General features: G+C 41.6%; 1 protein-coding gene across 1 annotated transcript; it reads left to right on the plus strand.

Moving 5' to 3' along the window:
- The first annotated feature begins 25,707 nt into the window (after positions 1–25,707).
- On the plus strand, positions 25,708–41,022 carry FAM174A (family with sequence similarity 174 member A). Its single transcript, XM_072140077.1, has 3 exons — positions 25,708–26,120; positions 37,447–37,578; positions 40,684–41,022. Exons 1-3 carry the CDS (start codon positions 25,810–25,812, stop codon positions 40,685–40,687), a joined length of 447 nt encoding a protein of 148 aa, XP_071996178.1. The 5' UTR covers positions 25,708–25,809; the 3' UTR covers positions 40,688–41,022.
- Positions 41,023–72,089: the final 31,067 nt, after the last annotated feature.

Consider the following 72,089-nt stretch of genomic DNA (forward strand, 5'->3'; position numbering starts at 1 on the left):
TTTTTGTAATGGCGTTTGTTGAAAAATTGTATATTATGGCAAGTTTTTCTTGTTTTTTTTTTTACGTCGTTCACCGAGCGGGTTCAATATTAATTTAGATTTACTGTTCAGATTAATATGGACGCGGTGATACAAAATATGTACTTTTTTTGTGTTTTATATACTTTTTTTTTGCATTATATGTGTAACTGGGGAGATAATGGGACTTTTATTTTATTTATTTAATTATTATCATAAAATGATTTAATTTTTTAAAAAACTTTTTTACATTTTCCACCCTTTGGCTTGAACAAGCGTTCATCCGATCACTTGTTCAAGCCTTTACACTGCAATACTGTTGTATTGCAGTGTACAGAGTAAGCTGCGCATGCTCAGTTACATGCAGCCGGGTCCTGCTGGCCGAACCCAGCAGGAAGAGGAGCCTGCAGCCTCGAGGAACTCGCCGGACCCCGATCCACAAGGGACACACTTACAAGCATGACCGTGGCGTGTAAGGAGTTAAACACCCGGGATCTGAGTTTTTCAGATCTTGGGTGTTAGTGCCGGGTCTGGGTTGCGATATCACAGGCACCAGACTGACCTGATGTCCCTAAATCTTCTTCTGACGCGCCACCAAGGTTAAAACAAATGCAAAGTCCTTTCCTTTTATGAAAATTTTAAAAGGGAAATCTCATTATTATAGTGGGTTGGTTTGTTGGTTGGTTGGCTCTGGAGTTTGACAGTAGAGATTCAGATGGAAGCAGTCTGAAATACAGAACTTTTGTCAAAAATTACTAACTGCTAATATGTCCAAAATACAACACTAGTTTATTCTCTCTTTCAGTGTCAATTCCCAATGCTGTAACAGCACAAAATACAGATCAAAGAAATGAAACTCAGTAGGAACTGCTGCAAAATATAAAAATAATTACCACAAGTTGTGAGGTGGCACAGATCACACAAATAAGCCTAATAACTCCAGTCTATGGGATAAATATTGTAAGCAGCATTCCACTTTTATGATTTATATAACTTGTTGGATAATAAATCCCTAACACAGAGATTCACAGAGATAAGGCGTCTGGAGATTTACAAGTGGGAGGCTCAACAGGGCTGTTAAAATTGGGAATCATAGATCTCAAAACTCTTACACATCAAATTGAAAGATATGAACTATTATATGTCCTTTTAATCTTGAAAGAACTGTCAATTTGACAGATACTTTATGTAAACAGAGATGTTACTGCATGTCAGGGATTTGTATAATGTTTTCACCAAAGAAACATGGTAATTGTAAAACCTACATGTAAAGTAATAAAAATTAAAAAAAACATAGACTTCTATAAACTCCAACTTATACATGTGTGAATCAGTTAAACCACAGCTACCATCAGGATCAAGGATTGTAAACCAAGCACACTGACATACTGGTGTCAGGCTTTATGCAAATGAGCATGAGGGGCTCCGTTTACATAATTTTAAAAGCCTTTCTTCTAGTAAAAACAAGGACATAAGAAGCTAAAAGAACAGATTCTGCCAGAGGGGGCTCCACACCAGCATGTAAATGTTCTTGGTTTACAATCCTTCATCCTGGTTGTAGAATTCCTTTAACATGAAGAAGCATACAGCATACATCCCAGATCTAGAGCAGGGAAAAATAGACATGCTTCATGAGAGGCAAACAAAGCTGTAGGGACTCCATGTACCCCATAAACCCTCTGTGAATACAACTCTGTCCAACTTTCTTACAGCCAGTTCACTCTAATTAAGAATAACCAGGTCTAGAATAGGAATTCATAAGGAAAAAAAAAGAGGAATTACAACTCCATGGTGCAAGACAGCAAAGACAGAGAGATTTACCACTGTGCCTCATGGCGCTCACCCACATTTACCCGCTTCAGTAGCAGAATGTTTTGCATTTCAGGATCTGACACATGGCTGCCATGAATAAGAATGTATGAACACGCTCAAAACACGTAGGCTGGAACCTGTAGTCTGCTGCATAGATACAGAGCTTTTTCTATCCGGAGTCAATAAAAGAATGAAGGATTTCCCATTACATCCGCTGGATCGTTGTTGTTTTTTGTGGACTATACAATACTAAGCACCTTGGTCACGTGAAGATCCGGGCGGCTTACTCAGGAGTCCTTCAAAGAGATCCTTCATCTGGTGAGCATTGTGCACTTTTCAGTTTTCTCTCCCTTGTATACTTTCCCATAAGTATATAATCTATGAGGAAAAAACTGTGGAGACTGTAACTGAAATATTCACCAGGTCAGACCGTATAAAACCCCACATTCTCTTCGACGTGTTCTTTAATGGCTCTAACTTTTCCATTTTCTTTTGCAAGTAATGAGTTTTTGCTGCATTTTTGGGGGAGAAATACAGGATTATTTGCTACTTAACTGGTCTGCATTTTACTTTTAAAAGCTGAAATTTTTTTTACAAAAGTATGCTTTTTAAAATTTACATTTTAGTTATTTTTATCCAAATGTAATATAGTATTACCCTAAAACAGACATTTTATTAGTGTATAGTATGTTATGTCACATAGAATAGTCATTTTTATGTTTTAGATTAGGTATTTTGGGACATGAGCAAAGCTAACATGTTTGTAATTATTTATTTATTAATTGTTATTTGTGCTCTAGGGAAAATGATTTAAAAAAAAATTAAAATTAAAAAAAATTATATATATAATATATAATTATATATATATATATATATAAAATTATATATAATTATTATATAATATATAATTATATATATATATATCTTTTAAAAAAATATGTTTCATTTACTTATTTAGGCCTCGTGGGGTCTGATCACTCCAATATAATGCAATACAACTACAGTATATTACCAGTATGGTCTGTCTCTATTGGATCCTCCCTTCAGGATTGTTCTATGACAGCCATGAGAGCTTCAGAGAGGGATTCATCTTTAGATAAAACTGATAATCCCACCAAATAAGGTTACAGTCATGGGCAATGATCTGGTACAACATGGCACAGCTTACAGGTGATAGTGGTGGGTGTCTGCTGCATTACACAGCAGGCACTGACCCTGCATGAAGAGGGGTCAGTCTGTGAGATCTCTTCATTCAGGATTATCTGTGCTATTCCATACTATTATGGCACATGGATTAAGGGTGCAGGCAATCAGATATGCACAAAAGCGATATATATGTGAGGCTAAATATCTATGCTATCAAAGCATTTGTATACAAAATGACACATACCAAAAACTGATACTGTGCATTAGTAGTCTTACAAAAGTCAATAAGACTGTACAACAATTAGTAGAGACCTAGCCACATGGATGAGACCAGCTTGTGCTTACGCCGGCTTACGTTTTGGGGGTCCTTCCAATTTCGCATGCATGGTTTAGGGGTTAAAGACCTCCAACACATAACTCCTTCATGGTTAACAAGAACAAGACCCTAAAATATTTTCTACCTACAGTAACTACCTCCACTATCATTAGTTACGATTGTTACGATTTGTGTTGCATAGACAAATCCAGCTGAATTCTCAATTTCTTTTCATCTCAAACATGCAACATTTTTAACAAATCTATTTGAAATAAATTTAGCTTAATATATTTCACAATAAATGTGTCATGTATTTTTCTTCATTTATATTCAGAGACTTTAAAAAGTCTATTTTTGCGGCTTGAAAACAGACTGTATACATGCACTTCTAGACATGTGTTAATGTGATAAAACTGTGTAAATAGCATCTGGGTTCCCACAAAGAACTGCAGTCTAAGAAGACAAAATGGCAATTCTAAATTTAAGTCTGGATGCAAATAGAAAAAAGTTATGATATTATGACCAAAGTAACTAAAGCAAAATGAATTAAAAAAAAGTATTCAGGTGGTATGAAACTGTTAACATTACTAAAAGGGATAATACAGGCCATAGTTACAGACAACCCATAGTTACAGACAGACCCCTCTGACCTCTGGTGAAGCTCTCTGAATGCTTTACTATAGTCCCAGATTGCAATAATCACCTGTAAGTCATCTGTAATTTAGCTTTATTGATAATCCTTGGTCCAATTACAGTAAAAAATGTTTAAACTCCAATTGTCACTGGGGCCAAAAATTTTTTTGTCTGGATCTACAATTATAAAATGTACAGTTTCGACTTACATACAAATTCAACTTAAGAACAAACCTCCAAACCCTATCTTGTATGTAACCTGGGGACTGCCGGTACTAGATTTATTAAAAATGGATATATTACCAATGGAAACATTAACCCTGTGATGTACAATAACTTACTACTCTTTAATTAACTATGTTATGCAACATGAGCAAATTAATATAGTGAAAAATTAAATTCTGTCATTTGCATTCTGTAAATGCAAATGACAATAGGAGTCTGTTTTGTGAAATTTGTTCTTGTTTGGGATCCTGTCTTAAACCACATCTAGTACTTGGAAGTATCTGTACATCCAGTTATATGTCTCTCCTAAACATTTCAGGGCAAAAGCACTTACCAAATGGTTTTAATGGTATTGCGACTCCTGTACCCATTCTTCTGGACAGGTAATTGAGCAGGCATAAATACAGTACATTGGCTGAAGAGTGGCCCCTTTTTAATCTATTGAAATAAAATTTGCAATTTTAAGTGTTCTAATTTTCAGGCAGTAATCTTCTACATTTGAACACAAATCCAGTTAACCGTGTTTAATTTAGATAAATACAGTACACCCTGTCCCCACTATTACCTCAGGAGCCTAGTAGTGACTTCCACTAGAAGTACATGGGGTGCAGATGGTGACCATAGTAAGTAGCCCAGCCCTGTAATGATTGAAAAACTATTAGTCCATGGCAAAAGCATAAGTGTTACATGAATAATCAAATAATTGCACTTAAATCTCTTCTAATGTACAGGTAAATCAAGTTTTGAACAAATTAAATAAATTCAAGATAATTAACCTAAAGGGGTTTTCCCATGAAAGAAAGTTCTCAAAGTGTAATCCCTGTCGCAGGCTTACCTTCATCCGCCGTGTCCAGCCATGCTCCAGCTCCCTCGGAGGGCGGGCGGCACCTCTCTCTACTTCTTAAAGGAGTAGGGCGTTTCCCAGCTAGGCTGTCCCAGCCTATCAGCATGCCCTCCAGCCACATAGCCCAGCATGCCCTGTTCTCCACGCCTGAGTAAAGGTTCCTAGCTTGCTAGTCCTGCTGCCCGTTCCTGTTCTGTGCTCCCTGGAATCCGACCCCAGCTTGTTTCCTGATCCAGTTCTGTCTGCCACAACCTTAAGCCTGCTCTGCCTGACCCCTTTGGTACCACGTACCGGTGGCCCTGTGCCCACTGGGCCAGCTGCTATCTATACTGGGACCACCACAAAAGGTAGTAGCCTTGTGATGTCTCCACAGCGAAGTCCATATCCTTGTATAGTGGTAAAAGGGTGAATACCGGAGAGGTCAAACCAGTTAGATAGCACAGTGGGTACAGTTACCAGAATATGCAATGCAGCGGGAATCAGGAGGGACAGAGGTAGGTAAAGATTTATAATGGAACTGACCCCAGGCAAAACCCTTTTAGCTGTTATTTTTGTTTGCTGGATTTACCTATTTTGTATAATAATCAGAAGTGCATTCGGAGTTGAAGAGAATTGTTTTATCAGGTTCCATATAATGTTGCCTTATGTGCACACATCTGATTACACATTAGAATGAAGAGTTTTGGGATAGGACTATATCAGTGTAAAAGTAAATAAAAAATAGTAAGCTGATTTACACTGGAGGATCAGGTTATAGGAAGAGGAACAAATCAGGCAATTACATGGAAGTGCTTACTGAGGCGTTTACATTGATTCTTAGGTTAAATCATGCCTCACATAAACATTCGCTTTCAATTTACTACTACTCTGGGATCTAGATTTATCAGTGGATGCTAGAGGTTAGCAATCCTTATCTCTTATGTGCACATTAGGGAGGAAGTCATTCTAAAGCAGCGGATTTCCTTCCAGCTTTAATAAGTTACATTAAGGTTTAATTTACCTCTGAAGGGGGACAAAGTGTCACTGGCTTATTTATTGGAGAGACGACACTACCCAGAATCATGAGCACATAATGCCCTCAGCAATGAGCTTGAACTTTCTCTACTTAACCCAACATTTATTATATCACTATATTCTTAAATACTACAGTGAGTGATGATGCAGTAATGTTATCTTTTCCATATTTTCCATATAATCATTCTTCTTGTCTAGTTTATCTACAAAGGAAACATATAATAAATCCCTGTTAAGTGTAAGTACCAACAAAATAGACCCTTTTAAAGTACTAGTTTTGGTCATTAGGGAGCGTCACTTTAAATAACCATGTCATTCCCTCACTGATCATCTTTGTCACAATCACTTCATGGGCAGCTGAAAATTGGTATCAAACAATTCTAGAGAAATGGACTTTATACTACAGAGCAATTTTATTTGAGGCCTCCAATAAAAATGTAAAGATGTGTGGTAGTTTCTAGAGATTCTGTTACTAGATCTGTTGTTACATTGTTACCTTGTGACAAAATACTGAAATCAATTATCAGAATGAATTATACAAAAATAATGTACATGTTCTTATTCATATGTAGGTTAAATCTCAGTTAGTTTTCCCTATTCCATTATTGGGTACACACTGGCATCTGCATCAATGGCTGCTGGCTTTGGCAATGACTCCTAAATATGCCTCTTCTATACCTTTGTAGTCTATATGGGTCTTTATTGTAAATGTTACTTATTGTAACATATTGAAATTGTCAATTTGAGATTATTTTCCAGTATTATTCCATACAGTTAAGCAGCACCTTTACCTGTTCCCGTTTAATATTCAGCGCCATATTGGATTGAAAATTTGAGTTGCCTCTAATTCCCCATCACCTAAATTGAGGTTGTCATAAATATGCATAGTAGATAGACTCTTTGAAGCGATGTCTGAAGGTGTGTCCAGAATCCGCTATATAAACCTGTTCAGTTCCATCACTGGTTATGTTTTCATCTCAGCTCCGTACCGAGCTTTCTGGTGTATTCTATTGCTTACGCTGGTTTTCTGATCTTGTTTTAAGAACTATCCCTCTCAGATTTCGATTTTGCACTGTACCCGCGATCTCTTTGTGTGTCCTGTTGATTCGTGTCTGCACCCAGCGCTTAGGGTGGGACCAGTAACAGCTTGGGGGGCTCACCTTAGGGCTCATTGTCCTGTCTGACATCCTGTGCCATCTTGCCATCTTGCCAATTTTGAGGAAAACAACCCAACCACCAGGACATGTCAATCTCTCATGTAAAACAAAAAGTGCATGGTCTGGGTTCCTTATCAAAATTGAGGGAAGTTCCCCATCCACGTGAGCATGGACATTACAGTCTGAAGCCTATTGGGGAAATTACAAATTCTGCATGTCCTGGCAGTGCTAAACATATGAAAAACATTAATAATTGCCAGGAGATATATAATATTTAATCACTAGAAAGTACAAACCAAAAGTCATTCACATCACCTTACCTCCATAAGGGCAAGTAAAATATTCTTTTCATGACCAACATAGTAGATGTTAGAAGAGGACATATGACAGATGCATTAATTATTCTGCACATTGGGGCACATTTACTAAGAACAGTGTAGTCTGTGCTTTATGCAGTTTGCCTGTGTATAGTGCAGGTTTCGCCAGATTCAGGATTTGTGGCTCCCGTTCTTCATGTATCTATCCCCCCCGCACTGCTCCCACAGAGTACCCCACTTTTTTTTGTGATGCACCTTTAACATGGGTGCACATTTCTGTCTGACTGCATGATACATGTGGTGCAAGGTCCGACTAAGCACCAGAACTCCCCCTTCAATGCAAAAATCTGTGTCGCATCAGGTATAGTGCAGCTGCACCACAACGCATCGTGTGCGCCAGAAATGTGTCTCAGACACTTCTTAAATACCTGTGCAAGCAGTTTGCACTGAAAAGAACGAGCAAAGTGCGACAGAAAATGGGTGCACGTCCCTTAGTTAATGTGCCCCATTATTTATTGTGCAGAGCACTCTCAGCAGCTGGATCACCAGAACCTTGGGCCGCTATGTCAGCCGCAATGGCTATGGCTAGTTACACTTACGACTTACTTATTGATACCCCTCAATGTTTCTGTAACTGATCTCACCAGGTAAAAAAAGTTATGGAAAAATTTTATGAAAAAGTGTACTCATCAGCTGCAAAATGAATAGTCAGTACCTATAGAACGCTAATGGTTTTGTATTGTAAAATTGCTACAAATAAACCTTCGGGTGTCTTCGACCCAGATGTTAAATAAATAAAGATGTGGCAGTAGTTAATTATCGCTAGAGCCAGCATAGCAGATAGTCCCTTCTTATAAATGGATTTTTTCTGCAATGTATGGCATTTGAAGATAATTTAGATCTCCGTTCTTTATTTCCAATGAGCCAGCATTGCACATTAATGAAGATAAGCCGTACATGATCAAGCATAACAACAAGAGGCTATCATACACCGAGCCGAAGAGCTGGAACATACACCTAATTGGCTTCAGTCATTTCAACAAAGTGAGCTGTAAAACAGAGGGCAGGCAATGAAATCTAACTACTTGTTAAATGACTTGGGGCAGATAGGTTGTAAAAATGATTTATTCCGATGATCTTATCATTGTATTTTAAACCAATTGAAGTTATCTGACATCATTCACTGAAATTTCTCTTTTATACTATTTATTGCTGTGGAGTTAACCATATATCCATTCCAGAGCCCTTGTCATGCCATCTGAGTGACTCAAGCATTTTGTCTTCAACTAATTGTTCCAGAAATATTTTAGATGAGACCTTCAGGTGGGAAAACTGCAGAAAGATTTTATAGCTGCCTGATATGTAATCATTTAGAAGTCTGGTGTAAGGATCAAGCTGCATGAGTAACATACATACAGTATACTTGATCTTACTCATTCTAAGGGTACATTCAGACGAATGTGTGCTCGCGGTGCCATAGCACTGGGGAGGCACACTGGGGAGGAGGAGGGGTGGGCCCCTCTCCAAGGAGATACATGGTGCACAGCGCCATATTACGGAGAAAGATAGGACATGTCCTATCTATTCCCTGGTACGGATCCGTACGGTGCCGCATGTGTGCTGCACTACACCGCTCCATACCGGCCCTTTGCCGGCCTATAGGGGACGTATATACGGAAGCTGTATATACATCCCCCAACGGTCGTCTGAATGTAGCCTAAACATTTATATACAGGCGACCCCCAGTTATTTCTGCCCATATGGCGCTCGACCCTGCCATCTTCAATGAGTCACAAATTTCGACTGGTTTGTGGCCCATTTTAAGCGCACATTTGTCAGACCACAGACCACTTACAGAATATTGACTGACATACATACTTGTTTGTTACTGTGCCCCTAATCAGTTTGGTGTGTTATTTAAATATTTTCATATATATATACAAGTTCCATGTTTTAGTGAATTTAGCCATTGTTCCTCTACCAATCCAGAGAATGTAATGGGTTTTCTATTTTCCACGATTTTTTCCCTAGAAACAACTTGTACAGATTTTAATAGTTACATGACAAAGCATCAAAAAATCTTGGTTACTTGTCAATATAATTCCAAAGCTTAAATTCTGGTAAATAAATTGTGCTGAATGACTTATTTCCTTGCTGGTTAAGAAAATTTACTGTGCTTGTTCTTTCCATACAGTAGTTGTAACTGTTACCTGGCCCCAGTGAAATATTAAGATTCCAATTATTTGCATGTGTCCCCTAACATTTATGGTAATATAAAAAATAGATGACTGTAAACACCCTGGAGGTAAGTTTTCCTGGCATCCCAGTTACATTATTGATTTTCTCTTAAAAGCAGAGAAATCAGAACCCTCATGGAGGTGGCCACTTATGTCTTATTATGCAGCAGTCTGGTCAGTGTTGTTGTGAATATGGACATATTGTAGGGTTGTAGACATTTGGAAAGTGATTTGTTTGCCTTTTTGAAACCTACATGTAATTGTGATGCTCTACAAAAATGATAGATATGTAGAGATTCTGACATTGTAATTTGAGATTATTTTTCCAGTATTATTCCATAGAATTAAGCAGCACCTTTACCTGTCCCCATTTAATATTCAGCGACATAGTGGATTCAAAAATTGAGTTGCCTCTGATTCCCTTTCACCTAACTTGGGGTTATCACAAATATGCACAGCAGATGGACTCATGAGGTTGAGTTTTCATTTGCTCTGTAGCTGCAGAATTGTTGTGCATAGTCCAATGAACAGTGGGTGTAATTAAACGGCATAATTAAAGGGGTTGTCCAGCAAATTATTGATGTTATTTGTGTAAAGTTATACAATTTTCTAATATACTTTGTCTCAATTTCTCACAATTTTCTAGATCTCTGCTTGCTGTCATCCTATAGGAAGGTTCTATGTTTACTTCCAGAGGATAGAAATCTGTTCATGTGATTTCACAGAGGTGCACGTCATAATAACGGCTTGGGCACTTGCATGTCCATCACTTGATTATGGACAGAGTTCTTTGGACTGGGAATTAACATAAAAGCTTTCTATAGGAGGACAGCAAACAGAGATGTAGAAAACTGTGAGGCATTGATACAGAAAGTATATTGAAAAATTGTATAACGTTTCCTTACGCAAACAATATCAATTATTTGCTGAAAATGGACAACCCCTTTAAGGTGAGCCTGCATCCGCTCATTTCAGAAGTCAGTCATGCCCCAAATTCTCGAGATCTTAATCCAACTAAGAATCTGTGGACAGGTCAGAGCTGTGTAGGTGGTACAAGGGATAGTTAAACAGTATGAGTTAGATAACACCAATCAAAATGTGTGGGTTTTGTCACCACCGGTTTAAAAAAAAAATAAAAGTGAATGAGGTTTTACTATTTTATTTGTACCCTAAATATTAGATTATTTCTTTGACTGCTGCGAGTGGTTAATGTTGTGACTAATCAGGAAAACACTGACAATATATGAAATTGCTGCAAATACAACATCTGGTTTGCAGTATATGATTTTCCTTTTAAAGTCGGTCCAGCGTGTAAGGAAGTAACTTGAATACTGTACATATGGTTTATTTGCTATAACAAAATCAATCTTCAAACAGTCTTTCAGAATAGGGCATGTTAGTTTTATACGTGACTTAATTCTGTCTTCAGATGTTGTGAATATAATATGACACTAGAGATGCATTTCTATGGTTTCAGTAACACATATTTGTTCCACTGGTTTGGTTGGCTTCACCTGACAAAATAGAGGGCTTAACATCAAAGCGTAGTCACGATAAATCACCCATCTGATCATTGACATATGCACTTGAATACTGCCTGATGGATGAGAAATGCAATAGATGTGAGAACAGCAACAGAATCAATTAAATAAAGAAATGTGTTTGTAAATACTTGGAAGAATATAATCTTACAAGTAATAATCATTGCCTAGAAACATTTAAAAAAACTAAATCTTAGTCTCAAATTTCTACAAAGAGCTCAATTGAAAAACATAATTATTGGGTCATTAAATAATGCAATTAAGCATGTCTAAGGGCTTCTCCTACCCAATTCTAAGTTCCCGAGGTGTTAGTGTTGGAACAGTAAAGTGCTCAGAGAGAGCTGGAAGATTTATATGATGAACCAGCCATGTTAAGAGGCTCTTAAATCACTGCAAATAAAAATGCCATATGGTGTAAATAATACTAATGTGATATTTTGCTGCCAGGATGGTGCGAAGGCTCAAGAAGTGCCACAGTAGGGAAAAGATATATTTACAAGGAAAATGACATCAGACACACATCACCACAAATCAAATTATTTACAAAATGTCAAGATTTAAAGGAAATCATTCCAAGTATTACCTGTTATTTTTCTTTTATATTGTCTCATAAAAACAGGGGGGAAAAAACAAATCACTAAATATTGCTAAATCTTTTAACATCTACCATGGTAAAGCAAAACTTTTCACCCAAGAGAAAGACGCCTAATCTGTGGGGTTAGTATAAAGGAAGTAAAAGTGAGGTAAGGGAATATTATATGCCTGTCTAGTTGGCTTTTTAGGTCACATTAGTATCTTTGGAAGTTGAGTATAATTCTGATAGTCCTGCTCTTGTGTGCATAATATTCTTCTTCTCGGTGGAACAGAAAATTCTGAACGCAAGAAGTGTGCATAGCTATGCAAAGACAGAGCGCCCAGTGCCATTGCAGTGACTCCCCGGAGTGGCAGAGCCTGACTAGAATTACAATACAATTGTTTCCTGCAAAAAGAAAATAGTAAATAACTTCTCTTAGCTATAACAACATGGAATGGTTGACAAAAAATATTTATATCTATCTATGTAACTCTCTATCTATCTATATAACCCTATCTCTCTCTCTGTCTCTGTCTGCCTCTCTTTCAATCTGTCTCTGCCTCTCTCTGTCTCTGTATGTCTTCCTCTCTGTCTGTGTGTCTCTCTCTCTCTGTTTCTCTGTTTATCTCTATCCATATTACCTAACACATAGCTGTGTTATTCTTATTGCTTAAAGGGGTATTCTCGTCTGGGCATTCACATCCAGATTAATTAATCTGCCATATATAAACATTTCTTCAATTAGATGTCATTAATTTTTTTTTTCCTGTTTAAAGATAATTTCTTATAAATGTAGTCATATGGTCCCTTAGAAACAAGATTGTACTTGGATACGGCCACCTCTGCTGGAGGGATTGCACAAAGAAACAAAAAGTTTTTGTATATGAAATGTCCAGGAGTTACTGGAGATCCCACAGACGTCCTGTGGTAATAAACGCTGAAGCCAGGTGGTCCGGCAGAGCTCAATAGTGCATCTCTGGCCATTGCTGCCAAAATGCGAGGTGGTCGTATCCGAGGAAGCTATCTCGTTTCTAAGGGACAACATGGCTACATTTATGAGAAATTATCTTCACATGGGAACATTTTTTTTAATACAATTGAAGAAATGTTAACAGCAATGAATTCAATCAAATTTTAATGTCCAGATGGGCATTAAAAAGCTCTCTTATTCTTATTGCCTATAGTAACCAATCAAAGCTCAGAGCTCATATTAATGACCACTGGCAAAATAAAAGCTGAGCTGGGAGTGGTTGCTAACTGCCACAACATCCAGCAGACATGGCTGTATATGGTGGTTGATAAGTGTAGTTTGGAAAGTGCAAGGTGAAAATCTAGAGTCAAAACCTAGTCCAGTGGTGGCGAACCTATGGCACTGCTGCCAGAGGGGGCGCTCGGAGCCCTCTCTGTGGGCACCCAGGCCATCAACCCAGCATGAAGTTCACCAGACAGAACTCAAAGAATCTTCCTACAGAATCTTCCTACAATGATAGGCAAATTTGCCCTCCTCCTTTCAACTGGGTTGGTGTCTTTAGGAGGCTGAACGATTGAAAGTTGTCAAAGAACAAGGAGAAATAAATTACTGCTTAAATTGCTGTGCTGGCACTTTGCAATAAATAAGTGGCTTTTGGTTGAAGTTTGGGCACTCAGGCTCTAAAAGGTTCGCCATCACTGACCTAGTCTATGACGTTCACTGAGTCACGGGGAGCGGCTGTGCAAAATTTGGTGATGGTGCAGATACCATTAGCGGACATACACACACACACTCAAATTTATATATGAGCTATATATGTATGTATTCACACAGGGGGTTATTTATCATTGGTTTTGTGAGGTTTTTTGGCATTAAAAAAAAGTCTCATCAAGGACAATCTCTGCCAATTCATTAATCTGCATAAAAATAGAACTATAATAAGAGAAATAAGAAATTGCAGTATGAACCATCTGTTTATATTCCAATAAGGCTATTCCCTCGATTTAGTCTCAACATAAAAACACAATAACATAAAAACACAATGGTGACAGTAGCACTCTATTTTAAAAACAATATAGCAAGAATGTTGCGGTTTAGTTGCATGTATTAAGTTTCAATCATGTAGTGCTGGGCCCATGCACTCACAAAACCAAATATCTCTTGAATTCACAGATTGTACAAATAACCTTCAAGAACAAAATGTAAAAAACATTTATAAAAATCTGTTACCCCAAATCCACAGTTAAGCCTAATCCACTCTCCACTATAGTTGTTTAAATGTAATTTGTTGTATGAACATGTGAGGTTTAAATCTCCACATATAGGATATACATTGCAGTCTCCATGGCCAGACAAAATGTACACGGAGGTCTCCACACACGATAATGGATGATTAGGTATTTGGGTATTGTCCGTAACAATATATAAATACTGACATTCACAATATATATATAGCATCTCAGTGTGTATTATGGATTTATGTTTGAGTGAATCTTGAGGCTTAAAAATGTTGATCTGTCAAGTGCTCTGGCTGTATTTATGCTATTGCGTTTTTATGTTATTGTGTTTTGTTATAAAGTAACAAAATTTACAACTAAATGAAGGGAATAGCTTTATTGGGATATAAACAGATGGTGCATACTGCAATTTCTTATTTCTCTTATTACAATTTACAACTATCCCAGTGTACCCAAGTTAGCAGCATTGCAAATCTGTGAACATCCCTTCACCTGTAGATGATGCCCCATTAGGTATTACTACATTATAAACATAGAACTGCTGCTAGTGCAATGCTGTGTAAAGCCAGATTCATGATTTGGTACCTTTGAAAAAAGTTGCATAGTCACTCCAGTCCCCTGCTGGTATATATGCTAAGATTTTTAATACATTTTGTGAAGATTTTGGGACTTTTTGAAAAAAAAATCCCCCAGAGCAATGAAAGCATAAGAACATTTATTAAAGGGTCAAAGCCACTTTAATTGATCTGATGGGCAATGGCACTCCAAAGACTGACATAGAACTGTCAGGATATATATATAATATATATATATATATATATATATATATATATATATATATATATATATATATATATATCTATATATATTATATATATGTTATTCTTAAATACATTTCTTGTTAAATAACAGAAGCGCCCAACTTTTACCATTCAGTAGATATATCACAAAAGTAAACTGGTTTGCAAGATGCAGGATTTATGACCAACAGATAATAGAAATTCTTACGATTTCCAAACCGGTTCATTAATTCCGTTTCTACCAAGAGATACAAAAGTTGGTGATCTGTTACTCTAGATAGAGCAAATTTACAGCTTTAGCTTTCACTCAGGCTTTGTCTAGTTTTTCATTCTTTCAATAAATGGAAGAATATAAACATGTCTCTGGGAATCATGAGTAAGAGTCTGGCTGCTCTGATGTTATGTAGGCTTCAATTGTCCATTTTCTACTTGTGGTTAGCTCTGCTGTTTCTGCTTTATTACATACGACATACAGTTTTGTCAAAGGAAATCAACGTTTTACAACCTGTGACATATTCGCTTACCCCATGACAATTCAATAAACGCACACAGAAACATATTGCATTTTTATATAAAAAGTAAATGAACAATGGGCCAAATACATCTTGTGGCATCATGCTTGTATCATTAATACATTGTATGTGTCACTTTAAGATTTGTATCAGTATAAAGGTAATTCATAGAACTAAAATTACAGGCTAATAAAACCTGCAAAGCCAGATAGGTTCAGTAGATATGACATATAAGGCAGCAAACATATTCTCCAATGCCTCTACTGAGCATTCCCATAATGCATTATTGCGATCATCATTCACATACAAAAGCAACATACAGCAGTTCAGCTCCATTCACATCTTTAAACAGAAGCCCTTTCATTTACCAGCAGTTCTCAATGCCTTGAATATTTCTATTATAATATGAAAAATCATGTGTTCTGCAGTGCTATTTTTTCTGGTACAATATAGGAAACAGGAACGCAGAGAGACTCTTCCAGTCATGCCCTGAGAGAACTGGTGGTAAAAAATGCACATTCCCGTTTATCATCAGTTAAAAAATTCCATTATTCTCTTCCAAAACAAAAGCACATAATGGAAATCCATGGCACAGAAGGGAACAGAGCCTTAAAAGAGTTGTCCACTTTTGTAATGTGTGGGGGGTCACTTACCAATGAACATATTAAAGTTCTGAATTGCTTTCTTGAAATATAAAGTAAAGCCCATGGTTCAGAAATTCCTTTTATCTTATCAGTATGTCATTCATGTCCTTAACCCCTTAAGGACACAGGGTTTTTTCGCTCATTTCTCGCTCTCCACCTTCAAAAATCCATAACTTTTTCAATTTTACACACCTGTGTGAGGGCTTATTTTGTGCATAACAAATTTTACTTTCCCGTAATGTTATTTATTTTAACATGCCGTGTACTGCGAAGCTGAAAAAAAATTCCAAATGTGGGCTCAGTTTTTACGACTTTCACTCTTCGCTCCAAATAACACGCCTACCTTATTCTTTGGTTTGGTGCGATCGCGGTGATACCAAATTTATACAGGTTTTATTGTGTTTTAATACATTTTCAAAAATTAAACAAATGTGTACAAAAAAGAAAAAAAAAATTTGTCATCTTCTGAAGCTAATAACTTTTTCATACGGAGCTGTGTGAGGTGTCATTTTTTTGTGAAATGAGCCGTCGTTTGCATTGCTACCATTTTGAGGTCTGTACGACATTTTGATCATTTTTTTTCCCATTTTTTATGTGATGTAAAAAGGTGTAAAAGTCGCATTTCGGACATTTGGGCGCCATTTCGGAGGTCACCGACGGCCGTAACCATTTTAATATTTTGATAGATCGGGCATTTTGGGATGCGGCGATACCTAATGTGTCTGTGATTTTTACTGTTTATTATGTTTTATATCAGTTCTAGTGAAAGGGGGGTGATTTGAATTTTTAATATTTTATTAATTTTTTTTCTTTTTTAGACTTTTTTTTTCTTTTTTTTTCATTAATTCTTAGACCATGTAGGGCACATTAACCCTAGATGGTCAGATCGTTCCTGCCATATACTGCAATACTTCTGTATTGCAATATATGGCATTTTTGCAGCTCATTCATTACAATGAGCCACTGGCTCATTGTAACGAATATGCAGCAGCCAGATAGCCTCGGGTCAAACGAAGACCCGAGGCTACCATGGCAACCGATCGCCACCCCCGATGACGTTCGGGGGCCCGGCGATCGTAATAAAGATGGCGGTGCCCGTGCGCCGGCGACTTTGCCGGCAGCAATGAAAGGGTTAATAGCCGCGATTGGTGCAAGCACCATCCGCAGTTATTAGCAGTGGGGGTTTGCTGCAATATGCAACAACCCCCACCTTTTTATGAAGAGTACTCAGCCCGTGAGCCCTCTTCATACATTACCTGTACCTCTGTGCCGTAGAGCTACGGCGCAGAGCGTTAAGGGGTTAAAATGGCTGCAGATAGAGGGTCATGTGATCTCTAAATGTCCATGACCAATCTACCTTCCAGGACCTTATGCATTAGATATAGCTATTCCACGTAAGATAGGCCTGATATACAAGCAGTCCCCGGGTTACGTACAAGATAGGTTCTGTAGGTTTGTTCTTTAGATGAATTTGAATGTAAGTCGGAACTGTATATTTCATATTTGTAACCTCAGCCAAAATGTTTTTGTTCTCTGTGACAACTGAATTTTAAAAATGTTGGGTCGTCATAAGAACCAGGATTAACACTAAAGCTTCATTGCAGACACCTGTGATAACTGTTACAGCTGTTTATTGTAGCCTAGAGCTAAAGTACAGTAAGTTACCAATTACCAGAGGTCTGTTGGTAACTAGGGGTCGTCTGTAAGTCGAATGTTCTTAAGTCAGGGACCGTCTGTACTGAGATATATTAAGAGGCCGATGCCTTTGGTAGCTGTATTTTAGAAATGAGAAAACTTCTACCAAACATCAGTCCTTTACCTAATAGAACACTGGCATATGCTACGTCCACCCCTATGCAGTATGTTGCCAATTATACAAGTCTGTTTTTATTTAAGGAATGTATTTTTTTCTACAGAAGACACTTTGAAAAATTGCATGCAATGGTGATGGATTGACACTGTACATATTTAGAACACATTTCGCTAAAGGATTAAACAATATTACCGTTTATTAAAAAAATGTTTAATGGGAAAAATGACAAAAAGCTCATTCATATTAGTAAAATGATTTGATTAAAATCTCACATGTGATTAAGAAATAACAAAGTAAAAATCGTTATGATATGTAAGCAGTTGCAAAGATACGGTCATTTCTCAGTAGACGTCACTCTGGACAATGAAAATAACATCCCTTGGAAATGAGTTTTGCATAGTGATTCTTCAGGTGTAAAATATTCTATTTTGTTGAAATTATGGGAAGGCTAAATTCACAAGACATCTTAAATGAGCTTCACACATGTTTAGAAGTAGTACAAAATAGTGTATAAATATGCAATGAGCCACATGCTTATTTATATATTCAGAGTTGATAACATTATAAATGAAATATGTGTCTGGCAGCGGAAGTTGTAATAATTTTATAAAACATGGTAGTAAAGCACTGAGAGACAAAGCCAGAGAATATCCTGCAAGAGGTAGACCAGACAACAATAAACCAGCAATATATACCGCATATACTCGAGTATAAGTCGACCCGAGTATAAGCCGAGGCCTCTAATTTTCAAGAATTTTCCACCCAGTATATGGCCAGCCCCTGCCCCCTAGTATAAAACCAGTATTCCCCTTGTATATAGCCAATGCCTTCCCTCTAGTATATAGCCAGCAGCCCCGTCCCCATTATATAGCCAGCAGCCACCTTGTATATAGCCAGTGCCTGCCCCCCAGTATAAAGCCATTGCCTGCCCCCCAGTATAAAGCCATTGCCTGCCCCCTTGTATATAGCCAATGCCTGCCCCCAGTATATAGCTAGTGCCTTCCCCCCAGGATATAGCCAGTAGCCCCCTGCCCCCATTATATAGCCAGCAGCCCCCTTGCATATAGTGCCTGTCCCGCCCAAATATAGCCATTGCCTGCCCCTCAGTATATAGCCATTGCCGCCCCCCTTGTATACATCCAGTGCCTTCCCCCTGTATAAAGCCTGTGGCTGCCCCCAGTATTTAGCCAGTGCCTGCCCCCCAGTATATAGCCAGTGCCTGCACCCCATATATAGCCAAGACCTGCCCCCAAGTATATAGCCAGTGCCTCCCCCCAGCATTTAGCCAGTGCCTGCCCCCCATGCCGTTTTTGGACCCCTGAAGGGTCACTTAATTATCTTGTTATAGACACTCCCAAAATGCACAGGTTCTGAGAGGCGCAGGAAGTGATTCAAAGTTGTCCACACAACCTCCGGATATGGCACAACAATAAATCACCACCCTGAATGCTTATAAGACCCTTTTCACTAAACAGAAACAGAACCTTATCAACCCAATTAAGCTGCCACCACTTCTTCTTCAATATAAGCTCGGTCCGTAACGGAATTATATAGGGTGAGCAACCAATCGGTAGCATGTATATAATGGAGACCCGGACGTGGGGGTTTGTGGATCGAGACAAAACAGCAACACAGGTTAAATTTTATATTTAATTGCCTTAAGGGTACACTAGACAAACAGTATACACAATAGATATATACTCAGTTAAACAGAATACAAAATGCAAAGGTAGGACTGCAAGTATCAGCAGTTCAGTAAGTTAGTTACCTTGTGTGTGGGCCTAATGGGAATTGATAGTCCACACAGTTTCCCGCAGGTGAAAGACAAAAGCATCATAGGAGTTCTGATTATATTAGGTGCAGACACACCCCTGCTCACCCCCAGGATGGTTCATAGGACCCTCCTACCCTGTATTAAGTCCAGAACCTTGGATAAGTCATAGCTTCTCAAGGGGAAGTCAGAGGGTCGGGGTTCTGGTAGTGGGTGGTCCAGTCTTTCTTTGGAACAAGGACTACAGAGGAGATCCACACATTGTATGACCCCAGGGAGACTTGATAAGCTGAACGCCGAATTGGGGGTTGATCCCCGTTGTCCACATGATGGACTGCCAATTGGGTCCTTCCTGATTGGTTGCTAAATTATTCCAAGAAGGGGTGTAGGGTGGCCCACAATTGAGATCTCTGTTCCACTAAGAGTTCATCCCCAGGAGTACCTCCACATAAGCATGGGACCCACCTGCCTGGACTTGGGCAAACATATCTAGGACGGTCTATGCCTTTTCTTCCTCTGGCAGGTTAGATACTGGGAGGGCACATGCCTCCCGCTCATGATGTGCCTTCATCATGTTTATGTGATAGGCTTTCCGCCTTCCACAAGCTGGGTCCAGGGTGATCGGGTACTTGACAGCGTTAAGCTGCTGAAGCACAAGGTATGGGCCTTCCCAGGCAGCCTGAAGCTTGTTTTGTGGTATAGGAACCAGTACCTACACCTTTTGACCCACCTGGTATCTCCTCTCAACACCATTCTGGTTGGCCTGGGCCTGCACTATATTGTCATGTACCAGCTGCGTTAAGGCCGTCATTTTGTCATGGAAGCGCATGGCATACTCAACGACCGACACTTCAGGAGTGGCTAATTCTCCTTTCCAGGCCTTTTTCACCAGGGCCAGGGCTTTGGAGGTAATAGGAACATTAATTTCTCGGAAAAGTTTATGGGACACATCAATTGCTGTGAGGGGGCACATAACTTGCTGAGGGTCTATGGGGCACATCCATTGCTGGGGGTGGGGTTGAGGGCAGCATCACTTGGTGAGAGGGGTTGGTGGGGGGATATCCATTGCTGAGGGGCTGGGGGGACATCTATTCCACAGGGGGTGGAGGTTGGGGTGGAATATTAATTTCCGGGGGGAGTGTGGACGACATCCATTGCTTTGGGGGAGCCGGGGTAGAATATCATTTTCTATGGGGTCTGTATATGACATCAATTGCTGGGGAGCTAATGGGAACATTCATTTCTGGGGGGATTTGTGGGAGACATCAATTGCTTGGAGGGGGGAAAACATCAATTGCTGGAGGTCTATGGGGCACATCCATTGCTGGGGATTGGGACAAACATTTCTGAGGGCCTGGGATGCATCCATTGTTGGTGGTTCGGGGTGAATATGCATTTTTGAAGGGGTTGCAGAGGACATCAATTGCTGGGGGGCTTTTGGGGAAATCAATTACTGGGAGGGGATGGGAGGACATCAATTAGTGTGAGGGGCAGGAGGGACATCCATTGTCAAGGGGGCTGCAGAGAACATACATTTCTGTGGGGCTTTGGGGAACATCAATTTCTTTGGGGATTGTTAATTGCTTGGGGTTTTGTTGGGACATTATATACAGGAGGGTTGTGGGGGACATTACTTAATGGGGTCTGTGGGGACATCACTTATTGGTGAGACTTATTTCATGTGGGAGAATTATTCAGTGGGTGTGGGTATTATTAGGTGGCTCCTTCCACTCCACATAATTATAAAGGGTTACTTTGCAGGGGCATTGGCAGAGGCGACAGGTATTAAATGCATTATTACATGTTAGGCCATGTATAGGGAACATTATTAGGAGTGTGGCACAATGAGGGGCTTGCAATGTAAAGTATGGGGCCAATGTATTGTGGAGGGGCAGTAATTGTGGGGGCCATAATGGGGACAATGTGGTATGTGTAAACTAGAATGAGTAGTATATATATGAGTAGTATATATATTCTTAGAAGATGATTTGGGGTTGTGGGGCAAAACCAGGACAGTATACTGTACATTGCCACAATTTTAGGCATTATAAATTATGGATTCCGTGTAATCTTCTTACAGTATTTGGAGGGAGAATGTTAGGGGCTGCAGCAGGATAACAGTGTTAGGGGACTAAGATATAGGAACAATGAAGAATATAAGATGTCTGTGTGGTAAACTGTACAGGGAGGACATGTGGCTGAAGAGGAGACGTGGTGATACTGGGGCTAATGGAGAAGATAGAGAACAACTACAGTCTGAGAACACATCTCATGCAGGTGATGGATGGCATAGGTAGGGATTTCTACAGAATTTTCAGTTGGTTTTGGCAGGAAACTCATTTGAGGGATCATGTACAAGAATAGTCACTAATGTAAATTTAATACAAATGCATTGGGGCCCGTGCCCCGGATATTTTACCCACCTAGCAATGCCCCTGATGACAGCTATGCTATATCCATTTCCTAAATGGCTTGATGTCAAGATTAGCACTGTAGCTTGCTTTATTCTTGCAACCAATAATACGTTTAGATTTTCTCACTATAGTATTGATGATTGAGTATGCAGAACAGCACAAATTGTTACACTCTGTTTCATCACTTAATAAGAAGTGGCACCTTGGGATTTATTAATCCGCTTATTTATTAATAAGCACAAACAGAAAAGCTGCAGCCTTGTTCACAAGACCTAGCATACAACAAGTAAATAATCATTATTGTAAATTAATATGGTATAAGAAGCCAATTTATAAAGTTCAATATTAGCATAAAGCGGGCTGACAGCAAGGCACATAGAAGAAAACATTACACAAACTGTACACTGTCATATGTTTATTGATGACACCTTGTCAATATAAACAATAAACCCATACTGATTGTACTATCATGCAGTATAGGATAAATCATTGGTATCAAGGGATATCTAGAATTTGCATAAAGACATTCATTGACCAGAAGATATTGTTTCAACGCTCTAGACAGTTATTACACAAACCTAAGACAGAACATTTTTTTAGGCATAAAAGGCATAATCAAATCTATTGGCACCCAATAATTTTCAACAATAAATCTGGACTTCCAAAATAAGAGAGCAAACATGGGGGTTGTAAACTACCAAGTGAACTTGCACGAGAAAGCAATTTCACAGTAGGACTGAATTCATATACTGCGACTTTCCATTTCGGGGGAAATTTACTCAACACAATAAGAACACTTCCAAAAGAATTATCAAGGGCCAAAAGCCACTTTGATAAATCAGATGGGCAGCGGGGCTCCAAAGACAGATACAGAACTGTCACAAGGAGACAAGGAGCCGGCTTAATGGTAAATTACCCTCTGTGTCTTGAACTTTTAACTCAAGCTCCATGGGGGAGACTTCTAGTTGCCACACCCCTCCCCTCGTTGCCAGCCGGATACATCAAGTTGCGTAGGCCTCTTGAAGCATGCGTCGGTTGGCGAGGCCGCTGAGCAAAACTACACCGCCCACTATCATCGGAGGGTACAGATTGGTTGCCATGACAGCTTTAATGCTCCCAAAGGCTAATACATGATCAGAATTGACAATATACTGCGATGCAATGGTACTGCAGTATATTGTATACGTGATCAGACCCCCTAGGGTTGAAGTACCCTAGTGGGTCTGAAATAATAATATAACATTTTTTTAAAAAGTTCTAAAAAATATGAAAAAACACTAAAACTTCAAATTATCTACTTTTCCTGGTCTATCACAGAACATAGTTCATGCAGTACCAGAGGGCCTGATGATTTGTCTAGTACCAAGAAGGATCACATTATCCAGGGTCTGCATGGAAAAAAATGTAAGAAGGTGGGATCATGCCCCACACGTATTACACAGGCTTCGTCAGGGGTATAGAATATTGCGCACAAAACCGTATAAAAAAACCTTACAAGGTCCTGCCCGAGACTGGCTCCAGCAGTGTGCATACCTCCCAACTGTTCCGGATCCAGCGGGACAGTCCCAGATATCGGGCTCTGTCCCACTGTCTAGCCCAACGAGGGTATGGCCTGGGACATCAATTCTATGAGTGGAATGAATTTCTATGGTTATACAGAAAGCGATCAGCTCTGGGTCTCTGCCGTGTCTGTACACAGCAAAGCGTGGAAGGTACAGTGACATCATTACAGCGTGCCTGTCGGGTGCTGTTGTAGTACAGACACGGAAAGGGAAGAGGCAGGACAGCAGCAGGGTAAGGAGGAAAGGTGAGTGCAGTTTATTTATTTTTATTCAAAAAAAGAGGGACCATAAGAGATGGGGCAGAGAAGGGGCTTAATAAGGAAGGGGAGCAAAAAGGGGGGGGGGCACAATTAGAAGGACAGCAGAGAGGTGGGCATAATAAGGAAGGGAAGCACAAAGGGGGAGCACAATAAGAAAGGGAGCAGAATGGGGGCCACAATAAGAAGGGGATCACAATGAGGAGGGGGAGAAGAGAGAGAGAAGGGAGCACAATAAGAAGGGGAGCAGAAAGGAGGGGCACAATAACAGAGGGAGCACAATACGAAGGGAAGAAGATGGGGCATAGTAGGGAAGGGGAGAAGAAAGGGGGAGCACAATAAGAAGGTGAGAAGAAAAGGGCACAATAAGAGGGGGAGAACAATAAGAAGAGGAGCAAATTGTGCTACGCCACTCTTTTTATCCCTCTTTCTTCAGCCTAGAGATTGGGAGGCGTGCGGCGTCCAATGGCGGGAAAAGCCAGAACCAGAAATACGTCACTACAATGGAATGTATAATGTATTCCAAACACTGAAAACAGGAAGTGATTTGTTAATACTATGTAAACACAAAGCAGTCACATATAAAGCGCTGTCTGTGAACCCGACTTCATACATTGAGCAGAGTCGCGTGCCACCGATCTAAGGCCGCACTCACATGTGGCGTTGTGCTGCATTGCAATCTCGGTGTGTTTTTGACGCAGCATAAAAACCAGCTTGCAAATGCATTTTATAATCCTAATCAGCTGAAAGATAATGGGGGACATTTACTATGGCGTTTCCGCCAGTTTTGTGGCGCTCTCACCACATGTTCTGCTCTCAGACGTATTTATTAGCTGGCGGCGCCAGAAAAAAAGACTTTTTCCGTCTGCTCCGACTCTTCTCCGAAAAGGGGCGTGGCTTTTGGCGGAGTGGAAACTCAGACACAATTAATATGTGTCGCAGCCCTTTTTGGGCGCTGTAAACTGGCGGAAAGTAGACCAAAAGAAAACTGGTCTAGCAGGGACTGTTGGACACATTTCTGGTGCTCGGGACAGATTTAGATCCCAGGGACAGAAAATGGTCTCGGCGCCAGAAATGTCTCTGCACAGCTCTACAATATTAAATGTGTGTCTTCTTTCCAAGAGCAGGTCGGTAACAAAGCCAATGCAGACACCGACACTTTAAGTAAATGTCCCCCATTGTCTTTTCCTTCTTTAAAAACCACATTAAAAGTTGGGACTTTAATGAAACTTCTTCCCAGCAAAATGCCAATGTATAAACATCACAAAACACAACACAATTTAGAAGTTCATGTGCTTTTCAAAAACGCAACACAAAGGCCAAAACGTAACACAGTGACAGAAGCTGTTAAAGTGTATCCACGAGCACAAGGGAAAGGAGCCGAGTGCCGACCGATTACTGCATATACAGTGACAGAAGGGCCACAAACACCTGCATTTAAATGGAACAGAAACTGGAGCGTCTTTACAAATGGTTCAAAAACGCAACACAATGCCAAGTGTGAACGCAGCCTAAATCTGCATGTGCATGCGTTTTCATGCACATCAAAATCTGGGAGTCCGCACCACCAGTTCTATGTAGCCTTTGGGTGTTACACACAGTTAAGTAAAAGAACATGTATCTTTAATACAGTTTTTAGGTGCAGTTGTAGTTTTTACAATAAAAACGTTAAAAAATAAAGCATTTTTCCAAAGTGATTATAAACTGTTAATCCTGTGAACAATATGGGATGATATTATGGAGCTTCTATCGGAGAACATTATATAGTCAGGCTGTATGACAGGTAACATCACCCTGCACCGGGCTCCGTTACAACTTTGACAAATTAAAACAGAAAAAAACCCTCAAAGCTGAGGTTACGCTGCGGTCACGCGATGTCATCACGTTCGGCTGCCTGTCTCCTAGCAACCACGCTGCGTGCGCTCTCGGACCAGGAAGTGGCGCGTCCTCCCCAGTGCAGTGCGCGGGCGGCTCTCCTCTCCTCCGGGCAGCGGATGTGTGCGGGGAGCAGGACGTGGCCGCCGGGCGCGGTGCCGGGAGTCCTGTGTGTGCTCCTGTCTCTGTACTGTGTCACCCATGTACTCGGCTATCCGGGCCCCACAGCAGCCGCCGCCATGGCATCTCCTCAGACCGGACCGCAGCCTCCCGCTGCCGCCAATGGCAGTAGTTCACATAGTACCAAGGGCGATGCGTCCTCCACCGTGGCCGCTCCCGCCGCTCCTAAGCCGCAGACCCAGAGGGCCCTGGCCGTGCTGGTGCTGGTGAGCGCCGCCGTCATCATCTACTTCGTCATCAGGACAATCAGGTGAGATCTGTGCACACTGCAGTGATGTCATCACAGTGTGTGACGTCACGCCTAGTTTAACTGGTTTCAGACAGGACGTTTTTTAACTGTTGCAATATTCTGCAGCTGCATGTGAATTTCCTCTTAATTATGACCACAGGATTCGGTACCTGGCTGCCACAGAACTGGAGTTAACTGTTAAAATGACAGTCTGGAGTGGGATTTGCATATGAAAATTGCACTTCCAAATATCATTTTAACTGTTAATATCTCTGGTTCTCTTTCTGGTGACACCAGAACTGTGATACTAGGTGCCCCCAATCAAAAGTTATGGCTCTCAGTATCCAGTTTGTATTTGCTATAGAGCTGAGCGGATCCGATGGTCTGGTTTGGGTTTGTTGCTCAGATTCGACCATCTGACCTGGATGTATTGCTGAATTGGCGGTCGAACACCCCAATCTGGCAAATTGACGCCCCTGGTAACTAGCCATGGCTATAATTGGCCAGAGGGATGATCCCTATCTGTTTAGTAAATGCATGTCTGCCATGACACCATGCAAAAGTGCAATCTCTGCTGAAGAACTGAAGCTTGGCCTGTGGAGGGATCCATTAACCCTTACATGACTGAGTCATTGGTGCAGAATGTCCAGGTCAATTTTTATAGTTTGTTCTGCTCATCTTTAAATGACGACAATATCTTTGGAACCACTTTACATATCCTAACAATTTTTACTTTGTTTTTTTTTTCCTGATGTGTGAGAATTTAACTTGATAGGATAGTTTTGTTTTTGTGTGTGTGTATATATATATTATATTATATTATATTTTTATTATGCTTTTTTTTGTCACTTTTCCCATTTTTTTTGTTTTTTTTAAAATAAGCGATCAAATTGTATAAGCACCTACCTAAATATGTAAAGTGGTTAACCCATCACCATTTTCAATGTTCACACGCAGAGGGTTCATATACTTTTGCAAGCGTCTTCCACAGGTTCTTTATCTGCATTAAGCAGGATTGTGCATGTAAGCTTCACAGAACCAGAGAAAAGTTGGATTTTTAGATACAGCTGGCTACTTCCGACTAACTTTTACAGTGTCCATACACAATCTTGACGTTAAATTAAAAGGGAGATTCTCCTTTTTAATATGACACTAGATTTGTGTGTCTATGGTTCAGGAGTTATAGCTATTTGAAGTGTCTCCCCTTCCTCCATCCAGCCTGTCAGCTGTAGGCAGAATGTAGATGGAGCTGCTGGAAAGACTTGGCTTACAGTTTGCAAAAAGTACATGCACCCTCTGCATCTGTTACTGAACCCGTGAAAGGGGGATGGATTGACACTACATATTTTAAAACATTTTTTGTAAAAATGTATTTAGGTTTACTACTTGTGAAAATATAATTTTTATCATATTTGTTGTCATTTATTTGGCCAATTTTATGAAGAAAAAAAAATTGTTATAAAACTATCTTATCAAGTTAGTCTCACATGTCATGGAAAAAAAGTAAAAGGTGTTATGATATGTAAAGCTTTTCCAGCGATAATTGACCTTGGACATCAATGACTTTTGGTCATAAAGGGGTTAATATGACACCTAGGTTGTGTTTCTAGGTGCCAGGGTTCAGCAGATATGACTGATTAAATTTTGACACTATCCTGCCATGTATATACATGCTATCTCCATGAGGAATGTGAAAATAGGACATCTATAGCCATGTGGCAGTTTTTAAGGGGTTAATGGTGGCAGATAGTGATGTCTTCCCACTTGTCAACACTTCTTGCGATTAGACGATCCAGGGGTTCTCCTCCATAGGAATCGGGGGTCCTTCTGTTGTACTTTAAGAATTAGATGATAAAATGATATACCGTATTTTCCGGACTATAAGGCGCACTTAAAAGCCTTGGATTTCCGTGGAAATCCAAAGTGCGCCTTATAGTCCGGTGCGCCCTATGTATGGCGCTGGGCAGCGGACCATACTTACATAGGTCCCCGTTACCGGAGACAGCAGATCTCCAGCGGGAACTGCAGACCACGCGGCACGAACAACTTCTGCCGCGTGGTCTGCAGTTCCCGCTGGAGATCTGCTGTCTCCGGTAGCGGGAACCTATGTAAGTATGGTCCGCTGCCATCCTCCACCTCCCCCTCACCTTCCCCACTCACCTTCCCCGCGTCGCCGCGTCTCGTCGGGTCTCTTCTCCGCGTTGCGTCCCGTCGGGTCTCCGCTCCGCCCCCGGACCTCCGCCACGCCCCCGGACCCTGCGCCTTATAGTCCGATGCGCCTTATATATGGAATTATTACATATATAAGGCGCATCGGACTAATGCGCCTTATAGTCCGGTGCGCCTTATAGGCCGAAAAATACGGTAATTATAAAGATAAAAAGACTGGTATAAATAGAAATACTTTCCTTACTTACAAAAAAATTCTTTGTGCTTTATACCTTTTATGTGTAAGAAGAAAGGCTTACTCTCTAGACCAGTGGTGGCGAACCTATGGCATGAGTGGCACTCGGAGCCCTCTTTTTGGGCACCCAAGCCATCAATTCTTGCGCCCTAGGAACATGTGTTATTTTGAAATTTTGTGGCATGGCAATTTTTTGCCATTCTCATTTGTTTTTATTTTTGTCCATTCAGATTTTGATCACTTTTATAGTGCACTAGGGTTGCATCGATACCAGATATTTTGTGTGTGATATGATACCCAGAGAACTTTTCCAATACTAAATACTTTTTTTTTCTTTTTCTTGAAAGTATCATATTATCTGAATGTTTAGGCTGCAGTCACATGGGGCATTTACATTGTGTTTAAAAATTCAATGCAGACATGTGGGGGCTAGGGTCGGCCTAATCTAATGTATTTCAAGAGAAATGCATATCCAATTAGTAACGGTCAACCAGTAACTTTATGGATTGTAAAGGTTGTTCTGGTAAAATGTATAATTTAGGACTCATTTAGACAGCACACGGACATCAAAAACGCCTATCTTTTTTTTGTGTGAATGTCATGCTTACCCATTGTTTTCTATGGGTCTGTTTCTGTCCGTTTCGTTCCCAAATGTACAGACAGTGAGAAATTGCAGCGTGCATTATTTTGTTTTTTGTCTTATACATTTTATTTAATTTAATAATTAATCTTTAATTTATATATATTTGATGTATTATATGCTTTAAAAAAATAATAATGTAGTGATGTATAGAGATGTTTCAGAAGTTCCATCTCTGTACACAAGCACATTGAGCCTGTGACACAGTGTAACTCTAAGTACAGCTCTTAGATAACCAGTTAGCCTATAGTCTAGTGCAGTGGTGGCGAACCTATGGCACGGGTGACTGGTCTAGTGGATAGAGGCTCTGTATCTACACTTACCGGCCACTTTATTAGGTACACCATACTAGTAACGGGTTGGATCCCTTTTGCCTTCAGAACTGCCTCAATTCTTCTGCACTCTCTTGGTTTTCTTCCTATCTCTCTGACCGCACTTTCAGTGTCTCCTTTTCTGGATCTTTCTCTTCTCATCTTCCCCTCAGTGTCGGGGTTCCTCAGGGCTCAGTCCTGGGTCCTCTTCTCTTCTCCCTCTATACAGCCCCCATTGGACAAACCATCAGCAGATTTGGTTTCCAGTATCATCTTTATGCTGATGACACCCAGCTGTATACTTCTGCACGTAACATCACCCCTGCCTTAATCCAGAACACTAGTGACTGTCTCTCTGCTGTCTCTAACATCATGTCCTCTCTCTTCTTGAAACTTAATCTTTCTAAGACTGAACTTCTTGTCTTTCCACCATCTACTAACCAAACCACCCCTGATCTCTCCATCTCAGTCTGTGGGATCACTATAGCACCGAGGCAGCAGGCCCGCTGTCTTGGGGTTGTGCTGGACTCTGACCTCTCTTTTTCACCATATATTCAATCTCTTGCTCGCTCTTGCCGGATGCATCTCAGAAACATCTCCAGAATCCGTCCGTTTCTGACATTTGAAACTTCTAAAATGCTAATTGTTGCACTTATTCACTCTCGACTAGACTACTGTAACTCCCTACTAATCGGTCTTCCACTCTCTAAACTCTCTCCTCTTCAATCTATTCTTAATGCAGCAGCCAGGCTCGTCTTTCAGGCCAAACGCTACACAGATGCCTCCAGTTTGTGCCAATCACTGCACTGGCTACCTGTCTCCTTCCGTATTCACTTTAAAATAATAACCCTCATCCACAAATCTCTGAATAATGCTGCACCTCCCTATCTCTCTTCTCTCATCTCAGTCTATCGCCCTTCCCGTGCTCTTCGATCTGCCAGTGACATTAGATTAATCTCTACCTTAATTCGAACCTCCCATGCACGTCTCCAGGACTTCTCCCGAGTTGCACCAATTCTCTGGAATGCCCTTCCCCAGACTCTGAGACTAATACCCACCCTCCAAAGCTTCAAACGTGCTCTTAAAACCCATCTCTTTAGGCAAGCCTATCACACTCGCTAACTGCATGAAATGTCAACTCTCCCTTTACTAATCCATCCTATGTACTATCCTATCTGTTATCGGGCAAACAGCAGATATATACCAAGCTCCAGGCTTCTCTGCAGTCTTTTTCACCTAGGACCCTGTAAATAAGATGGCGGCTGATGGCTGGTTCAAGCAGCAACATCGTTGTTTAGTAAATTATTTATTAAATTATTTTATATTGTTCCCTTATAAAGAATGGCTGGACCATTATACAACCTCTTGTGTCACCCCCTCATCCTCATAGTCTGTAAGCTCTTGTGAGCAGGGCCCTCACTCCTATTGTTCCATATGACTGTTTGTTCTTTGTAGTGTAATATAGTTGTATATGTCCCCTATGATTTGTAAAGCGCTACGTAATTTGATGGCGCTATATAAATAAAGATTATTATTATTATTATTATTCTTCGTGGCATAGATACAACAAGGTGCTGGAAGCATTCCTCAGAGATTTTGGTCCATATTGACATGATGGCATCACACAGTTGCCGCAGATTTGTCGGCTGCACATCCATGATGCGAATCTCCCGTTCCACCACATCCCAAAGATGCTCTATTGGATTGAGATCTGGTGACTGTGGAGGCCATTTGAGTACAGTGAACTCATTGTCATGTTCAAGAAACCAGTCTGAGATTATTCCAGCTTTATTACATGGCGCATTATCCTGCTGAAAGTAGCCATCAGATGTTGGGTACGTTGTGGTCATAAAGGGATGGACATGGTCAGCAACAATACTCAGGTAGACTGTGGCGTTGCAACGATGCTCAATTGGTACCAAGGGGCCCAAAGAGTGCCCAGAAAATATTCCCAACACCATGACACCACCACCACCAGCCTGAACCGTTGATACAAGGCAACGTTTTTCCAATCTTCTACTGTCCAATTTCGATGAGCTTGTGCAAATTGTAGCCTCAGTTTCCTGTTCTTAGCTGAAAGGAGTGGCACCCGGTGTGGTCTTCTGCTGCTGTAGCCCATCTGCCTCAAAGTTCGACGTACTGTGCGTTCAGAGATGCTCTTCTGCCTACCTTGGTTGTAACGGGTGGCGATTTGAGTCACTGTTGCCTTTCTAACAGCTCGAACCAGTCTGCCCATTCTCCTCTGACCTCAACAAGGCATTTCCGCCCACAGAACTGCCGCTCACTGGATGTTTTTTCTTTTTCGGACCATTCTCTGTAAACCCTAGAGATGGTTGTGCGTGAAAATCCCAGTAGATCAGCAGTTTCTGAAATACTCAGACCAGCCCTTCTGGCACCAACAACCATGCCACGTTCAAAAGCATCAAATCACCTTTCTTCCCCATACTGATGCTCGGTTTGAACTGCAGGTGATTGTCTTGACCATGTCTACATGCCTAAAGGCACTGAGTTGCCGCCATGTGATTGGCTGATTAGAAATTAAGTGTTAACGAGCAGTTGGACAGGTGTACCTAATAAAGTGGCCGGTGAGTGTATATGGCAGGTGGAGTGTGGAGGTTGGGAGTACAAATCCTTGGTTGGGAAAATAATGATTTAATGCGTTCACACGTTGCAGTTAAAACTGCATCGCAATCAGCTTTGAGGTAGTTTTATGTGCAGTTTTGTCAATTGAACAGGTGAAAGACATGAACTGAAAGAGTGAATTTGATTTTGAAGGGGAAACCTGCACCACAAATGTCATTTACTCGTTCAGTTCATGTCTTTCACCTGTTAAATTGACAAAACTGCACCTAAAACCACCTCAAAGCTGATTGCGATGCAGTTTTAACTGCAACGTGTGAACGCACCCTTAGGGTGCTGTCACACGTCGCGTTTACCGCATGCGTTTAAAAACGCATTGCAATAGCTGGAGAGTGATTTGCCTAATTAAACAGCTGCTAACACCTGTGTTTACAAAACGCAACCGTTAACGCATTGTTAACGCATGCGTTAACATCGCGGTTAACGCATGCGGTTGTTAACGCATTGTTAACGCATGCGTTAACATCGCGGTTAACGCATGCGTTTTGTAAACACAAGTGTTAAGAGGTGTTTAATTAGGCAAATCACTCTCCAGCTATTCCAATGCGTTTTTTAACGCATGCGGTAAACGCGACGTGTGACCGCACCCTTAGAGTAGGGCTGCACAACCTTTTTGGGGCCGCACAATTAACAAAAAAAAAACACAGTACAGCGCAAATGCCCCCAGAAACCACTAGTGCATTATACTGTATTTGTACAATAAGTAGAGCAGACTACAATACAGCACGCAAAAAAGACTATATTAATAATGATGGAAATTGTCTGAACCCTTGCATGCTGAGCCCTGCCTACAGCCAGGCAGGTATTCACACTTATTATCTGCTGCAGATTTTTAGAGCTTTGTGTCAGAGGAAGCCCTGGGAGATGTAGAAACACCATATATGGACAGGTCATGATATTTCCCTGATGGTGTGGTCCCTGCTCTACCACTAACTCGGACATCTATTAAAAGGATTCCCATCAATGTCTCAGACAGATACTAGGGATTTGTAGAACAGGATAAGACATTCAGTACCGCTAATGACAGAAACCCAGTATTGAATCGTTCTGACTTTAAAACTATCGAACAAGTACCAAGGCTTGGATTCCTTGTGCAACACTCCTCAATTTATATGATCACACTTTTCACATGACTGTTATACATGCAGCTGACCTGTAGGTCCTCTAGGTCCCATAACAACTCATCAGCAATGACCAACCGCTAGTGACAGGTTCCCATAGAGACCTATTAATTAAATGCCACCCTTCTTGCCAAAATGTGTTTGCCTTACAGGCCCATAAAATCAACTTGGTTATCTTACCTGGCATACAGCCAGATCCACACTTTATTTCATTTGACCAGAATGATGTAATTTGTGAAAAATGTGGTGACAGGTTCCTTTTAAATGCTGCAGTCGCCATTGTCTGTGGGATTTGAAATTGTTAACTTGGATTATCAAATTAGGCAGCAAGGGCAGATATGAACAATGACAAAATAGATTCACTTGGCTTTCCCCTTACCTTGAAGGGACTCTGTCACCAGATTTTACCCCACTACACTGCCAGCCCCCTCAGGTAGGGTATGGAATGTCCTTTCTAGAATTGCCTCTTTTATTTGAATCCCTTTACCTTTGTAAAATCTCCTTTTAAAGTTGTGTGAAAAAAGCAGTCCAATGCAGAGAGCTATGGCCCAGTTCACATCACTGTTAGGACTTCAGTTATTGTGAGCCAAAACCAGGATTGGTGGAACACACAGAACAGGTGCAAGTCTTACCATTATACGTTACCTCTATAATTCCCAAAAAGGCTTCCACCTGTGTGCGCGACCACTTCTGGTTTTGACTAAGGGTGTGCTCACGCGTGGCGTTCTGGCGCACATGTTTGGATGCATTCGGTTTCATGTTACTATGCGTTTGGATGCTTTGAATTAGCGAAACGCACGCTAACATGAAAACGCTTGCCTCTGAACGCACCCTCGCAGAGATGTGAACTGTGCCCAGAACAGCCATTTGAGGACACTTGCCATTCCCCATTGCTCCAAGTCACAGTCCTGCTGCTACTACTGACCCACACAGATCTCCAGGGCCAATATCCATCACTGTCAGCAGCTTTGTATAGTCAAACCTGGTGATACAAAAAGTGGTTGCACAGAAAAGAGGGGGGAAAAAAACCCACGTCTGTTTTCATGTGCAAATGATGTTTTAACACGGATTAAATACCTTTTTCTTATTCAACGCTGGAGCAACCACTTTTTATTTTTCCTTGGATATCTCGGAGCAGCCCGACCTTCATTCACCTCTGCGCTGTGGAAAACTGACTGAGAAACTTGTATCACATGGTGTGCTGGCTCAAGCCGTTTCTATTTCCTTGATTCTCATGTTAAAACCTGGTGATAGGTGCCCTTTAGAGCCACATAATGACCTTTTACCCCTCTTTACCCATTTTTTATTTTTACTGTTTATTTTTTTATTAATTTTTTGTTGTGGAGAAAACTCTCCAAAGTTTATTTATCATTATGTGGGCCTGATCTTAAAGGGCATCTACCACCAGGATGAAGGACTGTATCCAAATGAGTCTGAGGGGCTCCAGGCTCTGTAGGTGTTAATGGAGCCTGGAGCCCCATCAGGCTCATTTGCATACAGTTTGATCCTGGTGGTATATGCCCTTTAACTCCTTCTCCATGTAGTGTCTTGTTCACACCGATGACAGGAGCCTCCAGTATGTGCGCCGTGGAGAAATTCATGTGGCAGAATGTGACGCAGACAGCTGTGATCTATATCCACCATTATGGGAGAGACAGGTTTTTACAATAAATGTTTTATAGAAACATAAAGTTATACGGCCGCTGTTTCCCTGCCTTGAGTTATCACGCTGCAAGGTCGTGGATTGTATTCTGTCTCCTGGAGAAATACTTCCTAGAATTAAAGGAAAAATAATAATAGGGATGAGTAGCTTGTGTCAGGCCTTCAAGCACCTGTGTTAGTAATTCACGTGTAGATTACAGGATTTCTGCTCGGGAGGAGTATGTGGGGGGGGGGAGATTTGTCTTCCTGCAGCAAATGAGCGCCGCAAACCCTCAAGTAAAGTTCCTGTGTGAAATGTCAATGAATGCAGTAATACATTGAGACTCTAGTGTGACGTGAGGAAGCTAAAGTGTCATAATTATGCATAATCTGTACTCGACAATAGACAATCTGCCTCTTTATTAGCGGAGAATTGCTTTCCAGCATATGCATTATGCTACCAGGAATGCAATGAATAATTTGGATTGACCTCAAGTTTTTTGAATCTCGGAGCTAGCCTAACAGATTATTATTATTATTATTATTATTATTATTTCTTTTATTTTCATTTCCATGTTATAAAATATTTACATTGGATAAGAATTAACTGGAGGGGGAATACGTCCTGATTTCATAATGTTCATAAATAGGGAATAATAGGGATTGTGTATCAAAGTGGTCAACCATTAGTCTTATTGGCGCCAGGTGCCAATCATTACTTTGGGAACATAACAGAAATATATCATCTAAATTGTTCTAGATACATTCTCTTGTTTCTCTGGCCACAGGATGCATTGTTATATTCTGGAGGGCTGGAGCCAGAGGAGCTCTGGAAATGCCCCCAAGGCACTTGGCCATTTGCTAATTTGCTTAATTGTTAAGGTTTGGGAAGAATTTAGAATTTTTGGAAGAATAAAGAATATTAGAACGCATCCCAAATCACATTGCCCAGATCAGGGAAAACATAACTGTTAACTGAGCAGCTTTCAATGTTTTGCGGTTGTTTATAAATGAGAGCCCCCACGTGATTGGTGGTTCAGTCAATAAGGCCATTCTGGTGACTGTAACCAATTGCTGTAAGTATGCATGTCCATGAGTCCCCGGCTCAAGGCGTTGCCTAGGTCAAAACTAAAATATATTTTATTGCCCCATCCGGTCCAGCTTTAGCTCCTTGATTGTTGTCAGCCATAAGATGCCATCCAGGTAGATAACTTGCTGTTTGTGTAGGGGGTAACCCTTGTAGCCAGTGATTAGTTGAATCAGTAACATGACCCAAACTGCACATCATATCGCAGAAGCTGCCAATCCCTTTGTTGTAATCGGTCCCTATAAGCAACACAGACTATGAATTTGCCCCATCATTATTATTTGCACACTGGGGCAAAGCAAATATAAGATGCACAATAGTACTGACCATATTAGCTACATACTATTAGCCATAAAATAATTCATATAAACTGATTGTTTTCCCCTGACAATCAGATTATAATCAATGACCATCACTTAGTGATTTGTATATTTTGGAATGGTTTTTGTTTCTAGTTATTTGACATTAAATGGAATCTGTCATTCAACTACTATCCCCTTCATGTAGAGTATGAGAAGTCATTTCTAGGATTCCCTCTTTTTTTGTTAAATCTCGCCTGTTAACCTATAAATAATCTCTCCCAAAGTCATGTGAGTCAATGTGAATGAGCGTAGATGAGTTTAGAGGCTGCAGAGGGCAGTGTCACTTCAGTTGTCCCGATCTTCAGTTCTATAGTCCCCAGAAACAAGATTTTGCTGTCACATTAAATAGAAGACTTTCATTTTTAAAATAAAAAGCAGGAGTGTGGAATTGGTAAGCCAAACTTCCAACTCTGACTCCTCAACTCCGACGTACTCCACCAAAATGGTCACTGACTTCAAATACAAAGCTCTGTTTTCCAGGTTACTCTACCTGGCCATATCTCCGCTTCAGAACTTCCAGAACCACAAGTATGATCCAGTTTGAAAGGGTTGGATTCCAGGATCCTGTTTCTAAATTGATGCGCCCTCTCTGGTCTCTGAGTCTGATTCCTCTCTGGCAAAAGAGACTTTAGATGACATCAATTTGTAGGTAAACGAGTTAGCGGCAGAGCAGGGACCACGCCAATATACATCACCATCTGTCCATATATGGTCTCCCTGGGCTTCCCCAGACTCAAGGTCATGCATGTGCCGTCCATTTTTTTTTTCGGATCCATTGACTTTTATGGATGTACGTAGTCCGCATGCGAGACAAAATTATGCATGCTTTTTTTTTTTCTCACTGCACATCCATGAATAAAAAGTTTTATTGGAAATGTGTATGTGATTGGGCTGAGCTCTGCCAACTGACTTTTGCATTTCATTTCTGAACACAATGTAAATGTGCCATTTGACCGCTCCCTAGACATTCAAATAATACTTTTTTTCTTGAATGTATCATATTAGTATTGAGTATCGTAATACTTTTCTGGGTATCCTATAAAACTCAAAATCCTGGTATCTGTGCAACCCTATACCAAAGTCTTAAGTTATTAAACGGTATCTGCGCCATTCTTCTTACATTTTATTCTATTTGTTACAGAACCAGAAGAAAAAATAAGAAAACCAGGAAATATGGAGTATTGGATACAAATATAGGAAATATGGAACTTACTCCCTTGGAGCAAGAGGAAGAAGATGATGACACCTTATTTGATGCCAATCAGCCTAGAAGGTGAGTATTAGTAGGTGGACACAGACACTGGGCAATACCATCCGCTTAATTCCTTGTCTAATAGGCTGAATGTCATATATGATGCTATTATCCTAGATCTGGTGAAGCATGGACTGTTAGATTGTTCATTTATTTTGATCTGGCGGACCTTGTAATACATGTCTAATAATAATAATAATAATAATTTATTATTATTTATTATTATTATTAATTATTATTTATTATTATTATTATGCGCCATCAAATTTCACAGCTCTCAACATTTACATGTACATAAAGATCAAAGATTCTTGCACAGGCAATGTTACGCCTTGAAAAAAGTCTCATGCCTATTTATACACATGAGACTTTATCCTCTCGGTCAACTAGTCGCCAGAAAATATCCTGCACCTCGCCGCTCTGTAAAGAACGCTGATCGTGTGGACACGTGACTTCTAACTAGGGCATGCTAGAGTAAGAATGGTTGCTGATGGTTCAGCCTCATGACCTTCTATTGCAACGAGCTGCAGAAGGGAAGAACTCTTTCCAGTCCATGGCCCACACCACTTAAAGGAACAGGCTGGGGAACTGATTCCTGTACCCGCAGTTGGTGTATTTAATGTCGCTATAGGCTCCTGCATCTCTGTTATATGTGATACGTTTACAAGAACAACAGGGAACAAATTTAACTGGTGCCCAGTTATAAATTAACCACCATAAAACTAAATAGTTAAAACTAAACAGAACAAAAAAAAAAATGTAAAAAAATGAGAATTAACAAAACTATCTGGGCTGTGGCTCATAGTATCGGCCCTTGAAGAATTACACTTCAGCCCACGTTTGTGCACCCCTAATGCATGACAAAGATAGATAAATATGGGAATTTATAACAGCCAGAGCTCAGCTGTGCTGCTAGTTTTGTGTAAAAACCTGCACATTAATTTTCTCAGGCTTTAAGAAATTGTTGATGGACAGGGCAGGATCGCTCTCTGTTGGCCTACCCTGCCAGGGGTGGCTTTTCTTCACGCCCCTTCTATGCCCATATGGCTTGGAGGTGGCGTAGTCACAAGAATGATCGCAATTTTATGCACAGAGCAAGAATTAGCGATTATTTCCATTTTTCTGGTGTAGAAGCCCTGATAAATCTCCACCAATGTACTTCGGATAGAGCATCTATTTTTGTAGCCAAACACAAACTAAGAAGTTTGACAGTGGGTGGAGCTAGACGTTTGGCATATATCAAAAGTTTTGCCTAAAATAGTCTTCTGTGTCTCTCAAAGTTTGAGTGAAGACTAGTAATCGCATCTGAGCATTTACAGGTCTTCTGCCTGCTCTTCAGTAGTGTTATCTCTCCAGGAAGGAGGCGGCTTTCTAGATCTGATGGCGCCTGCTTTCCCTAGTGCCATCGGGCATGTTGTATATTATTTGGACTAACAGATGGTTTATGCAGATAATGTAAATCTTGTAATACAGTTCTTCAGTGCAGGGTAAAATATTGCTTCATGTTTGATTTGTGTTGTAGAGTCATTTACAATAAAGCGCTTTTAAATGGCCTTTAAATGCATGTAAAATAGGAGAATCCGCTCCAAGCTTCATCTCTCAGGAACGGAGCGCACAGGTGGAGGGAATTCATCTGCCTGATAAATGGTGACAAGCGCCTGATACAAACCTGCAGCCTGGTGGCACTTGTGTATTACAGCGTGTAGAAGCAGAGCGTCAGGACTATAGATACGTGCTGAACACAACTCAAATCCCAAAGTCATTTCCTTTTTATATTATACTCCATTTATGACCTAACCACATCGCAAGGCTTCTCCCATCTCGCTTTTAACTCTGTGGCCACGGGAGAAATTTAAGAAAGGATGTTTATTCTTTTATCTTTTTAGGTAACTGATGGATGTCACTGCAGTAAATCTGGAAAATACTTAGGACTTGTTTTTGGTTGTTTGATAGATGTTCAATAACTAGTACACGTCCCCATGTCTTACTATGGGCTCTCACACACGCTGTGGTTTCCACGGATCCATACGTGAGGTTACTACGCATGCCGCAAATTACAGAGAAGTTTCTATTCCTGCCTATGTTTGCCCCTGTCTTTTGCACACAATGATGACACGTGGGTAGTGTTAAGGGGAGAAGTTCTTTGCGGGTTTGGCTCAGTCATTGCTGGTAATAATCGTAGGCGTAAACTCTTTAAACTGCACTAAGTAGGCAATGGATTTTAGATGCCCGTGTGCTGGTATCATCGAGAGGGATGACCCTCCCCAAAATGGAGGTGCACAGTGCTGCTAGCCACCTGTGATCAAATCCAGACCCAAACCCGATTTTTAAAATTTTAACTGCTCCACTCATCACTACTCTTGGGTCAGTTGTTTGCAGCCCAATAATGCACACATTTTTGTTCAGGGAGCCTGAGCTGGAGCAAGTCTGCATCCTCGTCTTACTACAGTGCATGTCACTGAGTTTGGAGCTTAAATCGCTAATTGTATTCTACTGAGAACATTGCACCTACTTGTGAATACAGTATATTTATGTGGCTTACTTATACAGAGAGGATATGATGCAGAAGTGAACGTAACAGTGTTTTCCAAAAGCTTCTTAAAAAAAATAGGCAGCATTCCATAATATAATTTATTACTGGCCTGATAAGTGCTGCCCCCTGAATGACTTTAGCAGTTGTGACCACCCATGGTCAGTGACTGGTTATATGAGTAAAGTGGGTACTTGGGTATATGGTCACTGCAGTGGAAGCACTGGGTTATTCATCGGATGAGTACTACCGGTATGTTATGGCACTTGCTAACACCAGTGAAAATGTAAAGCAGCAGCAGTAAGGGAGCATCACTAGCACTGCTTGTAATTGGTGCACTTCAATGGTTCAATTGTCCCTTTGGTTATTCCCCTACAAATGCATAATTTAATGCCGATGTTGTGTGAGACCGATGCTCATGACAAAGGAAGTTTTGATTTCTCAAATGTGATGTAGTGGAGTGACAGCATTGATGTCTGAACCTCTTCTGTAAAGGCAACAAGATGAGAATAAAGGGATGAAAGTGATGCCGCGTCAAAGAGATTCTTGACTAACTTTTTATTTGTTTCCTTTTTGTTCTTTTTTTTTTCAATCAGATAAGACGATGCCTTTTATTGTACGCTGTTGGTGACAACAGGAGGACGATCTTCTTAAAGAAAGAGAATACATTTGCATACTGTTTTTGCTATTGCTTATTTTGTACATACCTTATAGCAATATGAAAATGTACGTCACATGTTCTCCATTAAAAACTCTAATATTGTGATTATTATTTGCCTCATTAGTATGGTACTTTTTTTTTTTTTTCCTTGTTAAAGTCAGTTTTTGTAATATGTTATGTTATTTATATTTTCATGTGAAAGATATTATATTAATTTGCAAACAGATAGATAATGTTTTATTGTAAATAGTGTCAATAAAAAGCTAAAACTGTCCTTGTATTTTTATGTCCCTAATTCTATTTTATCTGTCAAAATATTGCATTAATGATTTAAATTGCTGCTCGGATTGAAGCATACTCGCCTTTTAAAAAAAAGTTAGCCGCAATTCCTGGTCATTATGTTACATCAGCTTTCATCTCTGCAGCATTATTTGCTATTCACTTGAAGCTGCTGGGTGGGGACCTAGCTGCTGTGACTCGCTGCTCCCCCTCTTCTATGTCATCTAACATCTCAGCAAGTGTCTGTCTTTCTAGCAAAGCAGAATTAAGCAGAGATCTCACAGGGAAACAGATAAGCGGGAAAGATAAGGGATGAGACCCAACGTAAGTGACAAAAGAAGCCATTTTCTGTAATAGAATATATTTATAAAAGTTCTTGTATTCACTTTTGATGTATGTAATGTTTGTTGAAAAGTTAGTCACCTTTTTAAAGGGGGTTTTCCCACATTCTCATATTTCTATCCCCTAGTGATAACACAATAAAGATCATTTTAACCACTTACTTTACAAGTTTATTGCAGTTTTAGCTCCTATCACTCTTCTGGCTGCTCAGGGCATGTTCCCAGGGTGTGGGCAGGGTCTCTAATCAGACACATTATAATCCATCTAGTTCTGTGGGGTGACAGTGTGGTTTCATTATCAGGGTACAAAGTGTATATACACTTTCATCTGGCTTATCTGGCTAACACACTGACACATAGAGAGATGAGACAGATCAGACGTGCATCATATTATTACAGACTTTTACACTGTAAGCTCTGCCACATCTTACAACTATGTGCCTGCATTCCCCTTCCCCCGGATCACTTATCTCACTGTAGCTTGCAGTTTGTTCCCTCTCTCTCTGCTCACAATGTACTGACAGGATGTGAATCAGTGAGAGTCTCTGAGCTCCGTGCAGGGAGTGTGACTACAGCCACACAACAGAGACAGACAGAAACTCCGCTCCACGATATCATTGAAGATGGCTGCCCAACCCGAAGTTACTGGTTTGTGTCTAGGGGCAACCGAAATTGTGTTCACGGGACTGATAGAGACAGGTTGGACTTATATCTGTGAAATGCTGCATTTTTGTTCATAACAGTGAATTGGAGAATGTGTTATTTTGTTATCCTGAGTACATACAAGAAACTTGTCTTTGTTGTCCTCCACCCCAGCAAGCAGTGTAATCTTTTGGGAGAATGTTGTATTAAATAGACTGTGATTTTCAACATCTATTTATTATTTCTGTTTATTTTGCCATTTCTGAGATGGTCACAATTTAATCCATATGCTAATGAGGCAGTTGGTGTACCCATGGATGTCCTCGGCACCAGGAACATTGCTATTCCTGCCTGGACCATACCCCTCTCAGATAAGCAGGATATTTGTCTTTTTAGAAGCATGGAGCAACATTGCAGAAAAGTAAAGTGGTTTTGTGTGCAGAGGATATACCCCGGTTCACCTACTGTTTCATTGAAAAGGGAATATCAGAAAAAAATATATAATGTTAGGAATCGCAGTGCATTTTTCCATGACGGCCCCAACTGGAGGGTGGCCCTTGACCTCTGTAGGGACAGGAAGCAGAGAGGTTAAATGCCCCTCCCCAGCACCCACACTCCAGTGGCTTCCTGTCCCTACACAGGGCAGGGAGTAGAGAGAAGTTTCTCTCCTCGCTTCCCATTAGTTGGGACAGTAAGGGGGGACACCATGGCGCGGGACCTATCCCTTACCCAGCACAGTTCCGGGCCTCGATCGGGTTGCGGCCCTTTCCTCTGCCCGCTGGGAACTGCGTTCCTTTCCGGCTCTGCCCGCAGCTCCTGGAGCCTAGGACACCCGGAACACGTGATCCTTGCGCTCCCACGCACTTCCGGTCGACCCCGGCGTCAACTTCCGGTGGAGTGACGTCAAAGCCGCGCGACCCGGTAAGTTTAAATTGCTCTAGCGTGGTAATCGCGTTGATCTGAGGTCTAATCTTCATGCCGGAGCACACCTCTAACCTGCGGCTTGCGAGTTTAAGGTTCCCTTTGGCGATTATTCAGGTCAGGTCTTTGGCTTCAAACATCCTGATATGTACACCTGTGTATTATGTTGGCACATACTATGTTTTATTGCACTACGTTCTGACATGGGCCACGTTTACCTTATAGACCCTGGTGGATCTCTCCTGGCTTACCGGTACCAGGTAAAATCCTACCCTTTAACCATCGCAGTGCTGATCTACAGGCCTTCAATTGCTATTATTACATTCTAGGCTGGCTGGTTACTGTAGTTCCTCTAGGAGCATGGAACCCTGCAATTTGGAGGCCTCAGGTCTGGACCTCATATCCCCACCTCATGTGAGTAGGGATTAAAGGGATAGGGTGGTGGGTCACCCGCACGTCCCGTTTATAGCACTTCCTTATCTGGGCTCTCCTTTCCTTGATAGGATCCCAAGGAAAAGGAAAAAGGCCGTGCTAAGGAGCAATCCTCCTCTGAGAGGAAGAAAACGGCTCATAAAAAGTGCAACATGTGCTTTGAAAAATTACCTAGTGCATATAAAAAAACCTGTGTGCAAAAAATGCCAGAGAATAGTGGATTCATCTTCTGACCCCGCTTCAGACTCTGAAGGTGCTACGGTCAAAGATTCTTTGGAGCTTGATACGTCCCCTTCCACCTCTGCAAACAGGATGGAATCAAGATATCTGCTGGCCTCTGAACACCTGGAGCCCCTCTTAAAGGCGGTAAGAGAGACCCTGAAAATAGAGGAGGTAGAAGAGACACAGTCCATTCAGGATGAACTCTTTGGTTTGCTCAAGGTCAAGAAGAGGCGCGTGTTCCCAGTCAACAATACACTCGGGGATCTGATTCTGGAAGAATGGAGGGATACGGAAAATAAAATTTCTCTTTCAAAAGAATTCAGAAATCGCCTTTCTTTTGATGAAGAAGAAGCCAGGCTATGGAACTCTGCTCCTAAGATGGACATCCAGGTCACTAAATGACCAAGAAGACAGACTTGCCTTTTGAGGATGCTCCCAGTTGAAAGATCCGCTGGATAGAAAGGCAGATAGCTTATTAAAAAAGAGCTGGGAATGTTCCATGCTGAACCTTAAGTCCAACATTGCTACAACGTCCGTAGCTCGCACTCTGTTCCACTGGGTAATGGAGTTGGAAAAGCACGTAAGGGATGGAACCCCAAGGGAGCTGTTACTCAATACCTTCCCGACCTTGAAAGCAGCCACCGCTTTCATTGCAGATGCCTTGGGGGAAGGAGTGAGGATTAGTGCTAAAGAAGGGGCTCTTTCCAACTCCGTAAGAAGATCCCTCTGGTTGCGCCAGTGGAGCGGAGACTTCAGGTCGAAGTCTAAATTGTGCGTCATCCCGTTCGAGGGGGAGTATGTGTTTGGGCCCGAATTGGACACCATCCTGGAGAAGGCGGTGGATAAGAAAAAGGGCTTCCCAGAATCCAGGACCAGTCTGAGGAAACCTTCCTTTCGTGACCCCAAAGACAGGAGACCATCCTTTAGGGGTAAGGGTAAACAAGGAAGGTGGAGTTACCCTAAAGGTGGAAGAGGCAGGGGGTTTCTGCTCAACCCCAGTAACTCCGCCCCGAGTTTCAGGAAGCAATGACGCCAAGGTGGGAGGAAGACTGTTGAATTTTCATTAGCAATGGAGCCGGATAACATCAAACCCCTGGATTCTGTCCATCCTCCAGGACGGCTACAAGATAAAATTGACCGCTCTTCCTCCCACAAATTACGTCCTTACCAGACAACCCTCTCGGGAGCTGTTGCTCCAACTCTGGACAGAAGTGCAGAAGTTGTTAGAGCTGGATGTGATTATCCCTGTACCCCCAGGAACATCAAAGAAGAGGACATTACTCTCCATTGTTCCTCATAAAGAAACCGAATGGGAAGTCCAGGATGATCTGCAACCTGAAAGGGCTAAACAGGTTCGTCCTCTACAAAAAATTCAAGATGGAGACAGTCTCTTCCGCTTCAGCTCTAATCCATTGTCAGGCGTTCATGTGCACAATAGACCTGAAGGATGCATACTACCACGTCCCAATATACCCCAACTCGCAGAAGTTTCTCAGGTTCGCAGTCCTGTCACCAGAAGGCGAGGAAGCTCACTTTCAATGCAAAGCCCTTCTCTTCGGGATATCTTCTGCACCAAGAACCTTTTTCAAAGATTATGGTCGAGGTAGTAGCGTTTCTGAGAAAAGAAGGAATATCCATCATTCTGTACCTGGACGACCTTCTGGTAGTAAGTGCCTCAAGTCAGGAGCTGATTCTTCACAGGGATATCACCATGAAGACTCTTCAACGGGTAGGCTGGATCATCAATACAGAAAAATCCAACCTAGACCCAAACATGAACGTGGTATTCCTGGGAGTTCTAATAGGCTCCACACAACAGATGTCTTTTCTTCCACCAGCAAAGAGAGAGAATTTAGTTCTCCAGGTAAACACGTTCAAGAAGAAGAAGTGCTGCTCCATAAGAGAAGCAATGAGGATCCTTGGGCTCATGACTGCATGCATCCAGTGCGTGCAATGGAGCCAAAGTCATATAAGGACACTACAGAACTGGGTGCTGTCCTCCTGGGACAAAGATCCTCGTCACCTAAACCAAAAGGTGGAAATTCCCCTCTCAGTCTTACGATCCATAGACTGGTGGACAGATCCAGCAAATCTGGAAAAAGGAGTACCCTGGCATCCTTGGCCAGTGACAGCTATACAGATGGACGCAAGTCAGTCGGGTTGGGGAGCGATTGTCGCAGGTCATCCTGTCCAAGGCCTGTGGCCGGATTCAGTGAAAGCCCATTCCTCAAATTATCGGGAGTTAAGAGCTGTACTGGAAACCCTGAGGTCCAGCTCACAAATGCTGAGGGGAAAGCATGTCAGGATATTCTCGGACAACGTCACTACGGTGGCATACCTACGTCACCAAGGGGGAACCAAAAATCTGGGTCTCCTGGCACTCTCAAACAAAATCTTCGCCTGGGCAGAAGACAACCTTCAATCCCTCTACTCCATCCACCTCAAGGGGGAAGAAAATCAGGCAGCAGACTTCCTCAGTTGGAGGAAGATCGATCAAAACGAGTGGTGTCTACACGAGGACGTCTTCCTTCAGTTAACAAGGAGATGGGGACATCCGTCAATAGACCTGTTCGCCTCCAGCAAGAACGCGAAGCTCCCGCGTTTCTTTTCCCTGGAACCTACAGTTCCCTTCAACCAAAGGGACGCATTCAGCCAGTCCTGGGGGGGGGGGGCTGTTACTGTATGCCTTTCCTCCGATACCTCTCGTGTCCCGGGTCATACAAAAGATCAGGGAAGACCAGGCGGAAGTTATACTCGTAGTGCCTTGGTGGCCAAAAAGGAACTGGTTTCCTTGGCTAAAAAAGATGGCAATGGCGGATCCATTCCTGCTACCACCTCGTCCAGATCTCCTGTTCCAGGGTCCAGTCCTTCATCCCAATCCGCAGGCTCTCCAGCTCGCTGCATGGATCCTGAAAGGAAGATACTGACAGCCCAGGGGCTATCCGACAAAGTAATCTCCACGATGAAGGCTAGTCGTAAGGTGGTCACCCACAGAATTTACTCCAGAATATGGATGAAATTTGTGTCTTTTTGTGGCTCAGTTCCTCCCAACCAGTTGTCTCCCAACATCTCGCAGATACTGGATTTCCTGCAAGCAGGTTTTGATAAAGGGCTGAAGACGAGTACACTCAAGGTCCAGATATCAACCCTTAGTGCCTTCTTTGATACTTCCTTGGCGGAGCACAAGTGGATCCAGAGGTTCGTAAAAGCTACCTCCAGATTGAGGCCTCACTTAAAACAAAACATCCCAAACTGGGATTTGTCTCTGTTGTTGAATCACCTGACAGGTCCTCCATTTGAGCCCTTAGAGAATACGGACCTTAGAAGCCTAACCCTTAAGCTGACCTTCCTTATAGCCATAACCTCAGCTAGACTGTTAGGGGAGATCCAGGCTCTCTCCCTTAAAGAACCTTACCTTAGAGTTCTGGAAGATAGAGTAATTCTAACTCTAGATAAGACCTTCGCTCCCAAAGTGTCTTCCAGTTTTCATCGCAATCAAGAAATTGTGTTACCTTCTTTTTGTCAGAACCCTAAGAACAGTAAGGAGTCAGCATGGCATACTCTGGATGTGAGGAGATGTCTTCTCCACTACCTGGACATCCATAAACCTTGGAGAAAGGACGACAACATCCTGCTGCAGTACACAGGGAAGAACAAGGGGAAGAAAGCTTCCAAAGCATCTATTGCCCGTTGTATCCGAACTACCATCAAAGAGGCATATGATGCAGAAAATATAGACATTCCTGGGACTGTCAGGGCCCACTCAACCAGGGGGGTGGCAGCCTCATGGGCTGAAAAACGTGGGGCCTCTCTAGTCGATATCTGTAAAGCAGCTACCTGGTCTAGTCAGTTAACATTCGCTAGACACTACAGATTAGATATCCAAAGCGCCAGGGACCAGGCCTTCGGTAGGAAGGTCTTGCAGGCAGTTGTCCCACCCTAGAAGTACTGGTAATCTGGTACATCTCCAGTTGGGGCCGTCATGGGGGACGCCATGGAAAAGGAGAATTATTCTCACCGTTAATTCGGTTTCCATTAGTCCACCATGACGGCCCATATATTTCCCCGTCCCCTTTTATTTTATAAGACAGAGTAGTCTTAGTTTTATTATTATTTAACCTGTTGTAACTGTGTGTGACTATAACATACAATAAATGGGTTGCATCCACAGCCGGTGTAGTTATTTGGTAGCCACCGGAGTGTGGGTGCGGGGGAGGGGTATTTAACCTCTCTGCTTCGTGTCCCTACAGAGGTCAAGGGCCATCCTCCAGTTGGGGCCGTCATGGTGGACTAATGGAAACCGAATTAACGGTGAGAATAATTCTCCTTTTCTACATCTCACATTTCGGTCCAACATGCTGCCAGGAGGTTATTACGCTTTACGCTTTATGTTGGTTGACTATTCTTACAGCCAATTCAGTGCTGTCTACAGTTGGGAGTTTGTTCCTTCTTGAATAGATATACTGTTTTGGCTTAATCCCACATCATGTTATTAGACTTCTTGTAGGTCATACTTGTTGTTAAGGGTGTGCCTTTCAAGTTGGCAAAAGGAGGCATTGTTTTCCATTTAACACCTTGGAAAACGTATTTGCATACTTTCCAAAATTCCCTAGTGGAGCAACAATGGTTTTAAGTCTCCACACAGCTTTAAGGTGGCTTTAATTGGCAATCTCTCCATAAGGAGAACTCTTATCTGCATAGGAATGGTGTTAGAAGGTGACACACAGATTTATATTTCTGGTCCAGAGATCTCCTCTCTTCTAGCCAGAATTCCAGAGTGTCTATCAGCCTAAAACTTTGTAATTTTTTTTTTTACATTTTTCTTCTCTAGTTTGCTGATATTACATGATGCTTCAGCAAAGACAGAACCATATGTGCTAGATGTAGGTGCTTTTTTTATTTTTCTTCTCTATCTACATTTTCAGTCTATAGAACAAACAAAAAGAAACAGTATAGAAGGAGAACGAAGGTTGGAGAAGGAGGTGGGGGGGAGGGGGGGGTAAAGACAAAATGGATACCGTGCAGGTATAGGTACCCAAAACCTCACCTAAATGCCTAGTGGCACTCTTTTAGTCTACGCATGGGGGTCAAACCCTCAAAAATACTTATAAAGCCAAAACTATCCCCCAAAGGGGGAAGGGAGGGAAGACTCTAACAACAAAAGTATTAGAAACACAATAAACCTTTATTAGTAAAGTATATAAAAACATGATGTAAGTAAATTTAATACAAAATGCAGAGACATACAAGCGTTAAGACACAGAAAAATTGCAGACGTGCTCAAGGACAATACATGGAACACAATGAGAAGATATTATCAAAAAAGATAGGTGTAGGGACTGAGATGGATTGTATACAATCCTAGAGATACCAAGGTAAATTGCTGAGTAAAGTAAAACGAGATGCCTAAGTGGCAAGTAAGACGAGTTATGCGGTATCTAGGATGATGTAACTACCGGTCCTTACCAAATAATGACATAGGGTGTTCCGGTGTCCGAGACGACTGGGGCGTACATCATGTTTTTATATACTTTACTAATAAAGGTTTATTGTGTTTCTAAAACTTTTGTTGTTAGAGTCTTCCCTCCCTTCCCCCTTTGGGGGATAGTTTTGGCTTTATTTTATTATTTTCAGTCTATATTAAATACAAGACTTCCCCTTTATTTCCACAGGCGTTCTCTCTGCAAAGAATACACTCACCGGCCTCTTTATTAGGTACACCATGCTAGTAACGGGTTGGACCCCCTTTGCCTTCAGAACTGCCTCCATTCCTCGTGGCATAGATTCAACAAGGTGCTGGAAGCATTCCTCAGAGATTTTGGTCCATATTGACATGATAGCATCACACAGTTGCCGCAGATTTGTCGGCTGCACATCCATGATGCGAATCTCCCGTTCCACCACATCCCAAAGATGCTCTATTGGATTGAGATCTGGTGACTGTGGAGGCCATTTGAGTACAGTGAACTCATTGTCATGTTCAAGAAACAAGTCTGAGATTATTCCAGCTTTATGGCATGGCGCATTATCCTGCTGAAATTAGCCATCAGATGTTGGGTACATTGTGGTCATAAAGGGATGGACATGGTCAGCAACAATACTCAGGTAGGCTGTGGCGTTGCAACGATGCTCAATTGGTACCAAGGAGCCCAAAGAGTGCCAAGAAAATATTCCTCACACCATGACACCACCACCACCACCAGCCTGAACCGTTGATACAAGGCAAGATGGATCCATGCTTTCATGTTGTTGATGCCAAATTCTGACCCTACCATCTGAATGTCGCAGCAGAAATCGAGACTCATCAGACCAGGCAACGTTTTTCCAATCTTCTACTGTCCAATTTCGATGAGCTTGTGCAAATTGTAGCCTCGGTTTCCTGTTCTTAGCTGAAAGGAGTGGCACCCGGTGTGGTCTTCTGCTGCTGTAGCCCATCTGCCTCAAAGTTCGACATACTGTGCATTCAGAGATGCTCTTCTGCCTACCTTGGTTGTAACGGGTGGCGATTTGAGTCACTGTTGCCTTTCTATCAGCTCGAACCAGTCTGCCCATTCTCCTCTGACCTCTGGCATCAACAAGGCATTTCTGCCCACAGAACTGCCGCTCACTGGATGTTTTTTCTTTTTCGGACCATTCTCTGTAAACCCTAGAGATGGTTGTGCGTGAAAATCCCAGTAGATCAGCAGTTTCTGAAATACTCAGACCAGCCCTTCTGGCACCAACAACCATGCCACGTTCAAAGGCACTCAAATCACCTTTCTTCCCCATACTGATGCTCGGTTTGAACTGCAGGAGATTGTCTTGACCATGTCTACATGCCTAAATGCACTGAGTTGCCGCCATGTGATTGGCTGATTAGAAATTAAGTGTTAACGAGCAGTTGGACAGGTGTACCTAATAAAGTGGCCGGTGAGTGTATAGCTAGGATATCTGATCAACAATTTGTTGTAAATCTTTAGAGTGTGTAGTTACATTATGTTTACATTGCATAAACTTCAGAAAGTTTTATAGCTGTCAGTAAGCTATAAAACTAATTGGATGACAGTTTCCTGCAACAATTTTTCTTTTCTGTTCTTCATACAATTATTGGCCCCCTGGAGGTGATGTGTACGTTACTATGAACCTCTAAATAACCTAAGATAAATTGCTCACTTTTTGGCAATCCAGTTCTGTAATGTAATAATGCTAGAACAGCTTGCATGTTCTGTAAGGAAGAAGAGACTGATTGGATTACATTTGGGCCAGAAATATCATAAATTTGTGTTACTGTTGATGATCATTTGTATTTCAGTTTCCATTCTTTCACAAAAAATAAAAATACTGTATATAACTGCCCCCCCCCCCCCCAAACAGGACTCTTCTATTTGATAACCAAAACTGCAAAAAACCATTAGAAATAATATATATTTTATTACAGTATCAATACAAAAATATATACATAACATATGCGATCAAGTATACAAGGGGGACACAAGTGGCCCAGATGGGCCCAAGGGGCAGCCACAGAATACAAAAGCCACCCTCCTCTGAACGCCCAGGGACCTATAGGTTTCTAACAACTCAGAAGTGCAAAGCCTTAATACAAAACAAGTAACGGGGGTACAAAATATCAACAATAAGATGAAGTACATCTTATTGGGTACACTTACCCGAAAGCATGGTGAAGGTCAATCTGTGGGCGATCCTAGGAGGGGGACCAATAGATTACACCCTGACGTGCTTTTCGCTGATCCTTCGTTTAGGATATTGGATTGCTTAAGGGCTGTATGATATTTTTTGTGGTTTATAAGAGCTCTCTGAGTTTTGGTTGTGTTGCTCTTCTATGTGATGTTTATTTTTTCCTCTTTTCATGTTTAAGTTATTGTTCTCTCAATCACTTAGTTTTTTTTGAGTATGAGGGTATATGAATTTGGGATACAAATAAATCTACCCACAGCAAATCTGACACAGACCAAAGCCCTATTTGGTACATAAAAAGAGATATACAGTTCAGACCAAAAGCTTGGACACACGTTCTCGTTCAAAGAGTTTTCTGTATTTTCATGACTATAGAAATTGTAGCTTCTCACACTGAAGGAATCAAAACTATGAATTAACACGTGGAATTATATACGTAACAAAAAACTGAAAATATGTCTTATATTCTAGGTTCTTTAAAGTATTCATACGAAAAAATGACAACATGTGGAGTAGATTTTTAGAAATGGTCTAGGACAGGAGATCTCCAATTCTCCTTAAATAACGCATCCAATGAACAATGTCCAAATAACGGCCACAGTTATAAATTTTCCAACTTTTATAAACTTTACTTCAAGATATTGTCCATTAACAACTTCCTTGTAATAACACACAATTACATTGCAACGGCATATATTTATAGTTTGTTTGCTATTATTTATATATAGCTTGCAATTTTGTTTAAACCTTGGATCAGATAAGTCAGCTCCTATTGATACACATGAACCTTTATGTATTCACCAATCTGACGTAATTAGCAGGTGAAATTATAAAACAGGTAACACTTTACTCACGTTTCTCCAAGGACTGAGACCCTAACTCCTCTAGACGCCATGAAAGCCACACAGCTTTCTTTTGCCAAAGCCTTGAGTAATGTAGCGGTGTTAAATTTATATTTGTGAATCCCCAAAGTAGCAACATATATAAATAAACCTCTATAGTGTAGCTAAATATTGGTTTTCTCCCAAACCCATAGCATTAATCTAAACAAAGGATACTGTGCTTTTAATCCTTTTTTAAGAAAACTCCCAATATATGAGTTTTGAGTTGGTGACCAAATATTATATACATTTAAAAATTAATTTTCATTCAACGTATATTTTACCATGTACTTATTGTGATCCAACATGTTTTGCCGTTTGTGCTGCCACAAAATAAGATGAGAAATCCGGGAGGGTTATATTTGTGGATTTAATTTAACTAACCCTATACATGCCCTCTTACTGTTCCACAAAACTCCCTCAACAATACATCCAGTACAGATACCACTTTGCTAAGTATGATTACCTGGCTATATTGTAGTTTAACCCCTTAAGGACGCAGCCATTTTACAGCTTAAGGCTCAGCCCGATTTTTTGGATTCTGACTTGCTTCGCTTTATATGGTTATAACTTTTGAACACTGTTACTTATCAAAACGATTCTGAGATTGTTTTTTCCCCACATGTTGTACTTCATTTTAGTGGTAAATTTTGGCAGATAAGTTTTGCGTTTATTTACAAAAAAAAGAAAATGTGATGAATTTTTTGAAAAATTTGCCATTTTCGAAATTCTAAATCATCACGTTTTCAGGCAGATAGATTTACCACCTAAATAAGTTGCTGAATAACATTTCCCATTTGTCTACTTTACATTTTCATAATTTCTGAAATATCTGGATAATTTATTTTGACGTCACGCGGCTTGCAAATAGAATATCGCTTTTCCGGATTTTCAGAATTGACTATTTTGGGGATAAATACAGTTTTGAATGAAATTTTACATATTTAGCATCAAAACCCCCTATATAACCAACCCATTTTCAAATCTGCACCCCTCAAGCTATCAGAAACAGCTTTTACGAAGATTGTTAACCCCTTGAGATCTTCATAGTAATTGAATCAAAATGGAGGTGAAATTTAGAATGGTCATATTGTTCCCTTATACGTTCATTTAGCACCAAAATTTACACATTTCCAAAATATAAAAAGAGAAAACCCACCATACAATTTGTTCTGCAATTTCTCCTGAGTACAAAGACCCCCCACATGTGGCCGTTACTTGTTTTATGGGGGCACAGCGAGGCGCAGAAGGGAAGGAGGGCGCTGCAGCTGCCAGGAATTTAGTTTCCTCATTGGCCCCTTTTGAAGGCTATAAAATTTTCGCTTTTTCGTTATTGGGGCCATGTGACGGCATTTTTTTTGCGGGATGAGATGCTTTTTCCATTGTTACCATTTTGGGGTTGGTATCACCTATTGTTGAAAATTTAGGAACTTTTTTTGAGGGCAGGAGTAGAAAAGCATCAATTCTGTACTGGATTTTTGACTTTTTTTTTTTTGGTGTTCACCGTATAGACTAATAGTCATGTTATCTTTATTCTATGGGTTGATACGATTACGGGGATACCAGACATGAATATATTTTCTTACGTTTTACTAAATTTGTCAAACAAAACCCTAATGTGGGGAAAAATCTATAATTTTTGTATTGCCATCTTCCAAGTGGCATAACTTTGTTACGTTTTTGGCTACGGAGCTGGTTGATGGCTTATTTTTTGCGGGACATGTTGTACTTTGCACCAGTATCATGTCTGAGTACATATGGTTTTTTGGTCGCATTTTATATCATTTTTTGTGGGATTGAAAAGGTAAAAATCATAATTTTTGGAGGGTTTATAACAGTTTTTTTTTACGGCGTTTATCGTGGGGGTTCAATAATGATTTACTTTTATTCTACGGGTTGTTACGGACGCGGTGATACTATATATGTGGGGTTTGTGTTATGATTTAGACTTTTTTTTTGAGTTATATGTCTCTTTATATGTTTTGGGGGTTTGGGGCATTTTTAGTGATTTATGACTTTATTTTTTTATTGAATAACTTTTTTTTTTACTTTTTCACTTTTATACCATGGGACATGAAGAAGCAATCTTCTGATTGCTTCTTCATGATAATATTCTGCAATACTCATGTATTGCAGAGTATTATCAGTGTCAGCCTATGCACTTGCATAGGCTGGCACTTTGCCAGTAAGATGACGTCACAGACGCCATCTTACTGGCAATTCTTGCTAGTAACTCTGGGGTCCAGATCGGACCCCAGAGTTACTATAGCAACGATCGGCGCCCCCCGAAAACGGTTCGGGGGGGCCGATCGTGGGGGAAAGACCCCCCAGATACTTGTTAGATGCCGCGGTCGCGCTGACCGCGGCATCTAACGGGTTAAGCACCCGCGATCGGAGACAACTCCGATCGCGGGTGTTACACTGGGGTGCCGGCTATTAGTTACAGCCGGCACCCCGTGTTTCCCGATGCCGGTTCGGCTCTGATCCAGAGCCGAGCCGGCATAGGAGCCGTGGCGGATATATCCGCCACTGAGCGCTAAGTCACTGCGCTCCGTGGCGGATATATCCGCCGCGGAGCGCGAAGGGGTTAAAGAGAATCTGAGGCAATATTATCATCTAAAACATTACCAATCTAACTGCCATTGGTAGGTAAATTTTTTTTCCATATGAATAATTTTTTACTTATATTATGGACTAGCTGTATTCCATGACTAAGAGCGACCAGCTCGCTTGAAACGCGTAGGAATTATGGACTAACACTGTGGATATTCGAGATTTGACGAAATAAAAGTCTAAAAGATCACCGCTGTTGGCTGGACCATCAAATTTGTTTTCTCTCAGTACGTTGCCTGTGCAAGCAAGGCGGGTTCCGTGCCGACTCCAACGTGACCTGGGAGGTGAGCTGGAAAACCCCTTTTTTTCTTCCTAAACAAGCAAATGCCTCTGTGGGACCATCCGGAGTTTCCTTAGCGTAGGGAGAGAGGATCTTTTCCCCATCGGAAAGAAGCACTGCGATGTCTTAAATATGGAGGAAGGGCGGCTCCTCAAGGCGTGCTAATATTTGTTATGACTTTGCACCATTGACACTGGGTATGTAAAGGGGATGACAATGCACTGTACTGTTTTGATATGTCAGCCTTGGGTCACACAAAGACCCAAGGCTTTCTTGTTTTAGGAAATCTATTGCAATGTGCAATTTGTAATAGATGATGTGCAAATCCCCATATACTGCCATACTGTAGTATGACAGTATATGGTGGGATCAATCAGACAACCTAGGGCTAAAGTACCCTAGGGGTCTGAAAAATGGTAAACATAAAAAAAAAGTTTTAAAAGAATGTAATTAAAAAAACCTAAACATTCAAATCACTCCCTTTCCCCTAGAACTGAAAGAAATATAAAAATTATAAACCTGTTGGGTATCAGGCTCCTTCTCCATTTTACCTGGTGATATCTATCTTTATTGTTCCTTATCAATTTTATGTCATGGCTTGTAGCTGTTTTTTGTTATGCCATGGTGACATTTATACTGCATTGTGAACATATATTTTGGCCAGTCTAGACCTAGTCGCTATAATTGCATTCATACAGATTGAACTACAGGCAGTCCCCGGGTTACATACAAGATAGGGTCTGTAGGTTTGTTCTTAAGTTGAGTTTGTATGTAAGTCGAAACTGTACATTTTATAATTGTAGATCCAGACAAAAAAATTTTTGGCCCCAGTGACAATTGGAGTTTAAAATTTTTTACTGTAATTGGACCAAGGATTATCAATAAAGCTCCATTACAGATGACTTACAGGTGATTATTGCAATCTGGGACTATATTGCAAGTCGGAACTGTATATTTTATCATTGTAATCCCAGCCAGAACTTTTTTGGTCTCTGTGACAACTGGATTTTAAAAATGTTGGGTTGTCATAAGAATCAATATTATCACTAAAGCTTCAATGCAGACACATTTGAAACAACTGTTTCAGCTGATCATTGTAGCCTAGGACTAAAGTACAATAAATAACCAATATCCAGAGGTCCGTTTGTAACTATGGGTCGTATGTAAGTCGAGTGTTCTTAAGTAGGGGACCGCCTGTATATCTACATGCATTTCAAAACTAACTCTGTATACCAGGTACAGGTCTCATTTAGACCATAGGATAAGGGTAGCTTATGCAAGATTTTGAGTTTTATCTTGCATATTGTTACACACATGGTATTGTGTGGCTTTAATTGGTTTGTGTAATATATTGAATAAAGATGTTTTTAAATATATTTTTGGATATGAATTACCTTTTAATATACACATCTTACCTATTAGCATTCTTCAACTAGTACTGTTTAGGATGTGTGGTATGTTAAGTCTTGCGTTAGATTAATTAAACATGTTAGGTATCACCACATCCCAAAATGTCCGATCTATCAAAATATATTTTGAAAAATATAAAAAGTGATCAAAGTCCTAAAATGGCTGCATTGAAAACGTCAAAAGTCTCAAAATAATGACACCACACAAACCTCCGTATACTGAAGTATGAAAAAGTTATTAGCGCATGGAAAAATAATAAAGTTGTATTTTTGAAGGTGCGAAGTGAAAAATAGAAATGCAAATACAAAAAAAGGGGCTTGTCGTTAAGGGGTTAAAGGAAATGTACCACAATATGGTAGTAAAGTTAAACTATACTTACCGATCTCCATCTTCTCCAGGATCTCGGAGCTGGCCTTCACTGAGGGCATTAGAAAAAGCAGCTACAGAACGCTGGGCGTAATGTCCGGTGCTGCAGGGTGTTAGTTATCCATGCCTCCTGCATGACATCCTGCATTGACATCACTGGAGTCATGAATAATTAACAGCCAAGAGCACCAGACATTGCGCCAGGCTCTCTGTAGCTGCTTTTTCTAACACTTCTTTTACATCGATCCCAGTGCGTCAAGCCCAATGCCTGAGCAGCCTTTTTCTCTGCAATTACACTATTTTGGTGCTAATGAAAATAAGCGCCTTTACCAGGATGCAGACGCCAATATATAGGTGATCTCAGCTCAAAACACCAGTGTGCAAGTGCTGGATTTCCTTTAATGAAGTTCAGTAATAAAGCTGAAGGGATTTCTTCTCACAACAGTCTTATATTTATCTTTTCATGGCAACAGAAGTCTTCTGGATAGTAAAGTCTTCCCAGGGGAGTTCTGGAAATGCACGCAGAATGTAGATGGATCACAGATGTGTCAGAGCAGAAGTGACATGGGGCTTAGGCAGAAGACAGGCAGCAACAGAGCGAAGAGAACATGCATGGCAGGTGATCAAACCAGGGATGGAAACAAAAATGCCAGCAAAATCTCCAAATTCCATTTAGAGAGTCAACACACCGGATATTGAGTCAGTCAAGATTGAAATATGTTTCACAGAAATACCATAGCAGAAGACTTTATAAAGAATTTTAGAAACCTCTCCGCTAATTTTAATTTTTGCTGTTAATGAGGAATCATTGTATTATTTATTCTAAATACAGCTCTTATACCACTAATGTAGACCTGCCTCTGCGCACTAAAAGGAATTAACAGTACTCAAGGATCAATTCTGCTTAGTTTATCTATCAGATGACTGAACTTGGTGTTAGATGGGATAAGGGAGTTGTTTCAATAACTGATTGGGTGCAACAGAAGAGCAGTATACTGCAGTACAGGATATAACAGTATTTTAAACAACAAGTTCAAGTCAGCTAAAGGACGTAAAAAAGGTAAAAAAAAATGTGTAATTAAGGCCTCATGTTAGCTCTTGTGCTTTGGCTAACTCAAAGCCCCATTACTTTCTATTGGGCTCTTTCACAGCACGTCATCACAACACTGTGTACGTGCTGACTGCCCACGCTGCAAAACCTAGGGCAAGTCCTATTCCATATTAAAATACATTATATGGTAGATTGAACCCAAAACATATTCTCATATGACCATGGTGATGAAAATATAGCTCTTTGAAACTATGAAGGAATGTTGTCTTGGATCTAAAGCACACCCTTCAATGTCAATGGAATGTCCAGATATTTAGGAAAAGTACTTCAGTATAGTGTACCTCTTTGAGATGTCCACCTAAAAATACAACAAAGTATTTGCCAGAGGAAATCTGATCTTAACAAGAGATAACTATAAAGACACTCAAATCTATACTGAAGATACTGCGTGCAAAAACGGAGAAGTGAGCCAGAGGGCAAAACGTCACCAGTTTTCTAAGTAAATCTATTTCTAGATAAGCTATTGACATTAAATTCTCACCAGATGTTGGTAACAACCCATTTAATCCACAAAGGTAAACAATAGATATCCATTTATAAAGGTATGTGTGTCACGGGTGGTCCCGCGATCCCCGTCACGGATCGCGGGCTCACCCGTGCCGTCAGTCCCCCGCCAGCGCACCGCATGCGCTACTCACGGGTCCCGGCTCCTGCCCCTCCGGCGTCGGCTCCGTCCGCAGCTTCCTCGTTCCCTTCGGCTGTGCGCGCGCGTCCCCGACAGCTAGGGCGCGCGCGCGGCAAGTTCTGTAAATTTAAAGGGCCAGCGCGCCACTAATTGGCGCTGGCCTTTTCCCTTTAATTATTTAACCCTGCCTCTTCCTGTTACCCTTGCCGGATCTTTGTGCCTTGCGCCCTAGAGAAAGCTGTATTTTGATGCCTTGTGCTGTTCTTGAGATTTCCTGTTGTGACCCCAGTTCCGTTTCTGACTACGCTCCTTTGCCGCCTGTCCTGACCTGTTGCTACGACTCTGACTACGAACCTGTGCTGCCCGTCCTGACCTCCTGCCTGACCCCAACTACGAGATTGCCTGCCGATTCTGTACCTCGACCTTGGCTGCCACTGCGGACAAGTCACGCCTGTGGAACGACCTGGTGGTACCACGCCGCAGCAAGTCCAACCCGCTTTGCGGCGGGCTCTGGTGAAAACCGGGTGCCACTTAGACTCCGGTCCCAGGTAGTGGCTTGTGCCATCGTCCGCAGTGGTTCAGAGGATCCACAACCTCTAAGCCTGACAGTAAGATCCGGCCATGGATCCCGCTGAGGTGCCGCTTCCTACTCGGCCGACTCTGGCTGCCATCGTGGGTCAACAATCCCGAGAGATTGTCGCTCAACGCCAACAGCTGGAACAGGTTACCGCCATGCTGCAGCAGCTGCTGGCCACCCAGCAGCAACAACAGGTTCCTGAGGCCGCTCCAGTGGCTCCCGCTATCCCGGCTTCTCTTCCCGCTGCTGAACCGAGGCTACGGCTGTCTATGCCCGGGAAGTATGATGGTGATCCCAAGTCTTGCAGGGGCTTCATAACCCAGTGCTCCCTGCATTTTGAGTTGATGCCGTCTCAATTCTCCACGGAACGTTCCAAGGTGGCCTTCATCGTCAGCCTTCTCTCTGGTAAGGCCCTGGCCTGGGCTACTCCTCTCTGGGACAGAGACGACCCGGTCACAGACAATCTCACTGCATTTCTGGCGGAGTTCCGGTCCGTTTTTGAGGAACCTGCACGGGCCTCTTCTGCCGAGACTGCGCTGTTGAATCTCCGCCAGGGGGGCTCATCCGTGGGAGAATATGCGGTCCAGTTCCGTACCTTGGCCACGGAACTCTCCTGGAACGATGCGGCCCTGTCCGCAACCTTTAAGAAGGGACTTGCCCCTCATATTAAAGACGCTCCTGCCGCTCGGGATCTGCCATCTACCCTGGGTGGTCTTATCACCTTAGCCACCCGGATTGATGTGCGATTTAGAGAACGTGCTGAGGAATTACGCCTACAGCAACCGCAAGTTCGCCCACGACGATTTCCTCGCCTGGCTCCAGCTTTTCAAAGACCGCTCCAGTCCCCTGATGTACCACCCGTGGAGGAGCCTATGGAGGTGGACAGGCTCAGACTCTCTCCCCAGGAGCGTATCAGAAGGCGTCAGGGAAACCTCTGCTTCTACTGTGCCAGTCCTGGACACTTCCTGGGGTCTTGCCCAATCCGTCCCCAACCTTCGGGAAACGCCGGCACCTAGGGTTCTTGGGAGAAGCGTCCCTAGGTGTGAGCAGAGCTTCTCCACGTTTGATGATACCTGTGCTTCTCAGCGTGGGCACCGGCACCCAGATCCAGGTCTCTGCCTTCTTGGACTCAGGCTCCGCGGGGAACTTCGTGGATGCTGCCTTGGTCTCCCGGCATCACCTTCCTGTGGTCCGACTTGAAAGGCCGTTGGTCATCTCCTCTGTCAGTGGACAAATCCTTTCTGACCCGGTCCACTACCGCACCAAGCCACTGTCTATGCAAGTCGGTGTGCTGCACAAGGAGAACCTGTCCTTTTATGTGCTTCCACGTTCCACATCCTCCATCCTGTTGGGTCTACCTTGGTTGCAGTTCCATGCACCCGTTCTTGACTGGAAGACGGGGGAGATCCTTCGGTGGGGACCCGACTGCCATCTGGTGATGCCGTTCGGACTCTGTAATGCACCAGCCGTCTTTCAGGAGTTCGTGAATGACATCTTTAGAGACTTGCTTTATGTCTGTGTGGTGGTCTATCTGGACGATATCCTCGTGTTTTCTCCGGACCTTGAGACCCACCAAGTCCAAGTACGGCAAGTACTCAGTCGATTAAGGACCAATCGTCTCTATGCCAAGCTGGAAAAGTGTCTGTTCCATCAGCAGAGTATTCCATTTCTCGGCTATGTCATCTCGGACAAAGGCCTTCGTATGGATCCTGCCAAGCTGTCGGCGGTTCTTCAGTGGCCCCGCCCAGTGGGACTGCGCGCTATACAGCGATTTCTGGGCTTTGCAAATTATTACCGCCAGTTCATTCCACGTTTTTCCTCTCTGGTGTCTCCAATTGTGGCACTTACCAAGAAGGGTGCCAATCCCCGACTCTGGCCTTCGGCAGCTGAGGAGGCCTTTAAGAACTTAAAATCTTTGTTTGCCTCGGCTCCAGTCCTGGTGCGTCCCGACGTTGAAAAGCCTTTTCATCTGGAAGTGGATGCCTCCTCTGTAGGGGCCGGAGCAGTGCTCACGCAGAAGGGTCCCAAAGGCCGCACAGTCACCTGTGGATTCTTCTCCAAGTCTTTTTCCTCCGCGGAGAGGAATTACGGGATAGGAGATCGAGAATTATTGGCGATCAAGCTTGCCCTAGAAGAGTGGCGTTATCTCCTGGAGGGAGCTCGGTTTCCGGTCAGCATCTATACAGACCACAAAAACCTCCTCTATCTCCAGACTGCTCAGCGACTCAACCCACGCCAAGCTCGTTGGTCACTCTTCTTCGCCCGGTTCGATTTTCTCATTCATTTTCGTCCGGCCGAGAAGAACATCAAGGCAGACGCCCTTTCTCGTGCTTCGGATGTCGTTGGGGAAGAACCGGTTCCTCGTCATGTTATCTCTCCTGACCGACTTGTACTGGCCGCGCCAGTGGATCTTCGTCTATTACCTCCTGGCAAGACATACGTACGACCTGCGCTACGGAGGAGAATTCTGTCTTGGGGACATTGCTCCCGTGTGGCTGGGCATCCTGGGGTGCAGCGTTCTATCGCCCTCATTACCCGATTCTACTGGTGGCCAGACCTGGCCAGAGATGTCCGGGATTTTGTGGGTGCCTGTACTTCCTGTGCTCGGAATAAGCCTTCACGTCTTAAGCCTGCTGGTCTTCTTCTGCCGTTGCCAATACCCAGCTGTCCATGGACTCATATTGCTATGGATTTCATCACGGATCTACCATCTTCTTCAGGCAATACTGTCATCTGGGTGGTGACTGACCGGTTCTCTAAGATGGCCCATTTTATTCCTCTGCCAGGTTTGCCAGCTGCTCCATGTCTTGCCGAACAGTTCTTTCACCACATCTTCCGACTCCATGGACTTCCACGACACATAGTCTCTGACCGTGGAGTACAGTTTGTCTCGAAATTTTGGCGTTCTCTCTGTAACCAACTACAGGTGAAGTTGGACTTCTCTTCTGCCTATCATCCCCAGTCGAACGGGCAGGTGGAGAGAGTTAACCAGACTTTGGGCTGCTATCTACCCCACTTTGTTTCTGCCCGTCAGGACGATTGGTCCCAATTGTTGCCTTGGGCGGAGTTCTCCTATAACTCCTTGGACTCTGCATCAGCGGGTTCCGCTCCATTTTTTGTCAACTATGGACTCCATCCTCGCCCGCCTCTACCTCTACCCGTGGCTTCTGATGTTCCTGCTGTTGAGGAGTTGGTACAGGACTTAAAAACCATCTGGGAGCAGACCCGCCTTTCCTTATTACAGGCTTCGACGCAAACTAAGATTCAAGCCGATAAAAGACGCAGACCTTCCCCCGTCTTCTCTCCTGGTGACAAGGTTTGGCTGTCCTCCAGATACGTCCGGCTTAAAATTCCTGGCTACAAGCTCGGTCCTCGTTTCCTGGGTCCCTTCGAGGTGATGCATCGCATCAATCCAGTCTCATATAAGCTGCGCCTTCCTCCTACCATGCGCATCCCGAACTCCTTCCATGTATCCCTGCTCAAGCCTGTCATCTTGAACCGCTTCTCCCGACAGCTGTCTCCTCCTGCTCCAGTGGCCGACTCCTCTGACATCTATGAGGTAAAGGAGATCCTTGATGCTAAGACTGTAAGAGGTAAGCGGTTCTTCTTGGTTGACTGGAAGGGGTTCGGGCCTGAGGAGAGATCCTGGGAGCCCGAGGATAATATCCTGGACCAGGATCTCCTGCAGAGATTCCTCCAGCCCAGAAAGAGGGGGAGGCCGAAGGGGGGGGGGGGGTACTGTCACGGGTGGTCCCGCGATCCCCGTCACGGATCGCGGGCTCACCCGTGCCGTCGGTCCCCCGCCAGCGCACCGCATGCGCTACTCACGGGTCCCGGCTCCTGCCCCTCCGGCGTCGGCTCCGTCCGCAGCTTCCTCGTTCCCTTCGGCTGTGCGCGCGCGTCCCCGACAGCTAGGGCGCGCGCGCGGCAAGTTCTGTAAATTTAAAGGGCCAGCGCGCCACTAATTGGCGCTGGCCTTTTCCCTTTAATTATTTAACCCTGCCTCTTCCTGTTACCCTTGCCGGATCTTTGTGCCTTGCGCCCTAGAGAAAGCTGTATTTTGATGCCTTGTGCTGTTCTTGAGATTTCCTGTTGTGACCCCAGTTCCGTTTCTGACTACGCTCCTTTGCCGCCTGTCCTGACCTGTTGCTACGACTCTGACTACGAACCTGTGCTGCCCGTCCTGACCTCCTGCCTGACCCCGACTACGAGATTGCCTGCCGATTCTGTATCTCAACATTGGCTGCCACTGCGGACAAGTCACGCCTGTGGAACGACCTGGTGGTACCACGCCGCAGCAAGTCCAACCCGCTTTGCGGCGGGCTCTGGTGAAAACCGGGGGCCACTTAGACTCCGGTCCCAGGTAGTGGCTTGTGCCATCGTCCGCAGTGGTTCAGAGGATCCACAACCTCTAAGCCTGACAATGTGTAATAATAAGAAATGAAGTATGGAACACGGTTTTCACAAAAGTTTTTTTTTGGTGATGACAGTTTCAAAACACCTCATGTATGGAGAATCTCATTTCGTACATTGTTCAGGAATAAGTTTCTTCCACGCAAACACTCTTCAAATCATGAAGCTTCTGTGGCCTTCTACGGACTTCCATACATTTTCTATTGGTTTCAGGTTTTCTATTCTAGTGGCTTTATTGTCTTAAACATATTGAGAGATCCCTTGGCTTGCTGAAGTGTTTTCCCTCATTTCATCTTCTTCATCCTGGTAGATGGCAGCAGATTTTTGTCAAGAATGTCTCGGTACATTTTTCTTTTCACCGTTCCTTCAATTACATGAAGTTTGCCAGTGCTCTCTGATGAAAAACAGCCTCCGCCATGATGTTTCCACCTCCACACATCACTGTTGGTTTGGTATTTTGGGAGATATGCAGTGCCTCCAAACAGGGTGTGTTTTATGGCAGTTGAACAGTTCAATTGTAGTTTTATCTGAACAAACTATGTTCTCACAGTATTTGACAGGTTTGCCTAGATGTTGTTGAGCAAACCTTAAAGCACCTTAACAAATATATTAACAGTGAAAATTGGTGATGTGTTCAATAATCACTTCACCTACTGTAGTTGCCTAGTCTATTGCTTTGGGTAGGTTTGCCAGTAAATATCAAAATATAATGTCTTCTAAAGGTGTGGGCATTTTTGAGCACATATGTTAAGATGCCAATTTTCCTTATGTCAAGCACAACAGAAAGTAATCTATGGGGAATGGAAGGTGAATGAAAGACTTCCAAAACCTCCATCTTTCATTTCTGTTTAACTCTCCTAAAATGGAATGTGTAAAGGAAACATGCAGGTGTGAACTGGGACTTAGAACTCTAAAATATCCTACAAGTTCAAATTACTCTCTAGAATTGTACTGCAATATACACATACAGGCAGTCCGTGTCTTACAGACGACCCCTAGTTACAGACGGAGCTCTCTGCCCTCTGGTGAGGCTCTCTGGAAGCGTCAATTTAGTCCCAGGCTGCAATGTTCAGCTGTAAAGTGTCTGTAATAAAGCTTTAGTGATAATCCTTGTTCCCAAAACAGCACAAAATTTAGAAAATCCAATTGTCACTTTGTCTGGAGTTACAATTCTGAAATATACCAGTGCTGACTTACATATACATTTAACTTAAAGGGGTATTTCAGGAATCAGCATAATTCATATACAAATGGCTACTTAAAGTATAAGCTAATATGTAATTAGTTGTTATTTAAAATTTTGCTCCGCTTAGCAGAAAATGCTGTTGACATAGACTGTAATGAAGAATTAAAATGCTACCGGCCCTTTAATCAGTCCATTAATTTCCTCCGCGCGGTCCGTTGCAGGACAGAAGATGGCCGCTGGTCACATGTCCACATCACATGTCCTACACCTGCCTGGGCAGATCATGTGATCACCACTATGTTTGGCTGTAGTCGGTTGGTTGCAGTGCATCCAGTATGGTCAGTGTTGCAGTGATGGCAGTTATGCATCATTACTATGGTAACAGAGCAAAAAAGTCTGTTATATCATCACTGTTAGCAGAGCATAAGTGGTAGGAGGAGTTACTGAGAACTAAAGGATCATGGTACTTGTAGTTTCCAGGGGCAGCCATCTTAGTGATAACTCCACCTACTTTAGAGAGGCCATAAACTTTGTAAATCATAAAATCAAATTATTTAAGCTCCATTTTGTGACTAATGACATTGAGTATTGTAGTATTCATTTACTTATATCATCATGGGTTTTTGTGTCAGACGTTCATATTCCCGGAATGCCCTTTAAGAACAAGCCTAAAGAGTCTTGTATGTAACTCAGGGACTGCCTGTACATATTTATAGCAGTGCAAATAGATTCCTCTTGAATTGAATATATCACAGTCCAGATTTTGCATAAATGATGTAGTCCTAATATTTTATTATGTTTGGTTATTTTATAACATGCATGCTACAGATTCTACTTGCTACTCATACACATTTGGATGTATCCATCAGGCCTATATAGCCTGACCCACATAAAATGTGCATATATGTACAAGTGGCGATGATTATCTACTTGCACAGCAGTAGCAGATGCTAGAAATGATGTGCCCCTGTACTGAACACAATCTCATGCTGGGTAACAACACCTATTTGATGGTTGGGCTGCTACAGGGAGAGCCGAACATTGGTGGAATAATAAAGCTATTTTCATTTCAGATAAAGCACACCAGGGTACTTATCTTGCTTTACATGTTGGTTTTTAGCTATTTCCAAAGTCAACACAATAAAAAACATGTTCTAATATTATATCTAATTTAGATTTCTTTTTATTATTTGTGTGATCTAATAATAAATGGCTATAATAAAAGTTAAAAATAATAGTTATTTATTGAAATGATATTAAATTGATAATTTATTATAATAGCTATTATGTACAAAGTGATTGTCCATTCAGGATCCTAAAAATGTTATGTAGGTGGATGTGTTCAAAGTTTCAAGAAACACAAAGTTAACCTGGATTATTGCATCGTTAACAAATTGGTTTTCATGATATTTTAATCACAATTCTGAACAAACACAATCAAAGGCTAAGAGTGAGGATAAAAAAGTATTTATTGTTATTTTCTAAATATTTTAACCCTTTCAGGACCTTGCCCTTTTTTGTCTTTTCATTTTCATTTTTCACTCCCCATGATCAAAATCCATAACTTTTTTATTTTTCCATGTCCAGAGCTGTGTGACAACTTGTTTTCTGCGTAACAAATTACACTTCATAGAAATGGTATTTATTATTCCACTGGGAAGCGGGGAAAAAAATTCCAAATGCAGTGAAATTGGTAAAAAAACGCATTTGTGCCGTTTTCTTGTGGGCTTGGATCTTACGGATTTCACTGAGCGCCCCAAATGACATGTCTACTTTATTCTTTGGGTCGGTGTGATTACGGGGATACCAAATTTATATAGGTTTTATAATGTTTTCATACATTTAAAAAAATTAAAACCTCCTGTACAAAAAAATTTTCTTTCTTCTGGCGCTAATAACTTTTTTATACTTTGGTGTACAGAGCTGTGGGTGGTGTCGTTTTTTGAGGATTTTGATGCCATTTACAATGTTATCAATTTTAGGACTGTTTAGGACATTGTGATCACTTTTTATATAATTTTAATTTTTTTTAAAATGACAAAAAACTGCCATTTTCGACTTTGGGCGCAATTTTCCTTTACGGGATTAAACGCAGTGAAAAACCGTTATCATATTTTGATAGATCAGGCATTTTCGGACGCGGCGATACCTAATGTGTTTATGATTTTTACTGTTTATTTATATTTATATCAGTTCTAGGGAAAGGGGGGTGATTTGAGTTTTTAGGGTTTTGTATTATAATTTTTTTTTTTTAACTTTTTATTATTTTTATTATTTTTCAGACTCCCTAGGGTACTTTAACCCTAGGTTGTCTGATCGATCCTACCATATACTGCCATACTACAGTATGGCAGTATATGTGTATTTTACTACTCATACATTACAATGTGCTGATAGCACATTGTAATGCATGGGTTAACCCGAAGTAGCCTCGGGTCTTTGTGAGACCCGAGGCTACCATGGCGACGGATCTCCGCTCCCCGATGACGTCACGGGGAGCGGCGATCCTCGAAAAGATGGCGGAGCCAGTGAGAAGCCGATGCTGGCACCGATTGCGGGTGTTACTGGTAAGCCTTTGCTGCAATATGCAGCAAAGACTTACCGGCTATAGAGAGGGCTCGGCAGGTGAGCCCTCTCCATGCACCCGCGGCCGACCCACGTGACGTGCTATCACGTCACGGGTCGTGAGCGGGTTAATATTTTTAAAGGTAAAGAATGAACATAGTTTTATATCTTAACCAGGGGCAGTTTTTAACCCCTTCACGGGAGCTGTATGAAGAGAGATCACCGTCTGAGCATATTGCAGCAAATACTCACTGCTAATACCTGCAGTCAGTGCTAGCATCTTGGCATCTTCGACCAGACCCGAGGCTGTCAGGTTTCCACCGATTCGTTACAGTGAGCCAGTGGCTTATTGTAATGAATACTGCATAAAAATGCAGTAGCTGATGGGAACTGCAAAAAATAATTTTAAAATTTCTAGAACTGATCTAAAACATAATAAGTAGTGAAAATCATAAACAAGTTAGATATTGCTGCATCTCAAAATGCCCTATCTATCAATATACGTTTATTTCCAGCGGTGAACCCCATAATGGAAAATAGCGCCCAAATGTCTGAAATGTGACTTCTACACCATTTTACATCACATAATGTAGTAAAAAGTGATCAAAATGTTGCACAGTCCTCAAAATGGTAGCAATGAAAACATCAGCTCATTTCGCAAAATGACTACTCACACAGCTCCGTACACCAAATTTTGTTTTTTGGTTATAAGTGTAGGACTTGCTTCATATTATTGTGTAGATACCGGGAGAGACTCATCTATGACATCTATGACAGTCCAGCCTTACTGGACTTACCGTACCTAGTGACGTCACCACACGGCCGTAATCAGAACTGTGTATGGAGCAGTAGCCGCCAGCCGGGGCTCTACTCCACGTGCAAACAGCGACCTGCAAGTCTTAGAAAGTTATTGGATTACCTGTCGGAGATTGTCTGGAAAAATACATCTGTGGATTCATCTACATTACCACACTCCGGATCTGAGAAGGACCCGCTCTACATCCGACCGGAAAGTTTTGCTGTCTTTCTCCATCAGGTATCCATATAGTTACCTCCACATTTTAACATAGTATAGAGCTCATCTACACATAAATTGTATGAGTATCATTATATTGTTATTACCGTATATATAGAAGAGGTTTGTATTAACAAATAGATTGGCGCAGGTACTCCGATTTTTATTCTGAGAACTGATATCAGTTGTAGCAAAGAAAGGACGGATACTTTTAACAAGCAAACTATTGGCCAGTGTTTTACGATGGTAATAATTAAGCACTGCATAGCGTTTACCTGTACAATTTCCAATTCCATTATTTGGGCACAATCTAACAACCTATAAGGAAAACCTTTCTCTGGTTTGGTCAGGGGCATATTTACAGTTTATGATACCATGGGCAATAAACTTCAAAGTAAAGGCCACTTGGCTATTATCAACCCAAGAAACTTACAGTATATATGTAAACAGAATGCTGTGTGGTCACAGGTAACAAAAATGAAGCAAAAAAATCATCAACTGCGAAGCCATGGGTTGGAGGAAAATATCACTTTTGCTGTAAAAATAAAATACTATTACAACTATACTAAAAATGTGTACCCAAAAACTGAAAAAGTATGACAAATTTTCATCAGACAAGTGATACATTTGATGGCTGTGTGATACAAGCTGCAAATGGGTATTTCAACCTGAAAAATCTGGATACTGATTCCAAAATGGAATTGAAGGGAGCATAAAGTAAAACCGTGAATTACGCTTTTCAATGTTCTAGTTTTAAGGACTCGTATATTAACAGCTTAATGAAATTTCCATTACAATAAAATAAATATTGTTTGCGCAGAAACAGGTAGTCGTGGAAAATGAAGGCAAATTACTTGTGTAAATAAAAGCAAAATGATATGAGCAGAGTAATTCAATTATCGCTGGATGCTGTGATTTTTGAGGTTGACCTTAATTAACTTATCTATTACAAGACTATTAAAAGTGCTCTTGTATAACCCCGCTAAAGTGAGCGAATGACATATCTAATGGGTTATTACTAAGTGATTGATGCTTTTTATGCAGCAGGAGCAGTTCTCACATTTTTTGTAACATTGCTTTATAAACATTATTAGAAGTAATGTAAAGTTTTTGCCTCTTCTCAATCACTGTCTTGCTTCTGCGTTATCACTGTTCTCTTTGTCATTTTGCTTTGTGATTCCTCGCGGTGAACATTAGTAAATATAATTATCATCCAGTAAGAGCCGGTGAGAAAGCATCGACAATTTGAAAAGTAGGACATTCAGATCTTTTCTTTAAAGTGGAGGAAAAGTCTACAGAGAAACAACTGAACTAAATATAAAAAGAGGAAAACAAATGGAATAGCGACAATTACCTGACGGCTAATTCCAATTACTTTATTTGCAGTTCAGAGTACTGAGATCAGAGAGGAACTGTGCCAAATGATCTGCCCAATTTGTAAAAATGATTCTGACAAGAAAAGAATGGAAAAGTACAATTTACATAATACAAATTTCCTATTATGCTTTAATATGGTAAATGTTGCCCTTTCCTAATATAAAATACGTCAAACTTTGTTCATTTCTATTTACCAGGCATAACTTTGTAATGCAAATAATTGTAATAATACACTTAGGACTATTCCTAGTAGAGATGTATAAATCTTCTACATTTTCACTTGTATGTAATAAATAACAATGGTACTACACTTCATACAGTTACCGATGAATAGGGTTTTTTTTAAGGTAGTTTATCAATAACCTCAATATTCTGAAACTCCAAGGATCCATATATGAGCCGCAGTTTTTGTGGAATTTTTTTTCATAATTATTATTATTCTTGAAGTTATATTAAAATGTTATAAAAACCACACATTTAGAATTTCCATGATTGTAATGACCCAAAGACTAAAGCAGAAGTAAAAGTAGAAAAGCTCTTGAATATTTCTGCGAATTTAAAAATATAAAAGTTCTGGCATTTGGGAGGACAAAAGTAAAGTGCTGCACATCCGGAGGTATCAAAGTTTTTTTTAACATGCAAGTGACTCCTAGAGGTGGGGTCAACACCAATCACATATTTTGGAGCATATCCTATGCATAAGCTATTTAGGTGGGAATTCCTTTAAGGCCAACTTGTCTGCATGAGATAAATAATATTAATACACATACATAATACACTACCTAATTAATACTGTAAGGATAAAATTAACAATTCTGATCCATTGATGAGGGAAACCGAACCCACAACAAACTGGTTCTATGCTTAGGGATTGTGTTTGGGAAAAAGTGCCAAGCTGGTTGATTGACTGCTCAGACAGGACATATGACTCAGCTGTTCATATGGTCAGCCAGATAGGCAGGGACTTCTCAAATACCAACAATTGCTGTTTTCAGAGCACTTAGGTTGGGGTGGGAGGCTCTGTAATTGGGGACAGGTAGAAATCTGAAATAATTGCCCTTTTTAGGGTACTGTGAAGAACTGAATTGAGCTGCCAATAGGTCGCTATAATGCAGGTTTGTTTTTTTATTGCTTTGTAAACCTCTATGCAAATAACTGAGTCTGAACACCTGGATTTCCTTTAACCGCTATGAGGTAACAGATTTTTTTTAAATTAATTTTTCACAATTTTTTCTCTCTTTTTTTTATGTTATACTATTATATTAAGTACTCTCCCAAACCCATTTTGGGCAGGTCAACTGCCCTGTTATTCCAAGTACTTTAGGCCTCTGGTCAAAGTTCAGAGTTTGGGTCAAAGTCCATGCTGAAGTCCAGGCCTAGAACCAACATTTTTTTCCTGGCATTTGGACGAACCTGTTGAACCCAATTTTCACCAAACTCCCTCATCACTATTTGGAATGTTGGGGAGATCACAGTTACATTGTTATGTCACCAAGGTTGTATTCTGTCCAGAGCAGCCACAGGTCATGTGACCTAACTGCAGCCACTTTCAGGATATCCTGTAACGTCCTGTGTTCTTTGGCACCTCATGTGATGTGACCTGCATCTCCTCCAGACAAAAATGGAACATTTACTGTGGTACAAGTATAACACTATTAGGAAATTATACTTATCTTGGTAAACTTTCCTATTTGTAGTTAGCCCCTTTCATATTGAACAAAGAAAGGGCTCTATAGAAAATAAAGGGATATTACCATTGACTGCAATAGAGTAGTATTGAAGTATATGATAACAGTAATCTAATGACTCTTTGTTGAAGCCCCCTCGCATGGATTTACTAAGAAGTTGAAATGCACTGCCAGTCTTAATATATTCCCCCGATTGTGTCAACCGTGAAGTCTTCTATATACCAATATATTGTAAAGTCAAATATGTCCAACAGCTAAAACTTTGATGAAACTGGGTCATTCAAAAAGTATGGCTGATAAAGATGAGAATCAAGGGGGTAATATATCTTTTTTCTGTGTTGTGTTGCTATTTTTTCCCTATCTTTTTCCCCTCTGAGCACCTTCTCATTAATTATATTGTCTTTTAGCTTGTGCTAAATTTATCTATTTAGTTGGTTTTTATACAGTGACTTCTGTCATGGGTGGTCCATACCATATCGTGGGTCGCGGGCTCACCCTTGCCTCCCACCCCCGCTGGCGCATCGCTAGTGCACCTTACCCGTCCCAAGTCCTGTCTCGACTTCTTCCGTCGTGTGCACGCTTTCCCGATTCCTAGGGTGCGCACGCCGGCTTCACTACATTTAAAGAGTCAGCGAGCCGTTAATTGGCGCAGCCATTTTCAGAAATGTATATATACCAGCCTCTTCCTACCCATTCTCTGTGCTATTGCCGATGAGAAAG

The sequence above is a fragment of the Engystomops pustulosus genome, chromosome 1, assembly GCF_040894005.1.
Source record: "Engystomops pustulosus chromosome 1, aEngPut4.maternal, whole genome shotgun sequence".
NCBI classification, from domain to species: domain Eukaryota; kingdom Metazoa; phylum Chordata; class Amphibia; order Anura; family Leptodactylidae; genus Engystomops; species Engystomops pustulosus.

Coding starts and splice junctions, on each gene's coding strand:
- FAM174A (XM_072140077.1), top strand. CDS start 25,810: ATGTGTGCGGGGAGCAGGACGTGGCCGCCGGGCGCGGTGCCGGGAGTC. Junction 26,121..37,446: donor TTCGTCATCAGGACAATCAG/GTGAGATCTGTG, acceptor TATTTGTTACAG/AACCAGAAGAAAAAATAAGA.